General features: G+C 45.3%; 2 protein-coding genes across 2 annotated transcripts; one reads left to right on the top strand and one right to left on the bottom strand.

The window, feature by feature from the left end:
• Positions 1-20,433: 20,433 nt before the first annotated feature.
• LOC148430598 (uncharacterized) lies at positions 20,434-38,601 on the bottom strand. The gene is made up of 7 exons (XM_088466577.1): positions 38,553-38,601; positions 30,398-30,547; positions 27,981-28,172; positions 27,448-27,526; positions 27,248-27,339; positions 26,717-27,113; positions 20,434-23,194 (listed from the first exon to the last, which is right to left on the bottom strand). The coding sequence occupies exons 2-7, from the start codon at positions 30,473-30,475 to the stop codon at positions 22,431-22,433; spliced, it is 1,602 nt and encodes a 533-aa protein (XP_088322703.1). The 5' UTR covers positions 30,476-30,547; positions 38,553-38,601; the 3' UTR covers positions 20,434-22,430.
• Positions 38,602-43,827: 5,226 nt separating this feature from the next.
• LOC148430597 (uncharacterized) lies at positions 43,828-50,685 on the top strand. The gene is made up of 6 exons (XM_088466576.1): positions 43,828-44,003; positions 44,326-44,404; positions 44,525-44,622; positions 45,341-45,421; positions 46,043-46,090; positions 48,759-50,685. Exons 2-6 carry the CDS (start codon positions 44,368-44,370, stop codon positions 50,637-50,639), a joined length of 2,145 nt encoding a protein of 714 aa, XP_088322702.1. The 5' UTR covers positions 43,828-44,003; positions 44,326-44,367; the 3' UTR covers positions 50,640-50,685.
• The last annotated feature ends 456 nt before the right edge of the window (positions 50,686-51,141 follow it).

Raw genomic sequence — 51,141 nt, 5'->3', positions numbered from 1 at the left:
GATGGCAATGCAGAGGACTGGGATTGTACACATGCTTAGAGTGGGTGGAGGTCAGGCTTATCCATGACAATGCAGAGGACTGGGATTGCACACATGCTTAGAGGGGGTGGAGGTCAGGTTTATAGATGACAATGCAGAGGACTGGGATTGTACACATGCTTAGAGGGGGCGGAGGTCAGGATTATAGATGGCAATGCAGAGGACTGGGATTATACACATGCTTAGAGGGGGGGTGGAGGTCAGGTTTATACATGACAATGCAGAGGACTGGGATTATACACATGCTTAGAGGGGGTGGAGGTCAGGTTTATAGATGGCAATGCAGAGGACTGGGATTATACACATGCTTAGAGGGGGCGGAGGTCAGGTTTATAGATGGCAATGCAGAGGACTGGGATTATACACATGCTTAGAGGGGGGGTGGAGGTCAGGCTTATACATGACAATGCAGAGGACTGGGATTATACACCTGCTTAGAGGGGGTGGAGGTCAGGTTTATAGATGGCAATGCAGAGGACTGGGATTATACACATGCTTAGAGGGGGTGGAGGTCAGGTTTATAGATGGCAATGCAGAGGACTGGGATTGTACACATGCTTAGAGGGGGCGGAAGTCAGGATTATAGATGGCAATGCAGAGCGCTGGGATTGTACAAATGCTTAGAGGGGGCGGAGGTCAGGATTATAGATGACAATACAGAGGGCTGGGATTGTACACATGCTTAGAGGGGGCGGAGGTCAGGTTTATAGATGACAATGCAGAGGACTGGGATTGTACACATGCTTAGAGGGGGCGGAGGTCAGCCTTATAGATGACAAAACACATGCTTAGAGGGGGTGGAGGTCAGGTTTATAGATGGCAATGCAGAGGACTGGGATTATACACATGCTTAGAGGTGGTAGAGGTCAGTCTTATAGATGACAATGCAGAGGACTGGGATTATACACATACTTAGAGGGGGTGGAGGTCAGGCTTATAGATGACAATGCAGAGGACTGGGATTGTACACATGTTTAGAGGTGGCGGAGGTCAGGTTTATAGACGGCAATGCAGAGGACTGGGATTGTACACATGCTTAGAGGGGGTGGGGGTTAGGCTTATAGACGGCAATGCAGAGGACTGGGATTGTACACATGCTTAGAGGGGTGGAGGTCAGGTTTATAGATGACAATGCAGAGGACTGGGATTGTACACATGCTTAGAGGGGTGTAGGTCAGGCTTTAGCCTGTCTTATAGAAGGCAATATTACACACACAATTGACTTTTTATATATCTTGAAAAAGCAACATATTCACAAACTTATTTAGAATGCATTATATTCTATTCACTATATTTTAGATTGTATTTTGTATGTAAATTGAAAAGCACTTTTACAGTAACATGAATACACATGACATTTCAGTTAAATTATAGGTGAGGCTCAGGCAGCTTCCACAGACCATGGTTCACCTCCTGGGGAGTGCTCGGCCCAAACACATGCCCCCTCCCCCCCAAGCTACCATGCGCATAATCTGCAGACAATGACAGAATACGATTGTATATAAACACAACTACATAAAATAGTGGCAATCGCAAACAGCAGATTTATTGCAAGATGGTATAGCAATCATGCCAAACATGTAATAAACTCAGATACACATGCAGTTGGCAGTATGGAATTGCAGCACAACACACCTCCGGAAGAAATCTCGCTCTCTGGCGGACTTCCTTCACTTCAAGTTTGTTCTCTCTTCCTACAGCTCAGCTCTCTCCCTCGCCAAGGAATCCTTCCAGTCGCTCATCGCCTCTTAGTCCTCCAATCCCCGCTGCCTCTTTGGTACTTTCAACACTTCTTCGTCCATCCCTCCCATCTTCCCTAACTGCATTTGACTTTGCCTCTTTCTTATCCAAAATCGAGGCAAACCATATCCTCCAATCTCCCTACTGCAACCTCACCATCTGCACCTCCTGGCCACCCCACCTTGTGCTTCTTCAGCCCCTCTATGGGTGATGAGGTCCACTCCCTCATCTTGTCATCTACCCTCCACCTGCCCCCCTGACCCTCTCACTTTTCGCCCTCTACACTCCCTCTCCACCAATGCTTGCTCCCACCTCGCTCACCTTTTCAACTTACCTCTCCATCGGCATCTTTCCCTCACCATTCAAACATGCTCTTGTCATACCTATTCTAAAAAAAACAACCTCGACCCATCCTCACTCGCCAACTACCGCCCCATTTCTCTTCTCCCTTTCACCTCCAAACTACTTCAGCGACTTGTCTACAGCTGCCTCACCAGCTATGGGCCGCATTCAATTAGTCGCCGGGTTTCCGCAGGTGATGGCAAAATCCTGTTTTCGCCGTCATCGTGTGTTGTGATGTGTTTTCGCCTGGTCCGTTTCCACCTTATTCAATTTGAAAGAGGCGAAACTCTCACACATGCGGAAAGTGGCCAATCACGCGAATCCGGAGGAGGAGATTTCGCCGCGGGCGGAAACTTATCGGCGCTTTGGCACCTTTTTTCTATAAGGCTCTGATTGGCTGTTGGTCATCCACCATTTTGACCAGCCTGCAGCGTGGAGAGAGTGCAGTGTCCCTGACCATTTTGGTTTGCTGGCAAGGGCACCTTTGGTGAACAAAAGTCAGCAAGAGAGCAGCAGCAGCAGCACCAACCAGTGTGACCAGCAATCCAGGATCCAGAGGAGAGAAGATAGCGTCTGGGAGCAGAGGAGCCAGCCCGTGGAGGAAGGTTTCAGCACCCATTTCTTTTTGTGTAGGTAAGTGTAATCTGTCCCAGTCACCCAACCCTTACCCTGACCCATACACTCACCTAGGCAATGCTGCACCCCTTTAGGACCCTCCCCCCTATATTATTTGCATCTACAAAAATGAATGTTGTTATTTTTGCCCTCAGATAACCCCCCCTTTCCTTTGCTTTCATTAGTATTTTTGCTTTTAATGCAAAAAGTATGCAATGTTTACTCCTCACAACCCCCCTTTCATTTTTTTATTTGTACTCTTACACCCCCATCGTCCAGTACCCCTCAAGCTAATACTTCCTCTAGATAGATGCATTTGCCACATACCAACACCAAATATAAATTTTTCATGAGTTAATAATGTTTAAAAAAATCTACTGAAATCTATTTCATGTTTTTTTTCCCCGTGCCTTTTATGTTTTTGAATGTATATTACACAAGTCTATTGTCAATATTTTTTGTATTAATATTCCTTTAATTATATTATAGGTTTGTATTAAAGAAATGCAGAGGGAGAAGAGACTGCGGTCACCCCGTTTGCCCCGCTCTTCTGACAGGTCCCCGGACACCTGTGACGAGTGGCAGGAGTCACAGGAAGAGGGGTCAAGACAGAGGGATAGGAGTGCGGCGGGGACAACCCAAGGACAGGAGCGTGGAGATCGTCCCACCCAGGTATAGTAATTATATCACAATTCCACACACACAATAACATAGACACTTATAGGGGTCAATTTAAAAAAAGTTTTAAAAAAAATATATGGAAAACTAAACATATCCATATTTTTTAGGTAAAACCCCTATTCAGCAATGAGATAATAGCGAAGATAACGCATTTATCTCCATTAAATCCCTATTTGCATAGTACTGCACGGTAGGGGTCAGGCCTTTGACCTCTACAGTGCTTTAACACTGCTATTCAGATAAACCCAAAAAATGTTAATTCACTTTACAAATATTTACTTGATATAACATCCTCGCTAAATGGCGTTATATGAAGAATATTCATAATTATCCCTAAGGGCCATATTCAATTTGGAGGGAAAAGTCTGTTATCGGCAGATCGGCGATGACGTAATTTTTGCCATTTTCACTTATCCCCATATTCAATTTCAAAGACTTTTTGCAGGTGCGAAAAGTCTTTGTAGAAAGACGGGGATAAGTTTTCACCACTGTTTAGGTGGCGAAAAAAAGTGCAGAATTGGGGTTTTGGGGTGCAGAATAAAAATAAAAAGCCTGCAGCCTTGGCAATGTCCCCTAAATGTAATCTGTTTAAAAAAAAAAAAAAAAAAAAATCCTCAGGACACCCCAAAAAAGGTACTTTCATTTTGAGGGCAAAAAAAATGTTGGGGAACAAACTTAAAAACTAGTAAAATAGCCTCAGGGGGGGTCCCCATGTATGCGGCAGGTGTTTTCTAGAATGCAGGTGGTTGCGGCAGAGGCATTTTTGAAGGATTAAAAAAAAAAAAACATTTTAGGGACTTAAAAATAAGCCTGCACCCATTTCCATGTACCCCAAATTTGATGGGACTAGTTTTTTACCCCCCCAAAAAAGATAAATGCTATACTTCACCACTTCTTCACAGGCACATTTATGCACCTGCCGTGGCTATTTAAAAACCCTGATTACCTTCAGCAGATCAAATCGGGGCTACCCATAGTGATCCCCCATGTCTGACCATCTTTTGGGGGGTGACAGGCTGATTTCTCCAAAACTGACAGGACTTTACGATACTTACCTTTCCGCCGGGTCCCGTTTTTGCCGGACCCTAATTGAATACGGGGATAAGCGGGCACGCGCCCGCCCGATACTTTATTGCTGCAAAAAACGGCAATGATGGCGAAAAGTCCGACCTCGGACTATTCGCCTCAAATTGAATATGGCCCTAAAACTGCATGGACAGAGGGAAATTTTCCCATAAGTCCCTGCAGCATCGTGTAACTCAGTCTCCGTGACTGCTTTCCGATGACCGGCGACAGATAAGTCCAACTAGAGTATTTTTAAACCTTCAGAAAGTGATTAACATGTGTATAAAGGCTTTTTAATAGCCTGTACATATGTATATTTCTGTGCGATTATATTAAAGATTTATATAAATGTAAATTCTTACAGCACATAAATATACATGTATACAGGCTAGTTTAAAGCCTATATACACATGTAAATCACTTTTGGGAGGCTGGAGATCTACTTACCCAGTCGGTGGTCTCAGCAAGCAAGGATGGAGACTGTTCCCTACTGCATGACTGAGCATGTGCAGAAGAAAAAAACAAAAGGTATATTATTTTTTGGAATACTGAAAACAATGCCTTCTATAACATGGCTGGGACAGCGTGTTTCCGCAACTGCTGTCCCTGCAGGGAAAATTGTTGAATAGCAACAATAAATTATTTTAAAAAAACACGGTGTTGTTGCCCTATAAATATCCGGCCAACATCATCACTCTAGTTGAATAGACCCCTTATATTAAAATATTATTAATACCACACCAACGCTGAAGACATACACAAACGTATGGCAACACTTTGGTCCATAACAAGGACAACAGTTCTGGCATGCACTGATTAATGCAACGCAAGACTAATCCTATAGGAGTGTGTTACACTGAAATAGGGATTACTCTTCCACAACCATTAATATGTTATATATTGTATAAAGAGCCACTGTTGTCCCTATTTAGAAAACCCTGTTTATTCAGGGTTTATGTCCATCCAAATTAACTATCTAAAAATCTTTTATACAGTCCCAAAGTAAAAAGTATCACATCATATTTATTCAAAGTTGTCCCTAGTTTTGCCATATTTTTTTTTTATTAATTATTTTCATCTTTATTTTATCCTGCAGTGATATTGTAGCGGCGTAAAATAAAGATGAAAAGTTGCACTAATTTAAAAAAAATAGGGACTACAGTGACTGTGATTATATCCTGATACTTTCAAGTTTGGTAATGCACAAGGAATTTTTTTGTTCGTAATTCTGGTTAAAAATTTATTTATTTAAATATTGAATATACACCCCATAACCATTTGTGGGATTTATTGTAGTGACCTGTTCAAAGATTTTTTCCATAAATTTGCTTTTTATTTATTGGTTGTTTAATCTGTATGGTTGTAATAAAATTTAATTTTATTTACAGCCCAGCAGGACAGAAGACATCCCTTCATCACAAGAAGAGCCAACGGCAGCAAGTGAAAAGCCATCAAAGAAGCCAAGGAAGATCCGCTTCAGTGAGACAGGAAACAGCGCGCTCATCGATGGAATCTACAAGCATTATGACAAGATTTTTGGTCATCGTGCTCAAAACACATCGGTCAGGGAAAAAAGGAAGATCTGGGGTGAGGTTGCTTCGAAGGTCACCGCATCCTCTGGAAGACATCGAGATGCCGACGTGTCAAGAAGAGGTACACCGACTGCAAGAGACAAGCCGAGGAAAAGATGAAAAACCATTGAGAGCGTGGAGAGGAACCAGAGGAGGACCACCTTTGACCATTCGATGGCTTCCATGGGAGGAGAAGATCCGGGACCATATGAATCCCATTATGGTTGCCGGCGTACAAGGATTACTGGACAGACATGATCCAGCAACACATGTTCTAGAGGGTAAGAAAACATTTAATTTTAAAGTTTAAATTTAACTTTCACAATATGTTTAATTTTTTCTTAATTTGATTTTTAGACCAACCATCTTCAGCGCCACCCACACAGAAGATCGACATCTGACAGACAGAGGGAATCGACTTTGACATTGGGAACTATCAGACGGACAGCAGATGGTAAACTAATCTGCATTTTTTTTACATAATGATCTCTGTCTAAATTGTTTTATTGCTTTAGTTTAAAATCTGAGTGACTTTTTTCTCTTTTAAAAATTTTTTTTTTACATTTTAGAATCTACAACAACACAAAGACCACCAAAGAGCAAGGTGGCAGCGAGAAGAAAGGAGAAAACCACCATGATCCAGCCTACAGTCCGGCATGAAGAGGAGCCAAATCTGCCATTGCTCCCCCGCATCGGTTTGGAATCTCCAGGACCAAGATTGGAAGGTAATATATAATCTTGTCTTTTACCTCGAGACAGAGTATTCAGATGACCTCCCACCCTATATATCGGTACCCCTAATTCTTTTAGCAATCATCTTCTCATCCCTAGCGGAATGTACTGATGTGACCGGAGGTGGCAAGGCCGACCGGTTACAATCCTGATCATGGAATGCTGGCAAAGGATTTAAGACAGGCGTCAAGATCCGGGATCCCGATCGTTGTGGACTGGGTAAGTATGTACTTAGCCCAAGGATGGGGGAGTTAGGTTTAGGGCAACCCCTGGGGAGGGTTAGGCTAGGGTAAGGGGGGGTTAGGCACTAGGGGGGGAGGTTAGGGTTAGGCACCCCCCTGGGAGGCTTACGTTTAGAGAAGGGGGGTTAGGCATTAACAAGGGGAGGTTAGGTTTAGGCACTAGGGGGGGAGCTTAGGGTTATGCACCCCTAAAGGTGGGTTAGGGGGGAGAGGGGAGGGTTAGGGGTACTTACCTCCACTGTCAAGATTCTCTCCTGCCGGGCTAGCCTTGTTGGGATTTGAACTGGTGGTTAAACATCCGCCGGTAATACATTCCATTCCATCCCTAGCATAGTGCTGCATGTTTTTATTCATCGCTTCTCCAGATCTCTAATGCAGGTGAAGTGATTGGGATAAGCGATAGAAGACCAAACGGTAGCTCAAGTTATATGTTTTGGCACATAGGTATAGAATTTAACATTTATAATTAGTTATTTATGAAGTTTTTTAATAACAGACAGCAGGACTCCTGATCCAGTAGAAGACACACCAGCATTGGTGGAAGAACCTGGAAGACTACAAACAGAGGAAGATTTGGGAATAGGGAAGCCAGAATGCAGAGAACAGCGAGGTTAGTTTGTTTTATTGTTTAACAAATCAATAAATCTTTTACAGAAGGCCCAGGGGGTATATTACAAAACAATGGTAAGTAGATACTAGATTTACATGCAGAATGTGTTTTTATTTTATTTTTTATTTTTCTTTCGTTATGGAAGAAGGACCATTGACCAGCACTGGAGGAGCATCAGGAATTGGACCGGATCTTCTGCGACCTCAACATGATGAAGATGATGATGATGATGTTGACGTGGCAGAAGACACACCGAGAAGACCAGGAACAGTTGGTAATTGTTTTTATCTATATTTTTCATTTATTTGTTTAAATATGAAACATTTTCCTGTTTAAACAAATTTTTGCCGAAATTGCAGTAAATGTTTACTATAATAGGAATGTTAAAATATTATCTTTGTACAAGTATTTTAGGGTAATCCATAGGTATTTAGTGAAAATTGAGAGTGCGCATGCGAATGACGAGATGTTGTCAGCATCCCACCGTGCGTGATGCTGACAGTCCGAATACCGGTGAGGAAAATCCTTTCAAACAGGATCCCAGCACCAATATCCAGACCTTCAGCATCCCAAAGGTAAGAATCAGGTTGTTAGGTGTTTGGTTACCTTAAGCTTGTGGGGTTTGGTTTCAGGGGGAGCCTTAAGGTTAGGCACCGTGGAGGGGGTCTTAGGTTTAGGGTCTGGGGAGGGGGCGGTTAATTGTGGAAACTAGGAATGAGGGGTTAGGCTTAGACACCAGGGAGGGGTAGTGTAGGTGTTGGGAAAATAGTTATCTTTATTTTCTATAGGTGTCGTGAATTTGGCTTTGGGGATGTTGCTGTCGGCATTTTGAGCAGCTGCATCCCCACAGTCTGAATTTGTCAATCAAACACGCACACGACCACAAATTTCTGTACTACGGCCTATATATATAATTAGACATTCATCTTTTATTTTAAGTTGAATAATTTCAAGCTGTAGCAGAAGTTCAAAGAGGACTCCCAGCAGCACAGGTCCAGAATATTACAGACATGAACCAGGACATGGATGATCATCAGAACAGCTTCAGAGACACCGTGGACAGAAGACTGGAGCAAATGGACAGATCCATTGGAAGAGTACTACACCTAGTACAAGAAGAACAGACACAGAGAAGACTCGAAAACTAGGAAACAAGGGAGACCATGAAATCCATCAACGAACAGCTGAAGATCATGAACTCCACACTCAATAGACTCGTGGAGAATACCGAATGTCAAGCGTCAAGTCAGACACAGATCGCCACCAGCAACAGCCTGATCGCCACATCCCTCCAGCAGATCTCTAGCAACATGATGCTCATCCTAAGACCCCAGCTGACCTCACCACTTCAAGGGCCCTATGCACATGCTCCTCATCATGCCTGGTATGGCCCAGAGGCCCAACCTTTGCCACAGTATCAAGCAGGATACATCTACCAACCGGTAGCACCGCCCTCAAGTCCTACACCAGAACCACCAGCACCAAGCAGAAGAAGAGAGGAGCGTTAACCATGAATATTCAATGCAGTTCACAGTTACCAGAAGAATGGAGTATCCACAAGAAGAGCCCCCTTGAGGATTCATCGTGGGAGTCATTTCAAATGGTGATATTGTTCCTTTTATTTTTTTCTATAAATGTTTTGAATTAACATGTATACATTTTTCCAAAACAATCTAGGTACACTAAAGGGAGTTAGGGCTTTAGGTAATACATATGTGTGTATGGGTAGATGATGAACGCTCCCTTTTTTAGGCAAAATCATGGGCCTTAAGCGAGCATTCTGAGCCCACTGTTTTTTATTTTTTTACAATGTATATTGTGTATATTATTTATGTTAAACAAATGAACTCACCCTTTTTAATTTTTTTGAGCCCTTTTAGGACAAATCCTGCCATAGTTATCAAGATTGGAAGAAGAATGGAGCGGTCATAACCTTGGTGAGTTGACATGCATAATTGCACAGTGTAAGGCTTATGTAAAATATACAGATTTACACTATGCTGGTGATTCATATACAATACACTGGATCAATTTTACAATAGTTAAGGTGTACTGTTTAGGTATCACTATGCTTATTACCATTTTATACTTTAACACTATTGTTTCTCTAACTTAGCCCACACGACTCCACAGTTAGTGTTTTCTATGGTCTCCTAGAAAGTGCACAGGTGTAGTCATGAGTTCATGCCATTAATATACACAATGTACATGGTGAGCAAGATATATTTTCTGTGTGATTTGTCTGGAGACCTGGAAAACATGCACTGTTTGGAGTTATGACGACAAAGTAATGTGACCCTGAATTTCACACACACACATATGTTTGCTGATAAAGTCCAATTCACCACATTAACACAATTGTATTCCATTTTAACACACCTAAACAACCACAAAATTGTAAACTAGTCTTGAAGCCGGGGGACGATATACCGACGGCCACCTTCCCAAAAGCTTAATCCCGGCAAGGGATTTAACATAGGCGACGATATATCCGACTCCTATGTTAATCCTGAAGCCCACCATCCTGATCACCCGCGATGGGAAAATATTACAATTAGCCCTTGCATGGGGGTAGGTTTAGGTACACCCAGGGGGGGGACTAAGGGTTAGGCACCCCCCATGGGGAAGGTTAGGCTAGGAAAAGGATAAGGGTGCGGAGAGGGGAGGTTAGGTTTAGGCACCCCTGGGTGGAGATCAGGGTTAGGCAATATGGATGATGGAAAGTTAGGGTTAGGGATACCTTATATACTTACCTTGTCGGCATTTTCACTGGTCTTCCTTCCGGCGTCTGTATAACATCCGCCGGGATTACATCCGGAGGTATATTATACCAATTCCTATACATTGATGATTGGTTGCAATGTTGAACTCAACTATGCAAGTTGTAACACAGTGCTTGTTTTGGTCATGGAGCAGGAGGTGTCATATATCTCCTGGTGCATTTGCAAAACAGCCAGGATCTTATTGCCTTACTGCCTGTGAGTAGCTTTACAAATTGCGTTCCTACCATTTCCTTGGCCTAATTTTTTATTTTTTATGTTAGGGTTAACCTGTACATAAACACATGTTGCTGATATGGTTGTACACTCACTACTTTGTAAACAAATGTTTGATAATAAAAAAAATATACAAAAAATAATTTACTTCTATTTTATTTTACAGGCAAATTCCTTTATCATCAATAAAAGCTTGAAAAAAGAAGATTACAGATCAAGCACAGATTTGTTGCTGAAAAAGAAAAATATTTTATATATTACAATCTACTTATTATTTTTTTTCATTTTTATGTTTTGTAAAAAATAAGAGTTTTAATTTCACCATTAATTGTCTGTTTTTTATTTTTAGTGAGATAAGTGTTAATGCATTTCTTAATTTTAGTGTTTTTTTTGGAATATTTTAGACTAAGGTAGGTTAGGTAGAAGCATAGGACTTGTAGTTATAGTGGTTGTGGTAACCACTATTTCAGCAAGATATATCCTTGGTTTCTACAAATTAAGGCCCTGATTCAGAGCCGGACGCTCTGACCAGAGCGCTCGCTCTGAATCAGGGCCCACCTCCATTAATATGGAGCGTCCTCCTGGACGCTCGTATAGCTGTGGGTCACCACCCACAGCATATACGAGCGTGCAGGATGATGGTCGCGATGGTCTTGACCATCGCGACCATCGAAACTGCGAGCAAAAGCCTGCGGTTGAGTTTTTCAACCGCAAGGCCAGGAGTGATTTTGGCTCTATCAGAGCCAAAATCACTCCCACTGACATCACTAGTGATGTCAGTGGGGCCGGCTTCAGACAGTAGGCGTTCCCTTGGGAACGCCTCCGTCTGGCAGGCGCGCCCCCGGCACCCCCACCAAAGGGGGCGTGCTGTCAGTCAACATCGACAGCACGCCCCCTTTGATGAGACACTCCGAGCGAAGGAAAGTCCTTCGCTCGTCGCGTCTCGCGCATGCGCACGACAGAGCTCCCTCCATCGTGCGCATGCGCAGTGCGGACCATCGATCCACTTGCGAGCGGACAGCCGCTCGCGAGTGGGTCTGAATGAGGGCCTAAGTGTATAAGTACCAACCTGGTGTCCTCTTTTACTGCGTTGCCATGGGGAAGATGCTTTACTACTCCCTGCTGTACATTGTGAAAGGTAAGGTTAAAGCACCGTACACACGTAGCAATGACAACGATCTGATTGTTGTCAGATCGTCCTGCATGTGTTCATCCAAACACAGCAACAACCCCCCAATAACTGTAACAATCAACAATCTTGGGTCCCTATAGTAAACAGGCTAACCTGGTCGATATCGACCAGGTATACCTGCTTGCACGGGCAACGGCAGTTGATCGCTAACGACCGTCTGTTGGTCGTTTGGAGGGGCCAGAACCTGTCAGATTTTAACGATAGAATAGTTATCGTTACAATCTGACAGTTTATCGTACCGTGTGTACCCAGCATAAGTCTCCACCTGGTTCTGTTGTACTGTTAACAAGTGGAAGGGCGAGCACCTATGTGGACATTGTGTATGTGTGTGTATATATACACACACACACACACACACACACAATGCCCACCTAGGTACCCTGCTTTCCACAGGTCAATAGTACAACAAGCCCAGGTATGTACATTGTGTATGTGTAATATATATAAATATATATATATATATACACACACACACATTGTACATACCTGGGCATGTTGTACTATTGACCAGTGGAATGCAGGGCACCTAGGTAGGCATTGTGCGTGTGTTTGTGTATATATATATATATATATATATATATTGTAACACAGTTAGGTTAGGGGGTCCCTCTCCTGGGTAGAGGACTCCTTCCTTACACACACACACAGCAGCAGGGAAGCAGCACACTAGTCTGGATGCGAGTACAAGCTGGTCGGCGCCAGTCTTTATTGTACAATGTCAGAAACATAAAGAAAACATAAATATAAATCCTAGCCCTGTCGGGGCACTAACTTCACAGGTAGTTCCCTCACTACCAGAACCTGGCAGGGCCTAATGCTCTCGCCAGCAACAAAAGCACAGCACAACACTCATGGTTAGGTATCCAAGTGTCTCTGAGCAAACTCCCTGCCTGCTCTCCCAGGTGAGACACTCAGCCCTAAACACACTAGGCTTATATTGGCCACTCTCAGGTGGAAACCCCAACAACCTGTTACCAGGCTGCGAGAACCAAAACCTGGAGTGGCCGTGGGTGGAGCCCTCCCTCTCCTCTCACCCACAACCCCCAGGTCCCAAACCGGCTTTTCAAAAAGCCGAAACTCAAGCCTGCTACACTGCAGACTTTCTCCTGGGGGTTTAAAACACAAAAGACAGTAATCTGGGACAAATGTACCTGCCACAGACCACTTTACCAGTGATCCTATCACATATCCCCCCCCTTTGTTTCGACCTGTGGGGCGGAACAACTGAAGCCCCCAAACAATGAACGCGTGACAACGCGTCAGCATTGGCCAGCTGGCTTCCTGGCCTGTGTTCCACTGAAAATTTTAAAGTTTGTAACGCCAAGAACCATCTTGTAATTCTCGCATTACTGTCCTTATTTTCAGACAGCCACTTCAGAGGGGCATGATCAGTGATCAATTTGAACTTTTTTCCGACCAAGTAGTACCTGAGAGCCTCTAACGCCCACTTTATGGCCAACGCCTCCTTCTCCACTGTGGCATAGTTTCTCTCATGTACATTCAACTTTCTGCTAAGATAGAAAATATTGTGTTCCTCACCCTCCTTGTTCTGGGACAGGACCGCTCCTATACCTACTTCTGATGCATCGTACTATGAATTCCCTTTCAAAATTAGGAGTCATCAGGACTGGTTGGGAACACAACGCTACTTTCAACTCCTGAAAAGCTTTCTCTGCCTCAGGACTCCATTCTACCATGACTTTTTGTTTGCCTTTGGTCAGGTCAGTCAGTGGGACTGCCATGGTGGCAAAGTTGGGTATAAACCTCCTGTAGTACCCCGTAATTCCCAAGAAGGCTCTCACCTGCTTCTTATTCAGAGGCCGTGGCCAGTTTTGTATGGCATCAACTTTATTGAGCTGAGGCTTTATCAGGCCTCTGCCAATGGTGTATCCCAGATATTTTACTTCCTCCATGCCTAGACAACACTTTTTTGGGTTGGCTGTCAAACCTGCCTTATAGATGGAGTCCAACACTGCTTGTACCCTGGGTAAGTGAGACTGCTAATCAGGACTATGAACGACCACGTCATCCAGATAAGCAGCCGCATACCGTCTATGGGACCTTAGAATCCTGTCCATCATTCTTTGGAAGGTAGCAGGTGCCCCATGTAGCCCGAAGGGCAACATCTTGTACTGAAACAAGCCCTCTGGCGCTGAAAAAGCTGTCTTTTGTTTGGCGCTCTTGGTTAACGGTACTTGCCAATACCCTTTGGTTAGGTCAAGAGTGGTTAAATACCTTGCCGTCCCTAGTCTCTCAATCAGTTCATCCACTCTTGGCATCGGGTAGGCATCGAATTTTGAAACACTGTTCAACTTTCGGAAGTCATTGCAGAAACGCACACTCCCGTCGGGCTTTGGAATCAACACAATGGGACTTGACCATTCACTATGTGATTCTTCAATAACCCCTAACTCTAGCATATTTTTAATTTCTTTCGACACCGATTCTCTTTGTGCTTCTGGTAACCTATAGGGCTTTAGATTAACTTTAACCCCTGGGTCAGTGATGATGTCATGTTTAATGACCAAGGTTTTCCCAGGTACGTCAGAGAACAGCACCCTATTTCTAATCAGAAACTCCTTGACCTCTTGTTGTTGAATTGCCGACAGGGTTTTTGCCACTGTCACTTCGGGAACTAAGGGCCCTGGACTTACTGGAGGGTCTGGGACGGCCGACAGTACCGTTCTATCTTTCCAGGGCTTTAACAGATTTATATGGTATATCTGTTCCGGCTTTCTTTTCCCCGGCTGGTAAACTTTGTAATTGACCTGCCCCATTCTTTCTAAGATTTCAAAGGGCCCTTGCCATTTAGCCAAAAGTTTATTTTCCACAGTGGGAACCAATACTAACACTCTGTCCCCAGGAGCAAAGCTACGTAACCAAGCATTGCGGTTGTATACCCTCTGCTGTGCCTGTTGAGCCTGTTCCAGGTGCTCTCTCACTATCGGCACTACCGCAGCAATTCTCTCCTGCATTTGAGAAACATACTCAATCACCGTTTTGTAAGGACTAGACTGCCCCTCCCATGTCTCTTTGGCAATGTCTAGTAACCCCCTTGGGTGTCTCCCATACAACAAGTCGAAGGGCGAAAACCTGGTGGAGGACTGGGGAACTTCTCTTATGGCCAACAATAAATACGGCAATAAGTAGTCCCAATCCCTACCATCCTTGTCGACCACTTTCCTAAGCATGTGTTTTAACGTCTTGTTAAACCTCTCGACCAGCCCATCGGTTTGGGGGTGATAAACCGAAGTTCTTAACTGTTCGATTTTGAACAGGCGGCATAACTCTTTCATGACTTTGGACATAAACGGTGTACCCTGGTCAGTTAGTATCTCCTTAGGTATACCCAGCCTGCTAAAGACATGAACTAGCTCTCTGGCAATGGTCTTGGTTGACGTATTGCGCAACGGGATCGCTTCCGGGTACCTGGTAGCGTAATCCATTAGGACCAGAATATACTGGTGTCCCCTGGCAGACTTCATTAAGGGTCCAACCAAATCCATCGCTATTCTTTCAAACGGCACCTCTATGATAGGCAATGGAACTAGTGGACCCTTAAAATGTGGCCTGGGAGCATGATACTGACACTCAGGGCAGGATGCGCAAAAGTCAGATACCTCTTTATGAAGCCCGGGCCAGAAAAACCTCTGCATTATTCGCTCAGTGGTTTTCTCTACCCCTAGATGGCCTGCCGTTATATGACCATGGGCCAGATCCAACACTGTTCTTCTGTAGGCTTTGGGAACTATTAGTTGTTCCACAACTTCTTCCCCCTTCTTAGTCACCTGATATAACAAATCCTGACACATTGCCATGTGGGGATAGGACAAAGGACTATCAGGGTCTACGGGTTTACCATCAACTACTTTTACATTCTCCCTGGCTTTTACCAAAGTAGGGTCATTCAACTGCTCCACGGCAAAGACCTCTCTTCTGACCTCTAAATCAGGCAGACGATCACCTGGCCCAACATAATATCGAGTATCCCCATGTATGCAGGTCACACTAACAGTTTTCCCTGTATGCCTCAAGGGGTTCACCAGCTCAGCTTTTATAAGTGTCACCAAGCTACCAGAGTCTAACAGTGCCTCTACTCGGTTGCCATCTACAGTGAGTACACACATGTGCTTATCAGTCTCAGCCTGCCGGTCAGCCGTACAGGCTATCTGTGCAAAGAAAGACCCCCTGCGGTAGACATGAGCAGTATCACATTGCATAGGTTCAGTTGTAAGTGCACAATTAGCGGCAATATGGCAGAAGCCACCACATCGGAAACACTGAGTCATATTAATGTCTAGTCGTTTACGGGGCAAGAACCTTCCCGGCCTGGCAGGCCTGTCTCCAGGTTCTACACCCTCAGTCTTAGGTACATTCCACCGCCCAGCACCCTTCTCCCCTGGAACAGTCTTACCAGTGTCTCTGGGAGTTCGCCGGTGCGCCATCGGGGCTCGTGGGGCATACTCATCAGCTCCTCAGCCGCCACGTACTCTCCACCAGCTCGACCAACTGGTCCGCGGACTTAGGGTCTGCATGGCTCACCCACTTGCGCAGAGTCACAGGTAATGATCGCAGGTACCGGTCCATCATGACCCTTTCCACGATCTGTGGTCCCGTCAGCGTCTCGGGCTGTAGCCATTTTGAGGACAGATGGACGAGGTCATGCATCTGTGAACGTGGAGGCTTGTCCTTATGGAACTCCCAGTGGTGGACCCGTTGGGCACGAATAAAGGTGGTGACTCCCAAGCGAGTTAGGATCTCCTGTTTTAGTTTTTTATAGTCCTTGGCATCAGTCGAAATATGCTTTTGTGGCTCCCCAGACAAAAAAGGTGCCACCAGACTTGCCCACTGCTCCTGGGGCCAACTCTCCCTTTCGGCCGTTCTTTCAAATGCGGCGAGATAGGCCTCCACATCATCGCCCGAAGTCATCTTTTGGAGGAAGTGACTGGCTCGTACGGAGTGAGTGGTGGTGGGAGGACCAGTATTAACATCTCTGGGCCGGGTGACCAGGTGCTGTACCACCTCTTTTATGGCCTGGCTGTTTTCCGCTAAGGCCTGGCGGTTTTCCGCTAAGGCCTGGCGGGTTTACTCAACGGCGACCTGTTGAAGTCTGTTAGATTCCTGCTGAATTTTGTTTGTCTCCTGCTGAGCTGCTGTAGCTTGGAGCAAGGCCCTAATAATGTCCTCCATTTTGTCCAGGGGTGTAGGTTGGAAGCTGAACCTTGCCTCTCTGAGCATTGGCTGATGCCTCCTCTATGGGACTCCAAGGACACAGTGTTATTTCCACACTCACAAATTGGGTGTCTGTCCCTTTAATTTTTAAATGGAAAGTTTTCCTCTTGCTGCAACTTCAGTGTGTGTGGGTGCCCGCATTCTCCACCATATTGTGACACAGTTAGGTTAGGGGGTCCCTCTCCTGGGTAGAGGACTCCTTCCTTACACACACACACAGCAGCAGGGAAGCAGCACACCAGTCTGGATGCAAGTACAAGCTGGTCGGCGCCAGTCTTTATTGTACAATGTCAGAAACATAAAGAAAACATAAATATAAATCCTAGCCCTGTCGGGGCACTAACTTCACAGGTAGTTCCCTCACTACCAGAACCTGGCAGGGCCTAATGCCCTCGCCAGCAACAAAAGCACAGCACAACACTCACAGTTAGGTATCCAAGTGTCTCTGAGCAAACTCCCTGCCTGCTCTCCCAGGTGAGACACTCAGCCCTAAACACACTAGGCTTATATTGGCCACTCTCAGGTGGAAACCCTAACAACCTGTTACCAGGCTGCGAGAACCAAAACCTGGAGTGGCCGTGGGTGGAGCCCTCCCTCTCCTCTCACCCACAACCCCCAGGTCCCAAACCGGCTTTTCAAAAAGCCGAAACTCAAACCTGCTTCACTGCAGACTTTCTCCTGGGGGTTTAAAACACATAATGACAGGAATCTGGGACAAATGTACCTGCCACAGACCACTTTACCAGTGATCCTATCACAATATATATATATATATATATACACACACATACACACACACACACACACGTACACACATTCTACTGGTCAATAGTACAACATGCCCAGGTATGTACATTGTGTGCGTGTATCTATATCTGTATGTACATATATATATATATATATATATATATATATATATACACAGTATATTAGTTCGGAGCCTACAGCAGTGTCCCCCCTTCTCACCCCTCAGGCAAAGTCTACCTGCTCAACCCCCTGCAGCACCCAATTACCAGTAACTCTGCCCATCATACATTAGTGTTCCCCCATCGTAAACCTTTTACCAAAACACACTCCCATGCACACAGTAGTGTCCCCTCCATCAAACCCCCTAACTCACATCAGCACCACCTCTTCTCACCCCCCTAGCACTAATCACCCCCCCCACTTTTCAGCTAGCACACATACGGTTGTTCCATTAACATTTATAACTGCTGCCAGATTTCGTTCCAAAAAATATATATTATTAAATAAAACAGAAATTGCCAGCAAACATACACATATTTTAGTAAAAAACAAAACATGAGTAGGTAAATATATTAATGTTTCTGAAGGGTACATATATATACTATAAGAGGTCAATGTGTGTGTGTGTGTATATATATATATATATATATATATATATATATACACACACACACACATACAAATAGACACACATAAAAATACTATTTCAAGTCACAATACTATGAACTTGTGTCTCCACGTTTCATGAAAAAACCACAAACACATGTACCTATATACACAAATGTAAAGATATATATATATATATATATATATATATACACACACACACACACACACACACACATATAATTATCCATATATATATACAATTTGGGGTGATATAAAAAATTTTCACCTGACGCACTTTTTGCCTACATCGTGTGCTTTATGCAGACGAAAAATTATCACCTGCGCCCCCGCTTTTCCCCTTAGTCAATTGCAAAGGACGCAAAAACGTCAGCCGGCAAATTCAGACCAGGCGAAAAATTGCAGAAATGTGGAGGTCTGGACCCCCTGAAAAGCTGCACTAACATAGGGGATCACTATAGGGATGTACTAGTACCCCTAATAAAGCTATTATGGGCACTTAAGTTCTCTCATTTGATTCCTATTAGCGACTTTGCATAAGTGGTGAAGAATAACATTATTATTTTTAGGAGAAACTAACTAGTCCCAGCAAATTAGGGGTACTTTAAAATGGGTGCTAGAATATTTTAGTCGCTAAAGTGTACTTTTAAAAAGCATAAATAATGCAGCTGTTGCAAACACCTGCAATCCCATAAACACCTGGCCCATACTTGGGGACCACCCAGAAGCCTATTTATAATTCTCCCCCAAATTGGTATTTTTGGGCGCCAAAAATACAAGTACCTTTTTGGGGTGATCTTAATTTTTTTTGGACACATTTCCCTTTAAGGGGCTGTCCCAAGGGTGCACAGGGGTTTCCAGACATTTGCACCTCAAAACCGCAAATCTGCATTTCTATCTGCCTGCTAATCAGCAGTGAATCTTTTTCACCTATTACATTGAGAAAAAAAAATGCTTATTAAAATAAACACTATTCAGTATATTAAAATACTATTAGTAACGTTTAACACATGAAAAAAAAATTTTTTCTTTCTTTTTGTTTTCTCCACCCTGCATGTGAAGATAAAAAAACAGGCGAAAAATACTTTGAAATCGGCGATACTTTTTCACCTGTTTTTAATTGAATACCGAATAGGCAAAATCTCATTATTTCCTATGTGGAACGGTTGACCAGGCGAAAAATCAAACTGGCGAAAAGTTTTCGCCAAAAACACGCAAAAACGGCTTTTCACTCCAAATTTAATATGGGCCCGTGTATCTGTTATTTGAACAGTAAAGTAGAAAGTTCTACAAATTATGTCATGGCCTCCTCAGTCACCTGATCTCAATCCCTGCCTCCTCAGTCACCTGATCTCAATCCCTGCCTTCTCAGTCACCTGATCTTAATTCCTGCCACCTAAATCACCTGATCTCAATCCCTGCCTCTTCAGTCACCTGATCTTAATTATTGCCTCCTTAGTCACCTGATCTCAGTCAATGCCCCCTCAATCACCTGATCTCAATCCCTGCCTCCTCAGTCACCTGATCTCAATCCCTGCCTCCTTAGTCACCTGATCTCAGTCAATGCCCCCTCAGTCACCTGATCTCAGTCAATGCCCCCTCAATCACCTGATCTCAATCCCTGCCTCTAAGAAACTCTGGGATGAATTAGACATAAAAGTTAGTGGAATGGTTCCAAAAAATACTGAGAACTTATGGGAATGTCTGAATGAGTCCCGGGAAGGCGTAATTTACCAAACTTTAGAAAAGTTGGTGTCTCGAATGCCCAATCATGTGAAGCAGTGACACACGCCAAAGGAAGACACATTGATGAAACTCAAATTTAATGTGAAATTTGTTATACTATATAATTATAAATAATTGTTAATGTTTAGCTACAATATCACGTTTTATCTTTTATCTTATCATTTATTTTCTGTGGCCAAAGACTTTTGCAAGCTAGTACATTTATATATAATATATACGCAAATGATGGCACTCACCAGACTAATATGTGAAGCATAACAGTGCATTTATTGTTCAAACATAAACCAAAATCACATGTACATATCATGCCCCCAATGTTTCCATCCCACCCGGGGGCTTTGTCACGGCAGTGACATCAGAATACACTATCAATGTTGCATAGGTTCAGCAGAGCACTGGAAAATACAGATGTGTCCAGGTTCATTGTGGCTGATCGCGCCACAAACGTGCACCATGCTATTCCCTGCGCCAGCATACATTATGGTACACTATGGAGCGATCGCAGTGTGTACCATTTATTTCTATGGTGGCGCGCTTGCATGCTCATCTCCGATCATGGGAGTGCGCCTTGCGCTATGCCTAGCACGATTCACCACTCCATTGGGCACATCTGTTCAGAGCAGTCTCCCTGGCCCCGACTGGTGCAGAATCTCTTCTCTTTATATATATATATACACACACATATATATATATATACACACATACACAGTGGTGGAAGTGGGGTGGTATGACATTCTGCCGCTTCATATTTGTCACAGAAGAGAATGTACCGGTGCTGGGATAGAATATGGGATCACAGCCCTGGAACAGCAGTGGCAGTCTGGAGATGTGTCCTGCTGGGACACATCTCGATTGGTGGTGGCGCTGGCAAGGAGCTGGGAGCATCGGGAAAGCACTGGGTGACCGGCCAAAGGCGGCTTGCAGACTGCCAGCCAATGAGAAGCTGCCAAATGGCAGCTTTTTATTGGCTCACTGTCGGCACTGGTTTTAAAAAGCCTCCTCTTTTGATTGGCAGCCTGAGCCGGTCCACGAGGTGGGATTTGCTGACGGTCCTGACTTTAAACTGCACAGCAGCTGGGACACAATGCTCCCGGTTTTGTTTCAGCATAGAGAGGTCAGAGGAATCAGAGAGAGAGGGGAGGGCGTAAGAGGGAATCAGAGCGGCAGGGGATGAGATTGGTAGGCAGTTAGTGGTGTAGGGTGTGAGAGGGAATCAGTTAGTGAGAAGGGCAAGGGGTAATAAGAGGGAAGCAGGCAGGCAGAGGGAAGTATGTGGCGTGAGAGGTGCGATGGAAGCAGGGGCTGAAAGAGGGGCGAAAGATTTAATTCTCCATAACCCCCAACCTCTAAATTCTCGAAATTAGGGTCCTGGTGACGGCGGAGTGCACTGGAAACAACTTTAAACAAGGGAGCCTGTTCTGGACCTTCCACTGGATGGATTTGGATGACATCACATAATTTGGATTAAAACTTCACAGACTGGTAAGTTTGGACCCCAAATGACATACTAGGGGGTTTAGAATCCCGGTCGGAACTCCCGTTGGTGTACGCTGGGCAGAACTTTGACTCAGGGAGCCTGTTCTGGGTCTGCCACTGGAAGGATTTGGATGACATCACATAATAAAACTTTTATATACATACTAGCTGAATGGTACATGCAGTATATACACACACACATATGGATAAACAAAAAGGTTGAAAATCAGATGAGTGAAGTCATGCAGAGGATTATAACATATCTAGGTGGTCGGTAGTACCAGTTGAAGGGGTTCTTGTCTATCCAGATCACCTCCTGAGAGCATAGATGGCGAAATCTGTCACTGCCCCTGGGAGTGTTCATATTCAATATTGTACATTTTAATGCATCTTTACTAAGCAAAATAAAAATTATTTATTATCATTTAAATTTCCTTAATGTTGTACATCCTCTTTTTACATTAATGACACACATCCCACTTATCTGCAGGTGGATAACTTCAAATGTTAAAATACTGTGTGATTGGAGGGTTGCTATCTTTTATTGTATCATCTCACAGAAATGCTCTTCTCCTGTGTGACAGCTGATGTGTAACAAGGTTTAATTTATGTGTAAAACATTTCCCACACTCGGAGCATAGAATGCTCTCTCACCTGTCGATGTCTCTTATGTGTAACAAGATCTGATTTCCGTGTACTATATTTCCCACACTCTTGAAATGGCCTCTCACCTGTGTGACTTCTCTGATGTCTAACAAGTTGTGATTTCCGTGTAAATTACTTCCCACACTCTGGAAATGGAAATGACCTCTCACCTGTGTGACTTCTCTGATGTCTTACAAGTTGTGATTTCTGTATAAAACATTTCCCACAATCAGAGCATGGAAATGGTTTCTCACCTGTATGTCTTCTCTGATGTCTAAAAAGTTCTGATTTCATTGTAAAACATTTCCCACACTCAGTACATGAAAATGGTTTCTCGCCTGTGTGACGTCTCTGATGTGAAACAAGATCTGATTTCTGTGTAAAACATTTCCCACACTCAGAACATGGAAATGGTTTCTCACCTGTGTGACTTCTCTGATGTGCAACAATAGATGATTTTCGTGTAAAATATTTCCCACACACAGAACATGGAAATGGTTTCTCTCCTGTGTGACATTTCCAATGTGTAACAAGATGTGATTTGTTTGTAAAACATTTCCCACACTCAGAACATGGAAATGGTTTCTCACCTGTGTGATTTCTCTGATGTATAACAAGAGCTGATTTCTGTGTAAAACATTTCCCACACACAGAACAGGGAAATATTTTAATAGGTGTATAAGCTGCACTACGTGTAACAACAATTGGGTTATCTGGAGAACATTGGTAACAATTACAGGGATCAGATGATATAGCTGCACTGGAAGGTACTGGATGAAAGTTTAGTGTAACGGGATTATCTCCGGGAGATTCCTGTGTGATGTTATCTTCCATTTTAATATCTGTAGACAAGATAGGATCTCCCGACAAGTCATTTCTGCTTGTGCGTCCATCTGCTGGAAATACAATAACTGTATAATTATTACTCACAGCACTTTATATAGCACAGACACACTGAGAAGCACTTTATATAGCACAAACACACTGAGAAGCACTTTATATAGCACAGACATACTGAGCAGCACTTTATATAGCACAGACACACTGAGAAGCACTTTATATAGCACAAACACACTGAGAAGCACTTTATATAGCACAGACATACTGAGAAGCACTTTATATAGCACAGACACACTGAGAAGCACGTTATATAGCACAGACATACTGAGAAGCATGTTATATAGCACAGACATACTGAGAAGCACGTTATATAGCACAGACACACTGAGAAGCACTTTATATAGCATAGACACACTGAGAAGCACGTTATATAGCACAGACATACTGAGAAGCACTTTATATAGCTCAGACACACTGAGAAGCACTTTATATAGCACAGACATACTGAGAAGCACTTTATATAGCACAGACACACTGAGAAGCACTTTATATAGCACAGACACACTGAGAGGCACTTTATATAGCACAGACATACTGAGAAGTACTTTATATAGCACAGACACACTGAGAAGCACGTTATATAGCACAGACACACTGAGAAGCACTTTATATAGCACAGACACACTGAGAGGCACGTTATATAGCACAGACATACTGAGAAGCACGTTATATAGCACAGACACACTGAGAAGCATGTTATATAGCACAGACACACTGAGAAGCACGTTATATAGCACAGACATACTGAGAAGCACGTTATATAGCACAGACACACTGAGAGGCACTTTATATAGCACAGACATACTGAGAAGTACTTTATATAGCACAGACATACTGAAAAGTACTTTATATAGCACAGACATACTGAGAAGTACTTTATATAGCACAGACATACTGAGAAGCACTTTATATAGCTCAGACATACTGAGAAGCTCTTTATATAGCACAGACACACTGAGAAGCACTTTATATAGCACAGACACACTGAGAAGCACTTTATATAGCACAGACACACTGAGAAGCACTTTATATAGCACAGACACACTGAGAAGCACTTTATATAGCAGACATACTAAGAAGCACTTTATATAGCAGACATACCGAGAAGCACGTTATATAGCACAGACACACTGAGAAGCACTTTATATAGCACAGACACACTGAGAAGCACTTTATATAGCAGACATACCGAGAAGCACGTTATATAGCACAGACATACTGAGAAGCACTTTATATAGCAGACACACTGAGCAGCACTTTATATAGCACAGACATACTGAGAATCACTTTATATAGCACAGACATACTGAGAAGAGCTTTACAAACAATATTTAGTCATTCACATCAGTCCCTGCCCCAGTGGAGCTTACAATCTATATTCCCTACCACATGGACACACATATAAAACACACTAGGGTTAACTTGTGTTAGAAGCCAATAAAAAATACTAGTATGATTTTTGGAGGGTTGGAGCAAAAACATACAAACTACACACAGCACCATAGCTTGGAATTGAACTCATGACTTTAGTGTGAAATTACAGCAATGCTAACCACTACACCACCGTGTAACTATTATGAATGAAGTTGTTTAGTTGTTTAATTCGCGGGTAGAAACTATGACCACATTATTACATTTACAAATGTACAATCTACAAATAAGACTATAAATGAACAGATAAACTAATGTCATAGAAACAGCCCCAGGGACAGGCAGATGGCACATCACCACGGGATATCTCCCCCCAACTGCAGACTTTGCTGGGTAACATTCCCTAGCCATCATCACAGAGCAGGAAGCCTCATTAGCCAGTGACGTTGGTGAACCACAATACCCATCTAGACCACCCTCACACATACACACAGGAGACTTGTGGGGTAATTAAAAACAACTGCATCCACACTACACAAAGTTCCCCAGGTGGATATATATGTAGCAAAAGCAGTCTCTATATGGTCCTCTGGTCATCCTCAGGGAGAGTATTCCCACCAGAGCCATGTTACTAACAGGGTAATGAGTCACTGTATATAACCGCTGAGAGGGAAGGAGAGCGATAGGACAGAGCAACACAGAATGATGGTGGCACAGAGCGGGGGAGGCAGCAGGACAGGGTAGGGGAATGGTGCAGGGCACAGACACAGCAAACATAGGAAGAAAGCAGAAGACAGAGCAGGATACAGAGACAAGTCAGCAGATAAAGCACACAGTTCATCCAAGCACAGAGTCTGGAGGGAGCCATTGTGCAATGACAGGTGTCATTAGCTCTGTGTGTGTGTGAGAAGGTGGAGTTCATGTGACGTGTGTTGTAATGTGCACTATACAGCATGTTTAGGCTGGTAACACACAGTAACATGATGTGAGGAAGAGAGCAGGAGTATAATAGAGGTTGGTAGCTCCTGATGTATGAGATACACCAGAGAGTGTGGGGAGGAGACTGGTCAGATCTCTGGGCTGGTAACACACAGTGACACGATGTGAGGAAGAGAGCAGGAGTATAATAGGGGCTGATGGCTCCTGATGTATGAGATACACCAGAGAGTGTGGGGAGGAGACTGGTCAGATCTCTGGGCTGGTAACACACAGTGACATGATGTGAGGGGGAGAGCAGGAGTATAATAGGGGCTGATGGCTCCTGATGTATGAGATACACCAGAGAGTGTGGGGAGGAGACTGGTCAGATCTCTGGGCTGGTAACACACAGTGAGGATGTGAGGGGAGAGCAGGAGTATAATAGGGGCTGATGGCTCCTGATGTATGAGATACATCAGAGAGTGTGGGGAGGAGACTGGTCAGATCTCTGGGCTGGTAACACAGAGTGACATGATGTGAGGGGGAGAGCAGGAGTATAATAGGGGCTGATGGTTCCTGATGTATGAGATACACCAGAGAGTGTGGGGAGGAGACTGGTCAGATCTCTGGGCTGGTAACACACAGTTACATGATGTGAGGAGGGAGAGCAGGAGTATAATAGGGGCTGATGGCTCCTGATGTATGATATACACCAGAGAGTGTGGGGAGGAGACTGGTCAGATCTCTGGGCTGGTAACACACAGTGACATGATGTTAGGGGGAGAGAAGGAGTATAATAGGGGCTGATGGCTCCTGATGTATGAGATACACCAGAGAGTGTGGGGAGGAGACTGGTCAGATCTCTGGGCTGGTAACACACAGTGACATGATGTGAGGGGGAGACAAGGAGTACAATAGGGGCTGATGGCTCCTGATGTATGAGATACACCAGAGAGTGTGGGGAGGAGACTGGTCAGAGTATAAAGGGCTGATGGCTGATGATGTATGAGATACACCAGAGAGTGTTTGGAGGAGACTGGTCAGATCTCTGGGCTGACATGATGTGAGGGGAGAAAGTAAAAGTATAATAGGAACTGATGGCTCCTAACTCCACACTGGGCAGATACATTTCTCTCATTAGTTTGTACTGACAGAAAAGAATGTAGCAGTGACTGAGCAAGGAGAATACAGTATGTGACTATTTTAGGTAATAAGTGTTCATTACTCACCTGTGCTGATATCTGTAGAGATTTCCTCATCCGTAAACTGCTGATCACCCATCATATACGTCTCGTCTTCCCCCTCTTTGTCTTCTGCCTTTATATCAGTCACATACGTCACTTCTTCTCCCTCTATATCTTCTCCGTTTATATCAGTCACATACGTCTCTTCTTCTCCCTCTATATCATCTGCCTTATTATCAGTCACATACGTCTCTTCTTCTCCCTCTATATCTTCTGCCTTTATATCAGTCACATACGTCTCTTCTCGCTCTATATCTTCTACTTGTACATCACTGACATGCCTCTCTTCTTCTCCCTCTATATTTTCTACCTTCATATCAGTCACATAAGTCTTTGCTTCTCCTTTTATATAATTTATCTTAATATTAGTTAGATCTTCACCCTAATTAAATCAGAGAAAAAAAATGCATAAAGCCTGATATAATTTTTTGAGATTATATAGAATAATGTGAGTGTATAAAACACACACAGCTGCTCTAGTGATAGTATTTTGGGTAGACCTTCAATCTCAGGTACCTGATGCTCCTGTGGAATCTTGTGATTCTTCTCTGTACAATCCTGGAAATAAAGAGGACGGGGACATCTCTCTGGGGTATTTCTGGGTCCATCTGTAGAAGACACACAATGACTGTACATTGTATTTATGTGATTATCAGATGATGTGTATAGCCCCATACCTGCTCTCCCCTGTAAAATAAATGACATTCTCCTCTTACCCAGTGATGTGAGGGGCTGGTTCTTCTCCATCATCAAATCCTTGTACAGACCATTCTGTTCCTCTATATATTCCCCCTTCTGCATGGGGACATAGATAGTGAAATCCTGACACCTTATAGGAACCTGACACACACATTGATACAGTCATCACCCAGACATATCCCCTGGTGTTACTGTATAATGTCCCATTCCCAGCAGTCACCTCTCTAGTCATCACCCAGACACATCCCCTGGTGTTACTGTATAATGTCCCATTCCCAGCAGTCCTCTCTCCAGTCATCACCCAGACACATCCCCTGGTGTTACTGTACAATGTCCCATTCCCAGCAGTCACCTCTCCAGTCATCACCCAGACACATCCCCTAGTGTTACTGTATCATGTCCCATTCCCAGCAGTCACCTCTCCAGTCATTACCCAGACATATCCCCTGGTGTTACTGTATAATGTCCCATTCCCAGCAGTCACCTCTCTAGTCATCACCCAGACACATCCCCTGGTGTTACTGTATAATGTCCCATTCCCAGCAGTCACCTCTCCAGTCAACAGCTGAATGTTCTTGTTAGTGAGTTCCAGGATCTTCTGGTCATTGTGTCTTTCATGTATCAGTGAGTGAGGTGGAGGCACCATGATGGGGCTCTGGGTCCTGCTGAGTCCTCCTGACACATGAGGACGGCTGCTGGTTTTCTCACACTCACCAGGTGTCTTCTTTACAACTGTGTAACCCTATGTATTGGGGGAGACATCAATGAGACGGTCATTTAAACTCCACCTAACTGGGGGTGCTTATTCAGGTGATAACTGCATAATATACAAGAAGACTATTTCACAATAAAAAGTCTTGTAAAAATCTCCTATTTAGGAAAATGTAGAATATATAGTATCTCCTGCAGCTTTGACATCTGTGTGTCAGTGACAAAAATAAAATAACATACTGCGAGCAATGTACTAAGGCCCTCATTCAGAGCCGTACGCTCTGAGCAGAGCGCACGCTCTGCATGAGGGCCGGGCTCCTTTTTCATGGAGCGTCCTCCTGGACGCTCGTATAGCTGTGGGTCACCACCCACAGGCTATACGAGCGTGCATTTTGATGGCCGCGATGGTCGTGACCATCGCGACCATCGAAATTGCGAGCCGGAGCCTGCGGTTGAGGTTTTCAACTGCAAGCTCCGGAGTGATTTTGGCTCTATCAGAGCCAAAATCACTCCCACTGACATCACTAGTGATGTCAGTGGGCCGGCTTCTGACGGGAGGCGTTCCCGTGGGAACGCCCCCGTCAGGGAGGCACGCCCCCGGCACGCCCACCAAAGGGGGCGTGCTGTCAATCAACATTGACAGCACGCCCCCTTTGATCGGACACAACGAGCGAAGGAAAGTCCTTCGCTCGTCGTGTCTGGCGCATGCGCACGACGGAGCTCCCTCCGTCGTGCGCATGCTCAGTGCAGACCATCGACCCACTTGCGAGCGTACAGCCGCTCGCGAGTGGGTCTGAATCAGGCCCTAAATCCCAACTCAGGGAGGACTGTAGGACTGACACTAAGATCTGAGAGTGGCTCCCTAGATTATTACTATAGATCAGTGACGTGCAGTCAGGTTAGACAGGATTGCATAGCCTTTACTATCATACTCTGTATACTCTAAGTTTTTTATCATTATTATAGTCAAAACTTTGAAGAACATATTATAAATATCTTCTTTGTATCATTCTAATAATTTTTATAGTCAAGACTTTGGAGCAAAGAGTCTATGGCAGGTGAGGCACTGTCTCCCTTGTCAATATTTTCTGCACATCCCTAATCAAAATTCAACAAATTTCCAGCACTATATACTGCTTCAGCTTTGTATAATGCCCAACCTCGGGTTCATATATGTATTTTTAAATCTGCAATAGATATATGTGATGTTACTGTGACACTGCCAGACCCCTGTTACCTCCACAGTCATGTCCCTGTATTATTACTATAGATATAAATGATGTCACTGACACTCCCAGATCCTCTCACCTCCCCAGTCATGTCCCTGTATTATTACTATAGATATAAGTGATGTCACTGTGACACTCCCAGATCCCCTCACCTCCCCAGTCATGTCCCTGTATTATTACTATAGATACAAGTGAAGTCACTGTGACACTCCCAGATCCCCTCACCTCCCCAGTCATGTCCCTGTATTATTACTATAGCTATAAGTGATGTCACTGTGACACTCCCAGATCCCCTCACCTCCCCAGTCATGTCCCTGTATTATTACTATAGATATAAGTGATGTCACTGTGACACTCCCAGATCCCCTCACCTCCCCAGTCATGTCCCTGTATTATTACTATAGATATAAGTGATGTCACTGTGACACTCCCAGATCCCCTCACCTCCCCAGTCATGTCCCTGTATTATTACTATAGATATAAGTGATGTCACTGTGACACTCCCAGATCCCCTCACCTCCCCAGTCATGTCCCTGTATTATTACTATAGATATAAGTGATGTCACTGTGACACTCCCAGATCCCCTCATCTCCCCAGTCATGTCCCTGTATTATTACTATAGATATAAGTGATGTCACTGTGACACTCCCAGACCCTCTCACCTCCCCAGTCATGTCCCTGTATTATTACTATAGATATAAGTGATGTCACTGTGACACTCCCAGATCCCCTCACCTCCCCAGTCATGTCCCTGTATTATTACTATAGATATAAGTGATATCACTGTGACACTCCCAGATCCCCTCACCTCCCCAGTCATGTCCCTGTATTATTACTATAGATATAAGTGATGTCACTGTGACACTCCCAGATCCCCTCACCTCCCCAGTCATGTCCCTGTATTATTACTATAGATATAAGTGATGTCACTGTGACACTCCCAGATCCCCTCACCTCCCCAGTCATGTCCCTGTATTATTACTAAGTATATAAGTGATATCACTGTGACACCCCAGACCCTCTCACCTCCCCAGTCAGAACGTAGATGATCTCCAGGGTGAGATGTAAGATCCTCTCAGTCCTGTGACTCCCGTCCTTGTCCATCCTCAGTGAATCAGTGAGAATACAGAATGTTTCATGTGTAATAAAGACTCTGGTTCCTCGCAGCAAGACTGTCTAGGAATAAATATAATAGACATCACAGAGAACACACATAACACAGTCAGACATGTTACACTGAGTGACCAGTAAGTCTCCCCTTTCCCCCATCCATAGAGCCCTGGTCAGTGCCTGTCAGAGGTTCCTGTGACCCAGCCCCATAAGGCTCCTCAAAGGCCATCACACAACGCTGTACTGTATAAGGTTACACCAATGCTCCTCTCCTGGCCGGGGGTCTTATTCCTCCCAGACGCATATTTGGTGCAATTTGCTCCACGTGAATCTTTAACAAACACATGAATTAGGGATGTTGGGAATTTTATACTTTTGTTTTACATTTATTACAGAAACTGAGAGAATCTGTGACTATACTGAGGTCATACAGGTAACAGGGGTGTGAGGGGAGAGTACACAGGAGAGCAGAAGGGGTGCAGATATGGGGAGAGGGAAAGTAACGTATGAATACAGAGCACACAACAAAGGGTGTAACAGCTGTACAGGCCACTCCCCGATTTCAAAGGGCAGAATGCACCCTGCCCCTGTGGCGGCGCCCTGTTGGCACACCGCTAAAACAACATGCCGGGTGGTGACCCCACCTGCAGACTGCAGTGCCCCTCGGGTGGGAAAAATTGCGGTGCAGTGCTCACCACTGGTGAATATTCACAGAGAAGGGAGAGCTTGGGGGCAGCCTAACTGGGTCCCCAAGAGTGATGAACAGGAGGCGAATCATGCCCCCTTTGCAGGCGAGCGCTCAAGTGCCATACCCCTTGCCGAACCTAGAATGAACACTAATAATACCACATATCAGTGAGTGCTGGAAGCAGTTATTCCCCCTCATATATCACTATACAGTCCCATTCCCCCATATATACTAATAATACCACATATCTGTGAGTGCTGGAAGCTGTTATTCTCCCTCATATATCACTGTACAGTCCCTTATCCCCTATATAATAATAATACCACATATCAGTGTGTGCTGGGAGCTGTGTTATTCCCCCTCATATATCACTGTACGGTCCCCTCTCCCCTATATAATAATACCACATAGTGTGTGCTGGGAGCTTTGTTATTCCCCCTCATATATCACTGTACAGTCCCCTCTCCCCTATATAATAATAATACCACATAGTGTGTGCTGGGAGCTTTGTTATTCCCCCTCATATATCACTGTACAGTCCCCTATCCCCTATATAATAATAATACCACATAGTGTGTGCTTGGAGCTGTGTTATTCCCCCTCATATATCACTGTACGGTCCCCTCCCCTTATATAATAATAATACCACATAGTGTGTGCTGGAAGCTGTAATATTTCCCCTCATATATCACTCTACGGTCCCCTTTCCCCTATATAATAATAATACCATATATCAGTGTATGCTGGTAGCTGTGTTATTCCCCCTCATATATCACTGCGCGGTCCCCTCTCCCCTATATAATAAAACCACATATCAGTGTGTGCTGGGAGCTGTGTTATTCCTCCTCATATATCACTGTACGGTCCCCTCCCCCTATATAATAATAATACCATATAGTGTGTGCTGGAAGCTGTAATATTCCCCCTCATATATCACTGTACGGTCCCCTCTCCCCCTATATAATAATAATACCACATATCAGTGTGTGCTGGGAGCTGTGTTATTCCTCCTCATATATCACTGTACGGTCCCCTCCCCCTATATAATAATAATACCATATAGTGTGTGCTGGAAGCTGTAATATTCCCCCTCATATATCACTGTACGGTCCCCTCTCCCCCTATATAATAATAATACCACATAGTGTGTGCTGGGAGCTGTAATATTTCCCCTCATATATCACTCTACGGTCCCCTTTCCCCTATATAATAATAATACCACAGATCAGTGTGTGCTGGGAGCTGATTCAAACCGCTCGCTAGAGGCGTTCGCATGCAGCCGCTCAGCTGCTAATATTTGCATAGGCTGTGAGCGCACGGTAAGACATTAGTATGCTCACTAGGTCTTAGCGTGCGACGGCAGTGCTATCGCAAGACAGTTTAATGACGCCCCCTTTTCCTTCGTAGCACACGTCATCTCCAGGAAGTATATGTAAAATCAGTAACATCGAGTGCCATCGGAGCCACTCGCATCACTTGTGGTTGACCCTACCCCGCCGCAAGCACTGCGAGTGCTTCAGTGTTTAAACAAGCCAGGTGACGTGTACAGTGACGCAGCCTTGTAATTATGGACACCAAAAAAAAGCCGCTTTGACGCTCAGACACAACTGAGTTCGCACCACCACTCCCCCGTTTTCCTGGATCTTCCCCTGTCACCACCTACAAACGGCACATTCTGTCACTCAAAATAGCGGGCCATCTGTGTATTACAGTGATCGCGCTGAGTGAAAACAATTGTGAGTCCCAGGGACCCCTCACTTTAAAAAATTGGGGTCCTACTTCACAGTTTCTGGGTCCCATCACATATTATGGGGGGTGAGGGCAGAAAACAGTTGGGACAGTGCTGCGGGCAGGTTGCAGTTGGTGTAGAGGGGCTTGAGGGCAAAAAGCAGTTGGGGTAGAGCTGGAGGTATAGGCAGGGAAAAGTTGGGGTAGAGCGAAGTAAGGGCAGGCAGTGCCACGGGTAGGAAGGGGTAAGCGCACACAGCAGTTGTGACAGTGTTAGGGGGCAAGTGTAGAAAGAAGCTTGTGTAGTACTGGTGGGCAAGGATGAAGTAAGGGTAGATAGCAGTTAGGGCGATATAGGGCGTGTGTAGTACTGGTGGGCGAGGATGGAGTAAGGGTAGATAGCAGTTAGGGCGATATAGGGCGTGTGTAGTACTGGTGGGCGAGGATGGAGTAAGGGTAGATAGCAGTTAGGGTGATATAGGGCGTGTGTAGTACTGGTGGGCAAGGATGGAGTAAGGGTAGATAGTAGTTAGGGCGATATAGGGTGTGTGTAGTACTGGTGGGCAATGATGGAGTAAGGGTAGATCGCAGTTAGGGCGATATAGGGTGTGTGTAGTACTGGTGGGCAAGGATGGAGTAAGGGTAGATAGCAGTTAGGGCGATATAGGGCGTGTGTAGTACTGGTAGGCGAGGATGGAGTAAGGGTAGATAGCAGTTAGGGCGATATAGGGCGTGTGTAGTACTGGTGGGCAAGGATGGAGTAAGGGTAGATAGCAGTTAGAGCAGTATAAGGTGTGTGTAGTACTGGTAGGCGAGGATGGAGTAAGGGTAGATAGCAGTTAGGGCGATATAGGGCGTGTGTAGTACTGGTGGGCAAGGATGGAGTAAGGGTAGATAGCAGTTAGGGCGATATAGGGCTTGTGTAGTACTGGTGGGCAAGGATGGAGTAAGGGTAGATAGCAGTTCGGGCGATATAGGGAGTGTGTAGTACTGGTGGGCAATGATGGAGTAAGGGTTGATAGCAGTTAGGGCAGTATAGGGCTTGTGTAGTACTGGTGGGCAAGGATGGAGTAAGGGTAGATAGCAGTTAGGGCAGTATAGGGCTTGTGTAGTACTGGTGGGCAAGGATGGAGTAAGGGTAGATAGCAGTTAGGGGGATATAGGGCGTGTGTAGTACTGGTGGGCAAGGATGGAGTAAGGGTAGATAGCAGTTAGGGCAGTATAAGGCGTGTGTAGTACTGGTGGGCAAGGATGGAGTAAGGGTAGATAGCAGTTAGGGCGATATAGGGCATGTGTAGTACTGGTGGACAAGGATGGAGTAAGGGTAGATAGCAGTTAGGGCGATATAAGGCGTGTGTAGTACTGGTGGGCAAGGATGGAGTAAGGGTAGATAGCAGTTAGGGCGATATAAGGCGTGTGTAGTACTGGTGGGCAATGATGGAGTAAGGGTAGATAGCAGTTAGGGTGATATAGGGCGTGTGTAGTACTGGTGGGCAATGATGGAGTAAGGGTAGATAGCAGTTAGGGCAATATAGGGCATGTGTAGTACTGGTGGGCGAGGATGGAGTAAGGGTAGATAGCAGTTAGGGCGATATAGGGCGTGTGTAGTACTGGTGGGCAATGATGGAGTAAGGGTAGATAGCAGTTAGGGCGATATAGGGCGTGTGTAGTACTGGTGGGCGAGGATGGAGTAAGGGTAGATAGCAGTTAGAGCGATATAGGGCGTGTGTAGTACTGGTGGGCGAGGATGGAGTAAGGGTAGATAGCAGTTAGAGCGATATAGGGCGTGTTTTGCGACCACTGCTTATACTATGTAGTTACATTTTACTTTCACACCTGCCAAAGTTTACTTATATGGCAAATGATGAGCTATTATGATTTTAAACACCAACATATTCTAGCAGTGTACCATCAAGCCGCACTCTAAAAACATTTTACTCATGGAGCACTCTATACATAAACATTACACAGGCTACAAGCTGCTAGAACTACAACTCTTCCTGCAGATGCCTAAACACCAGGCTGATGATGTGTTTAATGAGAACAAAGTAAGACTGGCAGGACAAAGGGGTGTAGCTAGGGGTCCAAGTGCCCCTGGCAAAGGAAGGGACTGGCGCCCCCCCATATTTTCCCCTACCACTTGTGCCCTGTGATTGGTGTGTGTGGGTTTTGCCAGCCCTAACCCTCCCCCTAGTGCCTAAAACTAAGGGCCTGATTCAGAGCCACTCGCTGTTTGTGAGCGCACGCTCTAAATCAGGGTGAGGAGTGTTTTATTTATTTTTTCCTGTCCACTCGCTAAGCAGTGGGTGCCCACCCACAGGTAGTGCGAGCGGGCAGGAGATGGTCGCGTTTATCGTGACCATCGGCATTGCGAGGAGACCCTAAGGTAGGGTCTCAGCACTCGTAATGCCGAGTGATGTCAGTAGGGCCGCCTTTGGGAACGCCTCCGTTTGTTCAGCCACCCCCACTACCTGCCTACAAAACGGGGCGAGCTGTCGATCAACATCGACAGCCGCCCCGTTTTGCTGCGAGCCCCGGAGCGAGTGAAGGTCTCACTCGCTATGGGGGTCGCGCGTGCGCACTGGGGCACCATCGACCCGCTTGCGAGCGGGTCTGAATCAGGCCCTAAGCCATACCTGTAATACTTACTATTGGGATTCCGACGTCCCAACAGCTAGGATAATGACTATAACCCGTGAGGGGTGTGTAGAATTCAGACAGGATGGGAAAATGAGGGGAGAGCGGTGGATTTGGAGAAGAGGGGAATCTGGCATATCCTTGCTACAATTCACCCTCCACAGACCACATCGCACACACATACACTGGGAGCCTACACAACCTTGTGCACCCTGACACAGGAACTCATTTAAATGCTGTCATGCATGTACACACGTGCATGGACTTATGGGAGATACCAGCTTGGTACCAGAAGAGTATTCTGAGAATATACAGTACTCACCAAAGTGGACTCACTTGTGATTTTTCACCTCCATTGCAGCCCAGTGTGCAAGGGCAGCCACTATGCTACTACAAACGTGGGCACTAGTTTTTCTCCAAGCAGCCAGCCCATCCTAATGAGATCATCAGCTGGGAGGAGCAGCAGGACTTTCTCAGCCAATAAGAAGCCTCCTGCTCCCAGCAAGTAGGTGCAGCTGCCGCATGGAGGAAGCGGATCAGCGCCCTGTCCTCTGTGGAGTGTTATTTTGCACATCCTGTGTATGTGGGACCGGTTCCGACTGTATCACCTATGTGGCGTCATGCGCGGCTCGGGAGGAGGAGCTTCACTGCAGCGCAGGGAGGGCTTGTAAAGCCTTCCACTGCTAGGCTTATTGAAATTATGCCCGAGACTTAACCGGGCGGGCAGGGGGGCAGCACATGGTGGTGGCCAGGCAGTGGGGGGTTAATGGGCGGAGCCTCAGACAGACTAATTAAAACTAACTACTGTCTCCAGCCCAGGCTTGGTGACGGATACTTTCTGTGTGCTTGATGTGAGCCAGCTCAGACGCTAACCTTCCTCGGCTTTGCAAGCCGCGGAAGGTGGAAAGGAGGAGGAGGGGAGAGTCCGGCTGAGATTGGGGAGAGAGAGCTGAGCTCCCTGTAATCACCGCTCTGCGCTCCGCTCCCAGCTCTGCAATGAGTGACCGCGTGCAGACGTTACTCTGAGTCTGACCTGGGACAGGGGGAATGCAGGGTGGAGACGCTGCCTCACTGCTGCTGCTGCTCCCGGGCAGTGGGCGAGGCTTGGCAGTCCCAGGTCGGAGCGTGGTGGGACGGCTGGTGTATGACTGACAGGTCAGACTTAACTGCTGTAGCCAGAGATTGGGAGAGGAGACGCCGCATGGTGGAGACTATTTAATGAGACGCCGACGGCTATTGGTTAAGCCGACGGCGTTGATTGACTTCTGCACAGAGCACAGCCCCACACAGCGCCTCCTGCAGGACCCTCACAGTTTTTAAAATCGGGTCCGCAACTTCCTGTAGTGGGTAAATGCGCGCTATAGTGCATATTTTGTGAACACTGCCGATGCAGCAGGGGGGCTGATCATCAGTCCACTGACACACGCTCCAATACGCTCTGCAAGTGGGGGAGTAATGCCCATGGGGGTGAAGTAGTGATATCCCCAATGGGAGTCTACATTTTTTTTTAAATAAAATATTATTATATATTATTTTAATACGTGCAAAGAGTTATATACTGGAACCGCACTGAAAAAATACTGCTGGATTATTTGAATTAATATCTCTTAAATATACCTAAGATAGACTTGATAAATACCACACGTGTCAATGTTCCTAATATGGATCATAAGACCACAGTCAAGACCTGTCACTAGGAAAGTCTATGGTGCTCCCCAGAGTCAATATCTAAACATATGAGCCAAAAAAAGAGAAAAAGGACTCTTGGTGGGGGCACACAATAGGTATAGAGATTAGCAATTAAAAATCAATTTTTATTAAACACAATATAAAAATTAGCAACTGAAAATAATTCAACAAACAAAAAGACATACAATACATGTATACATAATAGTGTTCACTCTAGCTCCGGCGGCAGGCAGGGCGCCGGAGCTAGAGAGGGTAACCTTATGCGCGCGCCCAAAAAGGGGGTGTGGTCATGAAAAGGGGGCGTGTCTAAAAGACGCGTCCCCTTTTCGTCATACTTGGGGGCGTGCCCGGCGCTTACGGACACGCCGGGCAGCCCCCAAGCGCTGCAGAAAGGGAGAATAGATGCCAGGCGCATGCGCCCGGCGTCTATTCTCCGGTGGTGACCGGGACACCGCATTTTTCTCCACCCGCAGGACACTGCGTCCCGCGGGTGAGAAAGGCACCCGCAGGCTGTGAGGGCAGGGCGCTTTTTGCCCTCCTCCTGGAGGGCAGGGTGCTTTTTGCCCTCCAGGAGGAGGGCAGGGCGCCGCGCCCCGCTAAAACAGCCTAGCGGGAACGCTACATAAATCAAGGGAGATGCACTCTCCACTGTGGATTTGAGAAAAGCCAGGTGAGATGGTAATAGGATAGTATAGGTATATATATGCGCCTCTCCCCTATATAATAATACCACATAGTGTGTGCTGGGAGCTGTGTTATTCCCCCTCATATATCACTGTACGGTCCCCTCCCCCCTATATAATAATACCACATATCAGTGTGTGCTGTGAGCTGTTATTCCTCCTCATATATCACTGTACAGTCCCCTCTCCCCTATATAATAATAATACCACATATCACTGTATGCTGGGAACTGTGTTATTCCCCCTCATATATCACTGTACGGTCCCCTCCCCCTATATAATAATAATACCACATATCAGTGTGCGCTGGGAGCTATGTTATTCCCCCTCATATATCACTGTACAGTCCCCTCTCCCCTATATAATAATAATACCACATATCAGTGTGCGCTGGGAGCTGTGTTATTCCCCCTCATATATCACTGTACAGTCCCCTCTCCCCTATATAATAATAATACCACATATCAGTGTGTGCTGGGAGCTGTGTTATTTCCCCTCATATATCACTGTACAGTCCCCTCTCCCCTATATAATAATAATACCACATATCAGTGTGTGCTGGGAGCTGTGTTATTCCCCCTCATATATCACTGTACGGTCCTCTACCCCTATTTAATAATAATATAATATATACAGGACACGTTACCTGGCTCGGCTGTGTCAGGAATGTATATGACAAAATGGCAGCTAAAGCCCCTGTGGCCCCGCCCCCTCTGCTCTGTGACTGGGAGACTATAAGAATATGGCCGCCGGTCACCGTACATGAGGACACCATTAGACTATACTGCTGTTACTCTAGTGATGAAGCTGGTTGCTAGTTACAGGACGTCTCTCCTACTTTGTGGCGCCTGATTGGATACTCGCTGCTGCCAATCACCGCACAGAGGGGAATGAGAGGAGGGCGGTGACTATGATATGAGGGGCGGGGCAGGTAGTAGCCATAGCTACACGGGGGATAGAGAGGGGCGTGGTTATGTATTGGGGGCGTTTTTTCTATTACAGGAAGAGGCAGAGAGCGGCTGGGAGCAGGTAATTGTATTTATTATTATTATTATTATTATACAGGGGGAGCAGACTGTGGTGTCCTGTTATTATTATACAGGTGGAGCAGCCTGTGGTGTCCTGTTATTATTATACCGGAGGAGCAGCCTGTGGTGTCCTGTTATTATTATTATTATACAGGGGGAGCAGTCTGTGGTGTCCTGTTATTATTATACAGGGGGAGCAGCCTGTGGTGTCCTGTTAGTATTATTAGACAGGAGGAGCAGCCTGTGGTGTCCTATTATTTTTTTAAACAGGAGGAGCAGCCTGTGGTGTCATGTTATCATTATAAAGGAGGAGCAGCCTGTGGTGTCCTGTTATTATTATTATACAGGAGGAGCAGCCTGTGGTGTCATGTTATTATCATTATACAGGAGGTACAGCCTGTGGTATCCTGTTATTACTGTTATTATGCGGGAGGAGCAGCCTGTGGTGTCCTGTTATTATTATTATACAGGAGGAGCAGCCTGTGGTGTCATGTTATTATCATTATACAGGAGGAGCAGCCTGTGGTGTCCTGTTATTATTATTATACAGGAGGAGCAGCCTGTGGTGTCATGTTATTATCATTATACAGGAGGAGCAGCCTGTGGTATCCTGTTATTACTATTATTATGCGGGAGGAGCAGCCTGTGGTGTCCTGTTATTATTATACAGGAGGAGCAGCCTGTGGTGTCATGTTATTATCATTATACAGGAGGAGCAGCCTGTGGTGTCCTGTTATTATTATTATACAAGAGGAGCAGCCTGTGGTGTCGTGTTATTATCATTATACAGGAGGAGCAGCCTGTGGTGTCCTGTTATTATTATTATACAGGAGGAGCAGCATGTGGTGTCATGTTATTATCATTACACAAGAGGAGCAGCCTGTGGTGTCGTGTTATTATCATTATACAGGAGGAGCAGACTGTGGTGTCCTGTTATTATTATTATTATACAAGAGGAGCAGCCTGTGGTGTCGTGTTATTATCATTATACAGGAGGAGCAGCCTGTGGTGTCCTGTTATTATTATACAGGAGGAGCAGCCTGTGGTGTCCTGTTATTATTATTTTCATACAGGTGGAGCAGCCTGTGGTGTCTTGCTATTATCATTATACAAGAGGAGCAGCCTGTGGTGTCGTGTTATTATCATTATACAAGAGGAGCAGCCTGTGGTGTCGTGTTATTATTATACAGGAGGAGCAGCATGTGGTGTCGTGTTATTATTATACAAGGGGAGCAGCCTGTGGTGTCCTGTTATTATTATACAGGAGGAGCAGCCTGTGGTGTCCTGTTATTATTATTATACAGGAGGAGCAGCCTGTGGTGTTGTGTTATCATTATACAGGAGGAGCAGCCTGTGGTGTCCGGTTAGTATATTGCAGCAGATGCAGAGTAATAATAACACTAATGAGCTGTCAGAGAAAGAAATAACACATAATAGGTATAACATGTATGTATGAGAAGTAGTCTGTATCCTGACAGTCAGAATCCTGATGCGCCCTATAACATCTGCAGGATCCGGACGGGTCAAAATGTTGACAACTTTAAATGGTGAATTTTAGGGTTAGGTTGCGGGAGTGGAGGGTTAGGGTACCAAAGGGGGGGTTATGGTAAGGCCGCGGGGGGCTGTTAGGGTTAGGTGCAGGAGTGGAGGGTTAGGGTACCAATGGGGAGGGTTATGGTAAGGCTGCTGAAATAAGGTAAGGCCGCGGAGGGGGTGTGTGGTTAGGGTTAGGCTGCGGGAGGGGAGGGAACTGGTGCCAAAGGAGATGGTTAAGTTAAGGCTGCGGGTGGAGGGGGGGTGGTTAGGGTTAGGGTGCGGGAGTATGGGTTAGGTTCAGCCTTAGAATACTTACTGAAAATCGCCTGCATTTTCACTGTCAGGATTCCGATGCCGGCATTCTGACCATCTGGATTGTAAGATGGCGGGGCTGGCAGTAACATGGGCACACATTAAGGTGCATAGTGTGATCAGATTTCTGTGTATAAAGGACACATCAGCAGCTGTAATTCATCACCAGCTTATTGGGGTGTACGGTGATAATGTCATGGTAACAGGTTTGGGGTTGGTGTCTTTGATAATGGCAGGACATACATTCAAGATGAGAAGCCAAGAACATCCACTTAGCCAACAGCACACGTGTGTTGTTACAGCGCTACCATTGGGAGGTACTGGACCATCCTCCCTACTGCCCTGACCTGGCACTAAGTCATTTCCATCTCTTTGGACCATGGAAGAAGTACCTGGGTGGAAGGCGATTCACAGCCAACTGTGGATAAACAATCTGTACCAAGGCCATACTATTTATTATACATATATGTACAAGGTGAATACATTTACGCAATGAGAGGTCTTGTTACTTTATTTATTGAACCACCCTCGTATATACCAGATGATACATAACAGGAGCTGGGGAAGGATGTGTGAGAAGGACACAGACAGGCCATGTAACAAAGGGCTGCACTCCCTCAGCTGAGACTGTCTGTCAGGGCGTCTTGTTATCCTGAGCAATAGAGACTCTCTCAGAGACAGCCAGTGGCTGTGACAGTCCCCAGATCCTCAGAGTGTCACTGATTATCCCCCAGGACATGTCTCACCCCATCTTACGCTGCACACACGGCCGGCAGGCTGGTCACCAGGGATCGCAAAATATGCACTATATCGTGTTTTTACGCGCTACAGGCACTGTGGGACTCAGTTTCTAAAAATGAGTGGGTCCGCAGGACGCGCTGTCAGTCACTGGTCTGTGCTCACCGCAACAGCCAATGGCAATAACAGCCCTCAAAGTCTCCCCAACCAATCACAGGTGGCACAGTTTTCTTGTCCAATTGCCGCCCGAACCTTGCAGACAACCTCCCTCTGCCTCCTACCCTTCCCCCGGCAGTTGCTATGATGTTATCGCGGGCTGCCGCTTGTGACTGCAGGGACTGCTGCCTCCTCCCTGGTAAGTTAACTGGGAGGGGATTGCCTGTATGACCCGCGGGCCGTGGCTGCATTGTAATCGCCTTGCAGTGTCTGGTCATGCAGGGCCGGTTCGAGGGCTGTTCCAGTGTACCTACACCTGGGCACATGATTTGTGATAACCCCCCAGCCGCCGGCAACAGTGCTGGGGTCTAGGGCAGGTGACACTGTCAGTGTGCCACTGGCCAGCCTACTCTGCCTCCAGTCTGCCTACCCCGGGAGCCGCTAGGATATTATTGCAGGCTGGTCCTTGGGATTGTTGGTACTGCTGCGCCTCTCCAGTAAACCGGCTCCCTGAGGGGACTGCCTATTTCTTCTGCGGCTGCATCATAGTCGGCTCAGAATTTTCTGGTCACACAGGGCAGCCACCACAGAGACCTTGACTTGTGCTGAACCTCAACCGTCAACAACAGTACGAGGGTCCAGGGCAGGTGACATTGTCAGTGCGCCACTGCCCAGCCCACTCTGCCTCCATCTGCCCTGCAGCTTCAAGCTCCTCTGTCTGGGCCTGGCTGCCGGCATTGCGCCCCTCCTGCCATTATGCGAAGACTCCCAGGCTACAGACTTATCAGCATTTCGGCCTCTCCCCACAGTCCATGGGACAAAACTCAAAAGTAAGCAGTTAACCCCCTTCTCGCCTTCCACTACTGCCCCAGCTGCTATCTATCCTTACCCCTCACCCTAAACCCAGTGCTGCCTGCCCTTATCCCCCCATTACCCCCAGTACTGCCCCAGCTGTTATCTATCCTTACCTCCTCCCTACTCCCTGCACTGCCTGTCGCTAACCCCCTCCTTGCCCCCAGTACTGCCCTAGCTGCTATCTACCCTTACCGCTCGCCCTAACCCCAGTACTGCCTGCCTTTAACCCCCATTACCCCCAGTACTGCCCAAGCTGCTATCTATCCTTACCCCTCACCCTAACCCCAGTACTGCCTGCCCTTATTCCCCCATTACCCCCAGTACTGCCCCAGCTGTTATCTATCCTTAACTCTTCCCTACTCCCTGCACTGCCTGCTGCTAACCCCATCCTTGCCACCAGTACTGCTACTGCCCCAGCTGCTATCTACCCTTATCCTACCCTTACACCTCACCCTAACCCTAGTACTGCCTGCCTTTAACACCCCCTTACCCCCAGTACTGCCCCAGTTGCTATCTATACTTACTCCTCACCCTAACCCCAGTATTGCCTGCCCTTAAGCCCCCCTTACCACCAGTACTGCCCCAGCTGTTATCTATCCTTACCTCCTCCCTACCCCCAGTAGTGCCTGCCGCTAACCCCCTGCTTGCCCCCACTACTGCCCTAGTAGCTATCGCTACCCCTCCCCCTAACTCCAGTACTGCCTGCCTTAAACCTCCTGTTACCCCCAGTACTGCCCCAGCTGTTATATATCCTTACCTCCTCCCTAATCCCAGTACTGCCTGCCGCTAACCCCCACTACTGCCCTAGCTGCTATCTATCCTTACCCCTCCCCCTAATTCCAGTACTGCCTGCCCTTAACACCCCTCCTTGCCCCCAGAGCTGTCCCATCTGTTGTCTGCCCTCATCCCCATAATATGTGATGGGACCCAGAAACCATGGAGTAGGACCCCAATTTCTTAAAATGAGGGGACCCTGGTACCCACAAATTTTTGCGCTCAGCGCGATCACTGGTCACACATGACACCTACATCTGAGGTGCTGTATTTTGTGATTTTGTCATTTGTGCAGAGTGACTGATGGAATTCTGAATTGCTTAACCCTTTGTCTTCTGGGCTGCCTGCTCTCCTATTTCTGTGTTATTATACTCTTCTGTTCCCTTCCCCATCCCCTGTGTTACTGCCACCTCTACAGCTGTTACACCCTCTGCTGTGTGCTGACATGACTGGGGAGATGAGGGGATCTGTATTAAGTGATATTTTGAGTCTCCCCCAATACACAGGATTACACAGTAGTGAAGAAGACATCCGGTGACTGTGAGACAACCAGCAGCCGTCCCTGTGTGTCAGGAGGACTGAGCAGGACCCAGAGCCCCATCACGGTGCCTCCACCTCACTCAGTGATACATGAGAGACACAATGACCAGTAGATCCTGGAACTCATCAACAAGATCATTCAGCTGCTGACTGGAGAGGTGACTGCTGGGAATAGGACATTATGCAGTAACACCAGGGGATGTGTCTGGGTGATGACTGGAGAGGTGATTGCTGGGAATGGGACATTATACAGTAACACCAGGGGATGTGTCTGGGTGATGACTGGAGAGGTGATTGCTGTGAATGGGACATTATACAGTAACACCAGGGGATGTGTCTGGGTGATGACTGGAGAGGTGATTGCTGTGAATGGGACATTATACAGTAACACCAGTGGATGTGTCTGGGTGATGACTGTATCATTGTGTGTGTCAGGTTCCTATAAGGTGTCAGTATGTCACTGTCTATGTCTCCATACAGGAAGGGGAGTATATAGAGGAACACAGGGGTCTGTACAAGAACATGATGATGGAGAATCACCAGCCCCTCACATCACTGGGTAAGAGAAGACTGACATTTATTATACAGGGGAGAGCAGCTATGGGGGCCCTCCTATATACACACATCATCTGATAATCACATAGATCCAACATACTCAGTCACTGTGTGTCTCCTACAGATGGACCCAGTAACAGAAATACCCCAGAGAGATGCCCCCAGCCTCTTTATTCACTGGATTGTATAGAGGAGAATCACAGGGTCCCACAGGAGCATCAGGTAGGTGGGATTTAGGGTCTCACCAGTATACCAAAGTGACAGTCACTATATGATGTGTAGAGAATCTGTGTGTGTGTCTGAAACACTGATATTGTACTGTTTATTCTCAATTAATGAAATCAAACATTTTTACAAAAAAACAATTTCTGTTTAGGGTACAGCTCAGACTAATAAGGTAGAAGATATAGAGGGAGAAGAAGAGACGTATGTGACAGATATGAAGGCAGAAGATATAGAGGGAGAAGAAGAGACACATGTGACAGATATGAAGGCAGAAGATATAGAGGGAGAAGAAGAGACGTATGCAACTGATATAAAAGCAGAAGATATAGAGGTAGAAGAAGAGACGTATGTGACTGATATGAAGGCAGAATATATAAAGGGAGAAGAAGAGACGTATGTGACTGATATGAAGGCAGAAGATATAGAGGGAGAAGAAGAGACGTATGTGACTAATATGAAGGCAGAAGATATAGAGGGAGAAGAAGAGACGTATGTGACTGATATAAAGGCAGAAGATATAGAGGGAGAAGAAGAGACGTATGTGACTAATATGAAGGCAGAAGATACAGAGGGAGAAGAAGAGATGTATGTGACTGATGGGAAGGCAGAAGATATAGAGGGAGAAGAAGAGACGTATGTGACAGATATGAAGGCAGAAGATATAGAGGGAGAAGAAGAGACACATGTGACAGATATGAAGGCAGAAGATATAGAGGGAGAAGAAGAGACGTATGCAACTGATATAAAAGCAGAAGATATAGAGGAAGAAGAAGAGACGTATGTGACTGATATGAAGGCAGAATATATAGAGGGAGAAGAGACGTATGTGACTGATATGAAGGCAGAAGATATAGAGGGAGAAGAAGAGACGTATGTGACTAATATGAAGGCAGAAGATATAGAGGGAGAAGAAGACACGTATGTGACTGATATGAAGGCAGAAGATATAGAGGGAGAAGAAGAGACGTATGTGACTGATATGAAGGCAGAAGATATAGAGGGAGAAGAAGAGACATATGTGACTAATATGAAGGCAGAAGATACAGAGGGAGAAGAAGAGATGTATGTGACTGATGGGAAGGCAGAAGATACAGAGGGAGAAGAAGAGATGTATGTGACTGATATGAAGGTAGAAGATATAGAGGGAGAAGAAGAATCGTATGTGACTGATATGAAAGCAGAAGATACAGAGGGAGAAGAAGAGGCGTCTGTGACTGATAATAAGGCAGAAGATATAGAGGGAGAAGAAGAGATGTATGTGACTGATATGAAGGCAGAAGATATAGAGGGAGAAGAAGAGACGTATGTGACTGATATGAAGGCAGAAGATATAGAGGGAGAAGAAGAGACCTATGTGACTGATATGAAAGCTGAAGATACAGAAGGAGAAGAAGAGGCATATGTGACTGATAATAAGGCAGAAGATATAGAGGGAGAAGAAGAGACATATGTGAGGGGTGATCAGCAGTGTATCAGCACAGGTGAGTAATAAACACAATACAGAAAAAAATCACATATTCTCCTTTCTAAGTCACTTCAACAATCTCTTATCATACACCTTCCGCTGTCAGTACTATACAGTATAATGAGGAAAATGTATCTGCCCAGTTGGGAGCCATCAGCCCCTATTATACTCCTGCTCTCCCCCTCACATCATGTCACTGTGTTTTACCATCCCAGAGATCTGACCATTCTCCTCCCCACACTCTCTGGTGTATCTCATACATCAGGAGCCATCAGCCCCTATTATACTCCTGCTCTCCCCCTCACATCATGTCACTGTGTGTTACCAGCCCAGAGATCTGACCAGTCTCCTCCCCACACTCTCTGGTGTATCTCATACATCAGGAGCCATCAGCCCCTATTATACTCCTGTTCTCCCCCTCACATCATGTCACTGTGTTACCAGCCCAGAGATCTGACCAGTCTACTCCCCACACTCTCTGGTGTATCTCACTTACTGAGATATAGATCACAGCAGGGTGCAGCTAGTATGACCTGTGTGTGATATAATGTATAGACCATGCCTGCACTCTGTTACACATACTGAGATGGAGATACGGAGAGTGTGAGGACACAGCAGGGTGCAGCTAGTATGACCTGTGTGTGATATAATGTATAGACCATGCCTGCACTCTGTTACACATACTGAGATGGAGATACGGAGAGTGTGAGGACACAGCAGGATACAGCTAGTATGTCCTATGTGTGATATAATGTATAGACCATGCCTGCACTCTGTTACACATACTGAGATGGAGATATGGAGAGTGTGAGGACACAGCTGGGTGCAGCTAGTATGACCTGTGTGTGATATAATGTATAGACATTGCCTGCACTCTGTTACACATACTGAGATGGAGATATGGAGAGTGTGAGGACACAGCAGGATACAGCTAGTATGACCTGTGTGTGATATAATGTATAGACCATGCCTGCACTATGTTACACATACTGAGATGGAGATATGAAGAGTGTGAGGACACAGCAGTATACAGCTAGTATGACCTGTGTGTGATATAATGTATAGACCATGCCTGCACTCTGTTACACATATTGAGATGGAGATATGGAGAGTGTGAGGACACAGCAGGATGCAGTTAGTATGACCTGTGTGTGATATAATGTATCGACCATGCCTGCACTATGTTACACATACTGAGATGGAGATATGGAGAGTGTGAGGACACAGCAGGATACAGCTAGTATGTCCTGTGTGTGATATAATGTTTAGACCATGCCTGCACTCTGTTACACATACTGAGATGGAGATATGGAGAGTGTGAGGACACAGCAGGGTGCAGCTAGTATGACCTGTGTGTGATATAATGTATAGACCATGCCTGCACTCTGTTACACATACTGAGATGGAGATACGGAGAGTGTGAGGACACAGCAGGATACAGCTAGTATGTCCTGTGTGTAATATAATGTATAGACCATGCCTGCACTCTGTTACACATACTGAGATGGAGATACGGAGAGTGTGAGGACACAGCAGGATACAGCTAGTATGACCTGTGTGTGATATAATGTATAGACCATGCCTGCACTCTGTTACACATACTGAGATGGAGATACGGAGAGTGTGAGGACACAGCAGGATACAGCTAGTATGACCTGTGTGTGATATAATGTATAGGCCATGCCTGCACTCTGTTACACATACTGAGATGGAGATACGGAGAGTATGAGGACACAGCAGGATGCAGCTAGTATGACCTGGGTGTGAGATAATGCATAAAGCACTCTGCACTCTGTTAGTAGTGACTGTTTTTGCTCTGTGTTACAACAATTACAGTGTAGTATATAGGTATTTCAGTGCAGGAAAGCCCAGGTTTAAGCCCAGATGTTGCATCCATCGTACATAGCAGGTCATAAGAGAGAGAATCTGGGGGAAATATATCAAGCCCTAGAGAGAGATACTGTGGAGAAATTGCCCACAGCAGTCAATCAGCTTATAGCTATCATTATCAAGTACAGTCAGTAAAATGACAGAAGCCGATTCGTTGCTAAGGGCAACTTCTTCACAAACCTTTAAGGTTTGGTACATCTCCCCCTTTGTATTTTATAGTGATTACTCTCTGGCCAGTGTTACTGCTACAACCTATACCTCCTCAAGTAAAAACTCACCAAATACATGATGAAGTCATTGGCCGCCATTCAATATAGCGCGATATTTCTGAGGATGCAAGGAGAAATATGGTGAAAGTTCTGGCCGCAAGGCTGTTTGCCAGCTTAGAGCGGCACTAACAGCCTCGCAGCCAGCACTTTAGTTGGAGAATGCCAGCTCTCACGACTAAATTGGTTAAGTCTTGAGAACTGGCATTCTCTGACTTAACAATGTGCTGAATTGAATTGCTCCAGGAGTTTCCACAATCATGGTCACTGACTGGAGATGGGTTACAGCCGGGCACGTCTTATTATAGTTACACAGGATGGAGATGTTGGGGTACAGCCGGGCACGTCTTAATTATAGTTACACAGTATGGAGATGTTAGGGTACAGCCGGGCACGTCTTATTATAGTTACAAAGTATGGTATAGTTCTGCAGTGATGCTAATTCCCATATAAATGTTCTGTTCCCAGCAGATGGACACAGCAGCAGGAATAACTCGGGGAGATGTCTCATATTATCTCCAGATTGTGACCTAGATGATAACTTCTCACAGGACTCTCTAGGAGAAACTCCCATTACCCCCAGTATACATCCAGCATCTCACAGTGCAGCTATATCATCTGATCCCTCTATGCATGAGGAATGTTCCCCTGAAAATCCCAGTAGTGTTACACACAGCTCAGATCACACAGGTGATAAACCATTGTCATGTTCTGAGTGTGGGAAAAGTTTTACCAAGCAGATCAGTCTTTCTATACATCAGAAGAGAGTTCACGCAGCTGAGAGACCTTTTCTGTGTTCTGAGTGTGGGAAATGTTTTACACTGAAAAAAGCTCTTACTAGACACACAAAGATTCACACAGGTGAGAGACCGTATTCATGTTCTGAGTGTGGGAAATGTTATCTACAGCAAGGAGCACTCTATGTACATCAGAAAAGTCACACAGGTGAGAGGCCATATCCGTGTTCTGAATGTGGGAAATGTTTTACTCTGAAAAGTGATCTTACTAGACACACAAAGATTCACACAGGTGAGAGGCCATATTCATGTGCTGAGTGTGGCAAATGTTTTACACAGAAATCAGCTCTTGTTCAACATCAGCGAACTCACACAGGTGAGAAACCATTTCCATGCTCTGAGTGTGGGAAATGTTTTACACATAAAAAAAATCTTGTTACACATCAGAGAATTCACACAGGTGAGAAACCATTTTCATGTTATGAATGTGGGAAATGTTTTATACACAAATCAGCTCTTGTTACACATCAGAGAATTCACACAGGTGAGAAACCATTTTCATGTTATGAATGTGGGAAATGTTTTACACAGAAATCAGATCTAGTTACACATCAGAGAACTCACACAGGTGAGAGGCCATTTCCATGTCCTGAGTGTGGGAAATGTTTTACATGTCATTCAAAACTTGCTTCTCATAAGAGAACTCACACAGATCAGAAGCCATTTTCATGCTCTGAGTGTGGAAAATGTTTTACAGAGAAATTTGCTCTTGTTACACATCAGAGACGTCACACAGGTGAGAAATCATTTCCATGCTCTGAGTGTGGGAAATGTTTTACACGTAAAACAAATCTTGTTACACATCAGAGACATCACACAGGTGAGAGGCCATTTTCATGTTCCGATTGTGGAAAATGTTTAACACGGAAATCAGATCTAGTTACACATCGGAGAATTCACACAGGTGAGAAACCATTTTCATGTTCTGAATGTGGGAAATGTTTTACATACAAATCAGCTCATGTTACACATCAGAGAACTCACACAGGTGAGAAACCATTTCCATGTTATGAATGTGGGAATTATTTTACAAAGAAATCACAACTTGTTACACATCAGAGAAGTCACACAGGTGAGAAACCATTTTCATGCTCTGAGTGTGGGAAATGTTTTACACTTCATTCAATACTTGCTTCTCATAAGAGAACTCACATGGATGAGAAACCCTTTCCATGCTCTGAGTGTGGGAAACGTTTCACACAGAAATCAGATCTTGTTATACATCAGAGACGTCACACAGGTGAGAAACCATTTCCATGCTCTGACTGTGGGAAATGTTTTGCACACAAATCAGATCTTGTTATACATCATAGACATCACACAGGTGAGAAACCATTTCCATGTTCTGAGTGTGGGAAATGTTTTACAAATAAATCAAATCTTGTTAAACATCTGAGAATTCACACAGGTGAGAAACTACTTCCATGCTCTGAGTGTGGGAAATATTTTACACACAAATCAGCTCTTATTATACACCAGAGAAGTCACATAGGTGAGAAACCATTTCCATGTCCTGAGTGTGGGAAATGTTTTACACAGAAATCTGCTCTTTTTAGTCATGAGAAACGTCACACAGGAGAAAAACAAAGTGTATGAGCGGCTAGAAATATATAGAAATTGCAGCCGTTTTTGCAGTACTATAATATCATTGGGAATTATCAGAACAAACATAAATACAATGTTAGCCTAGATTGCTGTTCCTGCTTGATGAAGGGTAAATGACATTTCCATTATCACACTATGGGCCTGATTCAGCAGCGGAAGCAAATGTAACTGCAGTCTCTTACAGATCGCTGGTGCTAATATATGCTAATGCCGAGGCACAGCCACCATAACCACGCCCACTGCTGCCTTCTCATTATCCTCCAATGTAGCCCTCCTGTGTAATCATCGGTACCATCGCCGCACATCAAGCAGTCACACAGCATTTACATCAGGTCTGACCAGCCACAAACACTGCAGCTCTCCTTACACGCAGAGGTCTCATGTTGCAGCTGCCATCACTATGGCTAATTTATACACACCCATGACATGGCGATCACACTGACACACACGGCCATGATATGGCGATCACACGGACTGACACGCCCATGATATG

This window comes from Taudactylus pleione, unplaced genomic scaffold (assembly GCF_031769625.1).
Source record: "Taudactylus pleione unplaced genomic scaffold, aTauple2 ptg003562l, whole genome shotgun sequence".
NCBI classification, from domain to species: domain Eukaryota; kingdom Metazoa; phylum Chordata; class Amphibia; order Anura; family Myobatrachidae; genus Taudactylus; species Taudactylus pleione.
Note: the sequence above shows the minus strand (reverse complement) of the source record. Positions and strands in the feature narration are given on the sequence as shown.

Bases quoted from the DNA above. Each gene is read 5' to 3' on its own strand.
- LOC148430598 (XM_088466577.1), bottom strand. From the start codon at position 30,475: ATGGACAAGGACGGGAGTCACAGGACTGAGAGGATCTTACATCTCACC. The intron at 28,173-30,397 runs GTGAGAGGGTCT...CCCAATACATAG, and splicing joins TCTACGTTCTGACTGGGGAG to GGTTACACAGTTGTAAAGAA. The intron at 27,114-27,247 runs GTACCTGAGATT...TGATTTAATTAG, and splicing joins AGATTCCACAGGAGCATCAG to GGTGAAGATCTAACTAATAT.
- LOC148430597 (XM_088466576.1), top strand. From the start codon at position 44,368: ATGATGATGGAGAATCACCAGCCCCTCACATCACTGG. The intron at 44,405-44,524 runs GTAAGAGAAGAC...TGTCTCCTACAG, and splicing joins CCAGCCCCTCACATCACTGG to ATGGACCCAGTAACAGAAAT. The intron at 46,091-48,758 runs CAGTGTATCAGC...AGATGTCTCATA, and splicing joins CATATGTGAGGGGTGATCAG to TTATCTCCAGATTGTGACCT.